Genomic DNA, 72089 nt, shown 5'->3' with positions numbered 1-72089 from the left:
AGCTTGAATTCACAGGTAATAAGATAAACAAACAAACATGAATCTGACATTCAGTTTATCTCAGCATCTGATGATAGGGAAGAACACACATGAGTGTCAAAGTTGCAGCTTTTTACCCACTACAAAATATGTGCCATGGTTCTACACATTAAACGGTGTTCTATTATTTTGCAAAAATTACGTTAAACAATGAATGTGAGTGTTGCGATTATTTTGATATGAGGTATCCCCCACAAAGTTTCAGTGTTTCTATAGAAACATTCAAAGGTAGAGTGATTGAATTGTGAGAGCTGTAACATAATCAGTTTATCCTATTTGAATGAACTGGGTAGTAACTGTAGACAGGTGGAGTGTCGCTAAAAGAGGAGGATCACTGGGGTGGGGGATAATGTATTGGAAGGGCTCTTCCTGTGACTCTTTCTCCTTTATCCCCCTCTATCTTTCTCTGTTTCCTGACCCCACCACAAGCTGAGTACCTTTCCTCTACTAGACTCTTCCCCGTGATATTTGGCCTCATGTTGGGCCCATAACAATGGAGTCAGCCCTATGGATCGAGACCTATGAAACCATGAACCCTAAATACATTTTCCTCCTCTAAATTGTTCTTGTCAGTATTTTGGTCATAGTGATGTAAAAGCTGACTAAGTTTACCTCATTTCCCAGCATACTTCAGAAAAAAGAATTAACCACATTTCTTGATATTATGGAATATGATACTTAGGGACATTTTGATTTTTATCATAAATTTTTGTTCACTTGACCAACTAGATTCCAAATGTCTTAGTGAACTTATAATGGGACAGATAGAAATAAAATGGATTTTTTCAAACTTATTGCTTTCTTACATAATATATCAGTATCAAATCATTTGATGGTGAGCTCATGAGGGAAAAAAGCTCATGTTCCTCCAACTTCAGAGAATATATTCAATTATAGATTTAGAAATTTCATGATTAAACTACTATATAAGGGTATTTGTTTATATTTATGACATCTTTGTCCTTAGATAGTTAATAAAAGAAAATATACATGTCCTTTAAAAAATAATTCATATTCTAATCAGGAACTAAAATACTAAAAACAAATAAAAAAGGAATGGCAATCATTACATTTGACACAAAAATCATTACTTAAAAAGCTATCTGTTTCCATATTTAGTATCAGGTCTAAGACTTGCACAACTGCTACAGAAAATGTTTACAATGGATAGATATAACCTGGAACTGCTCCTGTAGGTGGCATTGATAGAATATTCTGCAAATGCACACTGGTTCTCATGGGTTTCACTGAGCCAAAGACCCTCTGATTACACAGAATGACCCTCTGACATAAGTAAGAAGGATCTCCTCAGAGCCCTCTCCCAATCCACAGAGCAGCCAGAGTTTCTTCAAACAGACAATTCAACTTCAAGTTTAGTTTCACAGAAATACCATCTTATGATCATTGTAAAAAATTGTATGGAAGACAGAGGTGATGAAAAAAAATTGAATGAGCATCAGCAAAGGCTGGGTAGAAAGTTTTCTCATCAGTGCTGCATCTCATGCCCCCAAAGAAAATAAAGAATAATTTCTTCAAGAAATTTAGAACAAAAAAACTTATACACAGCTCAGACAGGTAAAGAGAATGGTAGAGAGAAAAGAGCAAGCAATTAAGAATTATCAGGTCTTTACCATTGATTTAGCTACTAGTAAATTTGCTTAGAAACATGAAAATCACATCACCTTCCTATGCCTCAGTTGTCTCATCTAAGAGGTGAAGAGATTTGAGCTCTTTTAATCTAAGGCCACCTTTGGTTTCAGCATTCTTTGATTCTAAAATGAAAGTTCCAGGGCATCCTTAGAACAGTTATTATCTTTGGTCTTTCCGTCCCTGACAGGGCCCACAATTCCTCCTTCATTGGGAACTGTCAAATAAATGAACAAGACTCAAACCTTCTACAAAGCCATGCCATAGGATATTTCTAAGTGTGAGACACCACTTCATTGTTTTTTTTTTTTCTCCCTAAACATGAAGATAATTTTACCCCTTTTTTAACTTTTATAAGGTTCACATCCCTCATCTTTTCCTGTATAGAGACATGCATTTCCTAAATCAAGAGATTTTCTTTCTCATTATTTAGAATAAAAGTCCAGTGCCTAAGTACAAAAGCATCTTAGCAATGCTCCCGTGAACCTGTTTAGCTTCAATGCTTCTCAGGCGGTCCTGAGGCCACTTTGTAGGTGAAAAGTTGGTGACCTAGAGAGCAGATTCTAAGACTTTGACACTGTTTGTGAATAGAAGAACAAGAGTAGACATCAAATACATTTCTGTATCATCCAGGAGGTCTTGATTATCTGGTATTGCTGATATAAGTTTTCATCATAGAACATGAGGGCTCTAACTATATCCCATAATTTGGCTTTCATCAGGGAAGGCAAATACCAAAAACCTAAAATTCTAAGTGTATATGCATCTATTAATTCATCCTTATAGTATCCAGTGGCCAACACAGGTGAGAGGGATTAATGAATGTCTCACTGGCTCCATTCAGAAGCCATAGATTTTTTTTCCCCCCAGGAAGAACTCATATAACAGTGCTTCCCAGGTTAGATCTCAGGATTAAATCTCAGTAGTATCTGATTGCAGAGATCCCACTCCTACCTTCTATCTGTGTAGCATAGGAAGGAGCACAGGGGAGTAGGTGGACATTCTGGTTATACCCAGTAACCAGTTGAATGTTGTGAGCTTGACATTTCTTCACACACTAAACCCCACTGAGTCTTCTAAGCCCTTCGTCCTGCCCCTGGAAGAAAGGAACTTCAAGCTGTGATCATGTAGAAATAACTGAAGCACACAAAACCAGACCTTGCTTCCCTGGCCTATAATTTCCTACTTTCCTTCTTACTGTTAAGGCCAGTAGTTAATGAAAGTATTTGTATTTGAGTGAGATTTCTGTTCCTCCCTTTCATTGCTGACATGGGCTTTGAGAGCTGACAGTATTCCTGTGAAGAGACAGAACCATACCACAAGATGCCAGGCTTAAAAAGAAAGGGAAATACAAATAAGCACAAGGAAAAAATCAAAATAAATATAAACGATCAAGCTTTGGTACAAAAAATAACTTGTTTTAACTAAGGATTACTTAATCGATAACACTAATGTTTATTTACTTATAGGAATTTACTTCTGCTCCAATAGGTCTATAAGAATTACTTTTCTCTGATAATATATTTTATTTCCTTCACATACAAATTTCCCTTACTATAGAAAGACATCCAAGGACATGCTATATGAAGTTGAAAGAATCATTTGTGATATAGCTCATGATCAAATATTGATATAGACTAAATAATTTTATTGCTATTAACCTTTGTCAGGTGGTTCCTATGCATTCTCTGTAACATAATTTTATTTGATTTTTACTGTAACCCTATGCTGCCATACTCTTAGTCTCAAAATTCTCCAGGTGATGAAACAGTTTCAGAATTTATGTAGCCTTTGAGAAGACACACAGCAGAGTTGGAACTGCTCAGCCTATGTGACTCAGAAGCCAGTGCTGTCAAGGACTATATAACATTGTGGAAGACAGCACTGTGAACTTTCCTGTGGGAGGTGATTTGTGCAATGTGTGGTCATAAGATGCTAACTGGGTGAGAAATCAGAAAACAATTCTGAGGCTGAGTTCCAATGTATACTCCTTATGCAAACTTCATTAGGTCTGTAGTTTCCCTCCATGTGAAATGAGTATCATTGTTCAGCATATCTAACTCCTGGGCTGTTGTTATGTCCAGTGAGATAAAAGCCCATTAGCTATTAATACAATTGTAATAGCTTGCTGTAGTTTGAATACTTAACTTCTCAAAAAGTCATATGCTAAAGGCTTGGTACCCAACTTTGGGGTCTACTGGAGGTAGTGGATGCTTTAGGAGATAGGGCCAAGTGGGAGGAAGTTAAATCATTGTTGTTGTGCCTTTGAAGGGGATAGTGGGATCCTGACTCCTTCTTGTCTCTCTTTACTTCCTTGTTACCTATGGGTGAGTAGTTTCTTCTACCAAGGGCTCCAATCAAGATGTACTACCTTAATGTGAGCCCCAAAGCAACAGGGCCAGCAGACTATAGACTGAAACCAGAAGGCAAAATAAGCCTTGCCTATTTTTAAGTCAATATCTCAATTATGATATTATATTAACAAAAAGCTGACTAACACGTAGCTATACAAATATGAAAATTATAATTTCAATGTTATAAGGACTTGTACAAACAACTAGCTTTTTAAGTGATGGATAAGTATACAATTATGAGTTGAACAGAATCCTGCAGGGGAAGAAAAGAAAATAAAAGGAGATAAGACAGTGAGATAATCCAGGCTTACTGGAAAGAAAATCTCAGAGAAACCTTGAGGGGTCCACATGGCAGATGGAGCTCAGAGAAAACAAACACAGCACAGAGGTGGAGTCTATACAACAGATTTGCAGGAGTCAGACTTCTGTAGGCTAGGGCAGGAAATGATTTGAGACCCTCTGGACTCAGTGTACCTGTTTCTTAGGATACAGAAAAACATGGATGTGAGTGACTTTCAAAATCTCACATAAAAATAAGTGTTGTATACAAATGAACACGTGAACTAAATACAGGATGGGATTTGAAATAAGAGGGCAGCCCAAATCTCATTCTCAAATAGGAAGGTTTAATGTGCATCAATGTGGAGGCAATTAACTTTCTATTCTGGAACATTAGTATACAGTTATTATCTCCATGTTTACACCTACTCTCCCCTTTACCCTTTGTGCTACGGTTGGTTTGAATAGTATGCTTTCCCCAAACATCATGGGTTGGAAATTTAATATCCAATGCAAAAGTGTTAAGAGGTAAGGTCTTTAAAAGGTGATTAGGTGCTTAAGTGGATCATGTCCTTCTTATCATTGTGAGTTCCTTATTTCAAGAGTGAGTTTGATATCAAAGTGAGTTCAGGCCCCTTCCACTGTCTCTCAAAATTGTGACTTCTTGTGCTTTCACCTTGATTCATGGGATGGTACAGCAAGAAGGTCATCACCAGCTGCCAGCCTCTTGGACTTCCCAGCCTCCAGAACTATGATGAATAAATTCCTTTTCTTTTTAATCTATGGTATTCAGTTATAGTGATACAAAATGGATGATTCTATTAGTAATTGAGATTCTGTCTCCTGCAGAATAGAATCAGGCTTTTCTTCTCATTTTTTTCAACTCTCCTGGTCTTAGAGGAGTGATATAGGCTCACTTGTGTGTCCTCTGCTCTCTGTCATGCAAACATTCCACTTTCAATGTGTTATCTCTGTAACAACTTTGATGTCTGTTTTGAGCATCAGGGTGGCCTTTCCTGTGCCTTTCTAGTCCATTTACTGCTCTTGCCTAAACTATGTGTTAGAAAATCATTTCTCATCTTCTATTTGACATTTCTTCATATTTTCAGTTATGCTACCTTTTTTGTAATGAACTAAGGTCAAATCCCGAGTTGATCAGCTCTTTTAAGACAATTGGGAGAATTATGTTGCATTCAGTTCACTTTCCATGTAACATGTACATCATTATTAAACCCTTCTCCCTGGGTTAATTAATAAAGTATATTAATTGAAAGAGGAATTCCATTGTTTCTGTCCAGTATTTAAAATGTCCATCTTTCTACCCATCCTTACCTTCATTTCTCATTGCTACCACCATAACTTAGGTACTATAACTCACATTTTTATAACTGGAGACTTAGCTAATTAAACCAAGGTCTCAGACATTTTAGCATTTGAATGCATCAGTTGCATGCTGCACTTATTTCTAAATGGTTTTAAAATTAAATCAGCCTCCCAACAGATAATATTTTCATTGATTTGCCAATTTAAGAGGACAAACTTCCCTGACACATTTTAAGTCTGCATGTCATTCTTTTCAACATTTTCTTTTATTATATCCCCACTGAAACCCTTTTTATTCTCTGAAATTCTTTTTCAATGCTTTCACACATGCCTTGTTCTTTGCTGCCTTTGTGCCACTCATCCCATGGTGTGTGCTCTGCCCTTCCTTTTGTGTGCCCATAACCTTTTATTAATATTAAGACATCATGCCTCTTATAAACTTTAAGCTCATTTTTATTACCTTCCATTTGCTCATCTATAACTATAACTGTCACACATACTCTATATGTGTCTAAATTAATGTGTAATCTACAAAAGAAAATGCACATTATTAAATAAGAATAATTTTTCCCCCAAGAGCTCTATAATGATGTAAATTCAGGTCTTCTGGGTCTTAACTTTTCGTTCACTCTCAACAAAATACATAGATATTTCATTGTGACCTGAAGGTCAATCTACTCAGGTTCATGGACAATAGTCCTATGTACACAAACTCAAATGTCTCATTGGATCTTCTTACCCATCCATCAAGCTAAGAATCCCTAAGCTGCTGCAGATGCTCCCTATGGCTGCCTCCCATGTCTAGTGTTGCTTGTCTTGGCAGCAATAGTCTCCCTTCCTTTTACCTGGTGAGACAAATGCTGGTGGTAGATCATAACCTCTAAGCAGCAGGAAGATGGGGTTGGACCTCCACCTGCCTCATTGAGATGCAACTACAGAGCCCTTTGCTGAGCAAGGCACCTGCTGTTGGACCTGTGCCCAGGACCAGGGAGTACTCGTCAGAATATGAAGCAGGGCTTTGCCAAAAATCAGCAAGGCTCCATGTTTTCATCCATAAGTTAAGATGCAAATATAGCAAAAAAACAGGAACAAATATAGGACTAACTCTGTGTGTGGTTGGGCACGGTTGTAGGATGAAAAAGAGAAAGACAAAAAAAGGACATAGCAGGTGATGGGGAGGATAGCCCTATGGATTATAGAAAGCAGAAAACAGACAACATGGTTTGAACTGTTAGCGTTTCAGTCATTCCATAGATGAGTTCCATTTCTCAGGAATAAACTTTCATCTGTTAAGAAAAGAGAATTGCTTTATATGATCCTCTGGTTTTTTTTTTTTAATTTTTTATTGTGGGTTGTTCAAAACATTACAAATTTCTTGACATATCATATCCAACACTTTGATTCAAGTGGGTTATGAACTCCCACCTTCACCCCATACACAGATTGCAGAATCACATCAGTTACACATCCATTGATTTACATATTGCCATACTAGTGTCTGTTGTGCTCCGCTGCCTTTCCCATCATCCACCCTCCCCCCTCCCCACCTCTCCCCTCCCCTCCCCTCCTCTCTCTCTACCTCCTCCACTGTATAACCCTGAGGGTCTCCTTCCATTACCATGCAATTTCCCTTCTCTCTCCCTTTCCCTCCCACCTCTCATCCCTGTTAAATGTTAATCTTCTTCTCCTGCTCTTCGTCCCTACTCTGTTCTTAGTTACTCTCCTTATATCAAAGAAGACATTTGGCATTTGTTTTTTAGGGATTGGCTAGCTTCACTTAGCATAATCTGCTCTAATGCCATCCATTTCCCTGTAAATTCTATGATTTTGTCATTTTTTAATGCAGAGTAATACTCCATTGTGTATAAATGCCACATTTTTTTTATCCATTCGTCTATTGAAGGGCATCTAGGTTGGTTCCACAGTCTTGCTATTGTGAACTGTGCTGCTATGAACATCGATGTAGCAGTGTCCCTGTAGCATGCTCTTTTTAGGTCTTTAGGGAATAGACCGAGAAGGGGAATAGCTGGGTCAAATGGTGGCTCCATTCCCAGCTTTCCAAGAAATCTCCATACTGCTTTCCAAATTGGCTGCACCAATCTGCAGTCCCACCAGCAATGTACAAGTGTACCCTTTTCCCCACATCCTCGCCAGCACTTGTTGTTGTTTGACTTCATAATGGCTGCCAATCTTACTGGAGTGAGATGGTATCTTAGGGTGGTTTTGATTTGCATTTCTCTGACAGCTAGAGATGTTGAGCATTTTTTCATGTACTTGTTGATTGACTGTATGTCCTCCTCTGAGAAGTGTCTGTTCAGGTCCTTGGCCCATTTGTTGATTGGGTTGTTTGTTCTCTTATTGTCTAATTTTTTGAGTTCTTTGTATACTCTGGATATTAGGGCTCTATCTGAAGTGTGAGGAGTAAAGATTTGTTCCCAGGGTGTAGGCTCCCTATTTACCTCTCTTATTGTTTCTTTTGCTGAGAAAAAACTTTTTAGTTTGAGTAAGTCCCATTTGTTGATTCTAGTTATTAACTTTTGTGCTATGGGTGTCCTATTGAGGAATTTGGAGCCCGACCCCACCGACTGTAGATCGTAGCCAACTTTTTCTTCTATCAGACGGCGCATCTCTGATTTGATATCAAGCTCCTTGATCCATTTTGAATTCACTCTTGTGCATGGCGAGAGAAAGGGATTCAGTTTCACTTTGTTGCATATGGATTTCCAGTTTTCCCAGCACCATTTGTTGAAGATGCTATCCTTCCTCCATTGCATGCTTTTAGCCCCTTTATCAAATATAAGGTAGTTGTAGTTTTGTGGATTGGTTTCTGTGTCCTCTATTCTGTACCATTGGTCCACCCGCCTGTTTTGGTACCAGTACCATGCTGTTTTTGTTACTATTGCTCTGTAGTATAGTTTGAAGTCTTGTATCGCTATACCGCCTGATTCACACTTCTTGCTTAGCATTGTTTTTGCTATTCTGGGTCTTTTATTTTTCCATATGAATTTCATGATTGCTTTCTCTATTTCTACAAGAAATGCTGTTGGGATTTTGATTGGCATTGCATTAAACCTATAGAGAACTTTTGGTAATATCGCCATTTTGATAATGTTAGTTCTGCCTATCCATGAACAGGGTATATTTTTCCATCTTCTAAGATCTTCTTCTATTTCTCTCTTTAGGGTTCTGTAGTTTTCATTGTATAAGTCTTTCACCTCTTTTGTTAGGTTGATTACCAAGTATTTTATTTTTTTTGAAGATATTGTGAATGGAGTGGTTGTCCTCATTTCCATTTCAGAGGATTTGTCGCTGATATACAGGAATGCCTTTGATTTATGCGTGTTGATTTTATATCCTGCCACTTTGCTGAATTCATTTATTAGCTCTAATAGTTTCTTTGTAGAGCCTTTTGGGTCTGCTAGGTATAGAATCATATCATCTGCAAATAGTGATGATTTAAGTTCTTCTTTTCCTATTTTTATGCCTTTAATTTCTTTCGTCTGTCTAATTGCTCTGGCCAGCGTTTCGAGAACTATGTTGAAGAGAAGTGGAGAGAGAGGGCATCCCTATCTTGTTCCAGATTTTAGAGGGAATGCCTTCAGTTTTTCTCCATTCAGAATGATGCTAGCCTGAGGCTTAGCATAGATTGCTTTTACAATATTGAGGAATGTTCCTGTTATCCCTAGTTTTTCTAGAGTTTTGAACATAAAGGGATGCTGTACTTTGTCGAATGCTTTTTCCGCATCTATCGAGATGATCATATGATTCTTATTTTTAAGTCTATTGATGTGGTGAATAACATTTATTGATTTCCGTATATTGAACCAGCCTTGCATCCCAGGGATGAATCCTACTTGATCATAGTGTACAATTTTTTTGATATGTTTTTGTATCCGATTCGCCAGAATTTTATTGAGGATTTTTGCATCTAGGTTCATTAGAGATATTGGTCTGTAGTTTTCTTTCTTTGAAGTGTCTTTGTCTGGTTTAGGTATCAGGGTGATGTTGGCCTCATAGAATGAATTTGGAAGTTCTCCCTCCTTTTCTATTTCCTGAAGTAGCTTGAAAAGTATTGGTATTAGTTCTTCTTTAAAGGTTTTGTAAAATTCTGCTGTATACCCATCCGGACCTGGGCTTTTCTTAGTTGGTAGTCTTTTTATGGTTTCTCCTATTTCCTCAATTGATATTGGTCTGTTTAGGTTTTCTATATCCTCCTGACTCAATCTGGGCAGATCATATGACTTAAGAAATTTATCTATGCCTTCACTGTCTTCTAATTTATTGGAGTATAAGGATTCAAAATAGTTTTTGATTATCTTCTGTATTTCTGAAGTGTCTGTTGTGATATTGCGTTTTTCATCCCGTATGCTAGTAATTTGAGTTCTCTCTCTTCTTCTCTTCGCTAGCATCGCTAAGGGTCTGTCGATTTTGTTTATTTTTTCAAAGAACCAACTTTTAGTTTTGTCAATTTTTTCCATTGTTTCTTTTGTTTTGATTTCATTAATTTCAGCTCTGATTTTAATTATTTCTTGCCTTCTACTTCTTTTGCTGTTGTTTTGCTCTTCTTTTTCAAGGATTTTGAGATGAAGTATGAGATCATTTATTTGTAGTTTTTTTCTTTTTTTAAGGAATGGACTCCAAGCAATGAATTTTCCTCTTAGAACTGCTTTCAGTGTGTCCCATAGATTCCGATATGTTGTGTCTGTGTTTTCATTTATCTCTAAGAATTTTTTAATTTCCTCCTTGATGTCTTCTATAACCCATTGATCATTCAGTAACCTATTGTTCATTCTCCAAGTGATGTATGCTTTTTCCTTCCTTCTTTTATCGTTGATTTTCAGTTTCATTCCATTATGATCAGATAATATGCATGGTATTATCTCTACTCCTTTATATTGTCTAAGAGTTGCCCTGTGACATAATATATGATCTATTTTTGAGAAGGATCCATGTGCTGCTGAGAAAAAAGTGTAACTGCTTGATGTTGGGTGGTATACTCTATATATGTCAATTAGGTCTAGGTTATTAATAGTGTTATTGAGTTCTATAGTTTCCTTATTCAACTTTTGTTTGGAAGATCTGTCCAGTGGCGAGAGAGGTGTGTTGAAGTCTCCCATGATAATGGTATGGTGGTCTATTAGACTCTTGAACTTGAGAAGAGTTTGTTTGATGAACATAGCTGCACCATTGTTTGGGGCATAAATATTTATGATTGTTATGTCTTGTTGGTGTATGGTTCCCTTAAGCAGTATGTAGTGTCCCTCTTTATCCCTTTTGATTAACTTTGGCTTGAAATCTATTTTATTTGATATGAGTACGGACACTCCTGCTTGTTTCCGAAGTCCATATGAGTGATATGATTTTTCCCAACCTTTCACCTTCAGCCTATGTATATCTTTTCGTATCAAATGCGTCTCCTGTAGGCAGCATATTGTTGGGTCTTGTTTTGTGATCCATTCTACTAGCCTGTGTCTCTTAATTGGTGAGTTTAAGCCATTAACATTTAGGGTTATGATTGAGATATGGGTTGTTCTTCCAGCCATATTTGTTTATTTCTGTTACTAAACATGGTTTGTTTTCCTCTTTGATTATTCCCCTCCCCCTTTACTGTCCTACCTCCCACTGTTGGTTTTCATTGTTATTTTCCATTTCCTCTTCCTGTAATGCTTTGGCGAGGATGTTTTGAAGAGATGGTTTTCTAGCTGCGAATTCTTTAAACTTTTGTTTATCGTGGAAGGTTTTAATTTCATCTTCCATCCTGAAGCTTAATTTCGCTGGATACACAATTCTTGGTTGGAACCCATTTTCTTTCAGTGTTTGAAATATGTTATTCCAGGATCTTCTAGCTTTCAGAGTCTGTGTTGAAAGATCAGCTGTTATCCTGATTGGCTTACCCCTAAATGTAATCTGCTTCCTTTCTCTTGTAGCTTTTAAAATTCTCTCCTTATTCTGTATGTTGGGCATCTTCATTATAATGTGTCTAGGTGTGGATCTCTTATGATTTTGCACATTCGGCGTCCTGTAGGCTTCTAGGATTTGGGATTCTGTCTCATTCTTCAAGTCTGGGAAGTTTTCTTGTATTATTTCATTGAATAGACTGCTCATTCCTTTGGTTTGGAGCTCTGTACCTTCCTGTATCCCAATGACTCTTAAATTTGGTCTCTTGATGTTATCCCATATTTCTTGGATGTTCTGCTCATGGTTTCTTAATGGTCTTGCTGAGCTGTCTATGTTCTTTTCCAGTTGAAATACTTTGTCTTCATTGTCTGATGTTCTATCTTCTAAGTGTTCTACTCTGCTGGTAGTATTCTCCATTGAGTTTTTAAGTTGGTTTATTGCTTCCTGCATTTCTAGGATTTCTGTTTGTTTGTTTTTTATAACCTCTATCTCCCTGTATAGTTATTCCTTTGCTTCCTGGATTTGTTTGCGTAATTCATTGTCGAAGTGATCTTTCATTGTCTGATTTTGCTGTTTAATGTCTTCCTTGATACTCCAGATCATCTGAAGCATGTATATCCTGAATTCTTTATCTGACATTCCATCTGCTGCAGCTGTTACCTCTTCTAAAGTTGCGTTGACCTGCATTGCTTGTGGTCCTTTCTTTCCTTGTCTTTTCATACTGCTTGCGTATCTTTCCTGCAGGTGCGGGCGGCGGCTCTGCTCTCTCCTTATTCCAATTGGGGTGTCATGGCTACCACGCCGGCAGGTCACTAGGCCCTTTCTGGGAGCTGGCGGCGGCTCTGTTCTGCCCCTACTCCAATTGGGGTGAGGAGTGTACCATGCCGGCAGGCCACCGGGCCTGATCCGCCGGTCTGTTGCAGGTTTGCCTATCCTGCAGGCGCGGGCGGCGGCTCTACTCTGCCCCTACTCCAAATGGGGTGACGTGTCTGTCGTACCGGCAGGCCACTGGGCCTATCCCGCTGGTCGGTCGCAGATCTGCCCACCTTTCGGGCACGGGTGGAGGCTCTGCTCTGCCCCTACTCCAATTCGGGTGTCGTGACTACCCCGCCTGCAGGACCCTGGGCCTGTTCCTGGCACACGCGGTGACTCTGCTCTGTCACTACTCCAATTAGGGTAGTGTTTGTACCACGCCGGGGCCTGATCCGGGTGTGGGAGAAGGATCTGCTCTGCCCCTACTCCAGTTGGGGTGACGTGTGTACCACACTGGCAGGCCACTGGGCCTGACCCGCCAGGCTGTCACAGGTCTGTTTACCTTGCAAGCGCGAAGGGCGGCTCTGCCCTGCCCCTCCTACCACGCCCATGTACCACTGGGTCCCGGGTCTGCCCACCTTGCGGGTGCGGGTGGCGGCTCCGCTCCGCCCCCTCTCCAATTGGGGTCATGCGGTCACCACGCTGGCGAGCCGCTGGGCCTGCTCCTGGCGCTGGCGGCGGCCCAGCTCCTCCCCTCTGGCTCGAGGACAAATTGAGGAGACTCGGGTGACTGTGCCTCACCCCCCCTACCAGGAGACCAATTGCTTATGTCACTGCTGGTATTGATGAAGTTCTCTCCTCCGCTGCTTTCTGCTGACATCAGATCTCTGCCATGTTGGTATCCTATGCGAATGGCAGCATTTCGTTCCCCTTGCCGGGCAACCAAAGCAACAGGTGAGTCCTGACTGGCCCTCAGCAGGACCCGGAACGAGAAGCAGTTTCCGCGGGCTCCTAGCCCCGGGCCAGGGAAGTTCCGGGAGCCGGAACTCGGCCGCCCCGTGCTTGGTGTAAGCTCCTATAAGTGTAAGCTCCAAGAAGCAGTCCCCGCGGGCTCAGTTCCGGGAGCCGGAATTCGGCTGCTTAGTGCTTGGTGTATGCTCTTATAGTAGCAGGGTCCAAGAAGCAGCCTCCAAAGGCTCCGCAGCCCTGGGCCAGGGCGGTTCCGGGACGGTTCCGGGAGCTGGAACTCGGCCGCCCTGCGCTCGGTGTTCACTCCGATAAGATCAGATTCTAAGAAGCACCCAGGCGCTGAACCCTAGCAATCTGTCTGCAAGCCGCAGGCGAATTGCAGCCTGAAATTACCTGTTCTATGGCTGAATGAGCTGCGGTCAGTCGAAAACAGGAAAGGTGACGTCAGTTTACCAACATGGTGGCTGCTGGCCTCCTCTGTGGTCTTACCGGTGTGGAGAACCGAGATGGACCGCTTCCTTCCCCCGTCTCGAACCCAGAATTCAGCCCTGAATACGGTGCTTGCACGGCTGGCAGAAACTGCAGCGCTGTAACCCTGCGTCTCTATCCCAGCGCGCGCTGCAGACTCTAGCCATGGGGCGATTTGCTGAATAAGCCTGATCCTCTGGTTTATTCTCAACTCATAGTTCTATGACTGTAGAAAGGAAAGTATCTGAAAAAAGAAGTGGAGGGAGTGCAGGTGCACTTTTGACTGGAACCAGTTGGATTTGCTCATTTATTTACTCCCATATATCTTATTTCTAATTGACACCTAGAAATTTTACACATTTATGGGATACAATGTGATATTTGATAGATAGTTTAAAATGTATCATGAGAAAAATTGGGATTATTAGCATACCCATTACCTCAAACACTGATCCTTTCTTTGTGCTGGGAATCTTCAAAATATTCTCTTCTAGCTATTCTGAAACATGGGGTATATTTTTTTAAACACAACTACAATCACCCTACCATGCTACAGAACAATAGAACTTATTCCTTCTCTCTAACCTCCCCTGTCTTTCCCTCCCACTTACCCTTCCAGACTCTGGTAACCACTATTTCATTTTTCACTTCTATGAGATCAAAGTTTTCAATTTTCACATACAAGAAAGAACATGCAGTACTTTTCTACTCCTGGTCTATTTCTTGAATATATTAAGAAATTAATCAAGAACAATTATACAGGGCTGGGGATATAGTAGCTGAGTTTTAGAGCACTTGCCTATCAAGTGTGAAGCCCTGAGTTTGGTCCCTATCGCTGCAAAATCAAAACCAAAAAAAAAAAAAAAAAAAAAAGAATTGTATGAATTTCCCACTCTTTTTTCTTACTTTTTTGTGCCTTCCTTCCCCTTTTCTTTCTTCTTTCTTTGGTTCTGTTTATTTCCAAAAGCAGCCTTAGCTGCCATCATAGTACACCAAAGGGTCTATGGAAACAAACCCTGTTTGGCATATCTCCTCCTTGTCAAAGCAGAATAGAGGTAGCATCTAAGGGACAAGTCATGAACTTGGCACTGACTAGAGTATGGAGTGACAGGAGAAGGAAACAGTGAATCAGGGTTCACTCCCCAGTCTGTACCCAGCTGTTTTCATATCACTTACTGTCCCATGTTATTATTCTGCCATCACCTGCCACTGAATTTATCCAGGACTAACCTGTAGCTAAAATGCCTTTAGTTTATCAGGAAAATAACACAGAAGTCATCCTGGCCTGTGCTGCTTGTGCAGTGGCTCCTGGTCATCTTTCCTGCATTAGAAGTAGTCAAAAGAAGATCAGTGACCTCATGTAACTCTTGCATCCATGGGTTCTCTGATCTCTTTCTTTAGATCAGAGGTGCTTAAGCCCTAAACATGATACTTGAAAGAAAAGAAAATCCTAACCTCAGCTCATTAATGAAACATTGCCCTTTCTCTCCCTTTCTCATCATGTTTGATCCATCAATCTACTTGTTTAAAGTATGTGCTCTGTGAAAAGTCTTTTCAGGATAAAGCAGAAATGATCACAGATTTATATTTTGTCACTTTGTTAATGATGGTTGTACATAATTTAGATTTAGTATTTAGGAAATTAGGATAATATTCCAGACTGAATGCAGGTTGATAACTGTTATGGCCCTGTGACTGCCAATGATTTCTCACATGCCCTCCCTCACCCAGCATGAAGTTGTTCTGTGATTCAGAGAAGATAAAGTGAGGTATATATGTCCTACCTGCACACTCACACCTGCCCTCAGGTAGGACAGCAGACTGTGATGAAGACTATAGAGAGAAGTTAGACCCTAGGTAAAGGAGTTTGGGGGAAGTTAGACCCTAGGTAAAGGAGTTTGGCGCTATCTTGCAAAGCTTGCAAACCAAGATATCTTGTTGACTTGGTTGAGCTAAGTCTAGCACTTTACCTTCAATAGTCCTTTCTTCTGCCTCTACCAACATTTGTTTCTTTTTACTCCATTAGGAGAACTAAATCCCAAACAAAATACACTGTGTGATGGCACTGGGCAACCAAGGGGAATAATTTGCCTTGTTTATTAACTACTTCTATAAGACCACAATTAGGGAATAGAATGGAATCAATTAACACATTCACCATCTCACATACTCACCTATCTTTTAAAGTTACTCCTATAGTAAGAGTGGCTATAATCTACTCATTTAGTAAAATTCCTGAATACAGTGCAGTATTATTATTCACGTTGTACATTCCATTCATCCAATATATTTGCTACATTGTATGCTTTGACTTATTTATTTTTGTTTTCATCTTAGAAAAAAATGATTAATATTTGTCTTGAAAGCTTGTGAAGTTTATTATCATCCCCTAATAGGTCTTGACAACCTTTCAGGATTAGGTGTTCAAAAATTTTGGTCTCTATGTAGCATCCAGATCTTTATTTTGAACACTATTCTCCAATAACACAAACCAGGGTCTCTTGAAGAAATGACACATCCTAGGATTGGGGCAGGACATATTCAACATGAGCCTGGAACACATTATAGTGCCAGAAAACAAAAAAAATGCTTACCAATAAACACAATGATGGAAATATGTCAAAGGACACAATGGACTTCAATAGAGGTCCCACAGCCAAAGCTGCATAGTTTAAAAAACAAAGTAGCTTTGGAAAATAAACCAAACTGTGAAGCCTGTGATCTGTGAATAGGTTTTTCAATCTACACTTGAATCCAAAATATTTTAAATAAATGACTGAATATAAAGAGAAAATAAATTTAATGTTCATAAAAATTATAAATAATTTATGTTGGTGCTCCACCTTCTAGAAGATGAAGCAGAAATTTCTACACTTTAAGTGTAGGTTGCCTTCAATGACTTCTTTCCATAAAGAACAATATGGAACTTTAAAGTAGAGAAACATGATAAACTTCCTCAGCCAGGTTCTCAAGGTCAACATCAATAGTGAGAAGTCATATTGATAGTATGCACCCTTGAAATGATGTGATGAAAATGGTAATTTAACTCTGTGACTTTCTTCCTAAAAAAATCCATAACCTTACTCTATGAGAAAATAACAAACCAATTACAATTGAGGGACATTCTACAAAATACCTGACCAAGACTCCTCAAAACTGCCAAGGTCACCTGAAACAGCAAAAGTCTGAGCAATTGTCACAGTCTCAAGGAGCCTGAAGAAGTGTGATTAAATGTACAGTTGTATCTGGATGGGATCTCAGAAGAGAAAAAGGATACCAGGCAAAAACAATTTTAAAAAAAATGGAATAAGGTATAGACATTAGTTAATAATCATGTGTCAACACTGGATCACAAATTGAAACAAATGCATTCTAGTATTGTAACATTAATAATAGAGGGAAATGGGTGGAATGAATATGGAGAAGTTTATGTACTGTCTCTGCAATTTTATGCACTTCTAAAACTGTTCTAAAACAAGGACTTCAAGTTTAAAAGTATTTTTAAGTGATGGGTACATTCTATTCTTTTATAACAATTGATGGTTAATAGTTAATGTAGTGGTGCTGAATTTAGGCAGTGAAGGTAGCTGTGCATTTAAAGTGGACTTCATTACTGACTTAAACTTTCTTTTCACTTCCCAGATTCTCTAACAGAATCATGTTAAGGAACCTCAGTCTAAAGAAGGGTCTCTTTGACCCTGAGCCTGAGATGCCTGTGATAACATAGTGGGGTTAAGAAAGGTTTCCAAGGAGCTGAAAATGAGGAGATTTGTGTTTTGCTAAGTATCTTGTGCCTCAGACACAGTTTACTGTCATTGACTGCAGAGATATTATTATATTTTCCATAAACAGGAATGACAGAGCACTGCCACACTCAGTAAGGTCCCCAGGCTATCCGTGGACAATTTCTGTTCACAAATGTACAATGGGATTGTCTGACAGAGGTGGGCAGGATTAAAAGAGAGAAATAGGGAAACTGGAGAATGCAAAAGGAAATGAGTCAGCTGAGGAATAGGGAAAGAGTTTGATTTTCTGCATTGGCAGCAACAACAACAACAACAAAAATCCCAGCTTAGGGACAGCTCTATGCTGGGGTCCCCAGAAAAGACATGTACAATTTCAATTCCCTCATTTCTCAGGTCTGTGTTATCAGCAAAAGACAGAGTATAGTCTGTGACCACCAGGCAATCAGAAAAACTGCCAAGTCAAGGAAACTTGATGGAGTGAAATGATGTGGTAATTCCAGTTAGCTGAAGGATGAGGCTGTGCTGGGAGAGTGGGGGAGGAGTGAGCTGTACACATGATAGCTCTTTTCAACTAAAAGGTGTATTTACAAGCCTGAAACTATCACCTTCAACCCTGGGCCTCCTCCCACTCCCACTTGGGGAGCTATGAGTAGGAGAAACCCATATATTATGTCTCAGGCATGTGAGCTGACTGAGAAAAAGGCAGAGCTGATGTATTCCTCCTGCGTGGAACACAAACTCTCTTGGCATCTGGGGTTTATTGAAAAAGCCAGGCCTTCAGATGTCAAGGCTGCACCTCGCAGAAGTTATGCTATTCTGCTTAGAGAGCATGTTTTTTTTTCCCCCAAAGATAGACAAGGTAGAAATGTCTCCATTCCCTCTGCTTGGCTCTAGTAATGGTCTCCCATAACTCCACGTGAATCTGTATGACTCCTTTGCTCAGCAATCTACAGGAGCTTTCTTCCCCATCATGTCTCTTCTACTTTTATAGAGGAAGCTCATTCTGATGCTCCTTGCCTACCCACCAAGGCCACTATCCTGATCTCTCCAGTCAGTTTACAGTTCCATGACATGCTCAGTGCCACCACCCCACCCAGCATTCACCCTGCTTCTGCAGAGTGGAACACCATTCTCCACCTCTGCTTCTCAAGTTTCACATGCTCTCCCAGGCTCTGCTCAGCTTCACGATTCTCATTTGTTGTCATGAGTTGTACCAAGTATCAGTTAGGTTACCATTATATATCATTTCCAATTATTTTCTAAAGGATCTTTATTCTTTTTTTTTTTTTTTTGGCACTGGGAACCGAAGCCAGGGGAGCTTCACGACTTAGCCACATCCCCAGCTTTAAATAATAATAATAATAATAATAATAATAATAATAATAATAATAATAATAATAATAATAATAATTTTGAGACAGGGGCTTGCTAAATAGCTTACAGCCTTGTTAAATTGCTGAGGCTGCCCATGAACTAGCCATTCTCCTGCTGCAGCCTCCTGAGTCACTTGGATTACTGGCATGCACCACCATGCCCAGCTTGAGGGATCTTTATTCTTTATTTATGAAGTTATCTGAATTTAAAGAAAATTGAGGTAGTTTCATATCTTGGTCTGTCTTCAGCAGCTAAATGGTAAGTTTCTTGAAGGATACAAACTAAGTCTGCATTTTGTTATTACCTTTAAAATCCTAGGCCCAAAATCAGGGTTCAAGAAGAGCATAACTAGTGGAGAACACACAGCATTCCGCTTAGAACGAGTCAACATACATGGGCATAAACTTGCCTCTCATACTTTCCAAGCCCTTACCTCAATAATTTGCTGTGAGTATTACATAAAATGTCCCATCAAGCACTTCAGTCACAAAGCAAGCACTTGTTAAGCAGTAGCTGTTTATATTGTTATTATTATCTCCATCACTCTCATGTCCAGTCACAAATTTGGTCAGGCCATGGATGAGTTTCTGACCTCTCTTCAGTCTCAGACATCTTTCACATACCACAGCTTCCCATTGCTGTTTCAGAGTAACATCTCCCCATAGTTGCCATAGTGTCCTAACTTTTCCCACTCTTATGTTAGAAAAATAAATAAATAAAAATAGCTTTTATTTAGCCATCATTATCTAAGGCAAAGAAGAACTCGCCAGGAAAGGGGCTCTTCAGTGTAGGCCCTGGAGGTATAGCTGGGCTTTCCCAGGCCTGTCTAGAGAGAAGATATTTCAACTCATACACCTTCTGATTTGAGTTCCCAAGCCACTTGATATTTGGAGATAGGCACCCTGCAATTGGACACTGGATGCTGGACAGTCGAAAAGGTTACCAACACTGACAATTAGCATACCAGATTTCTGAGCTATAAAAATAGCCAGAAGCAATCCTGCACTTATTGGTAGTTATATCATGCATGCCTATTAGGCCACCTCTGGGTTTATGAATTGCAGTTATTACTCAAAATCTTTTGGGGGGTTCATTGTGAGCAGAGGTCTTAAGTGCCCTCCTGCCAACCATCCTTTTGCTATTTGTCCTCTGGCAAAGTAGTGTTTATCTTATTATCCTGTTATAAAAGGGACACCAAGTATTTCTCTCTACCTGAGCAAGACTAAGCTCTGAAATGTGAATTATCAATCATTCGACTTCTGACATAGTTGGGTACAGAGACTTCCACTATCATCACCACTCTATTGCTCCAATCTATGTCATTTGCTTGGACCCTATATTTAATTTGCTTCTCTTTTCATTCCAGCTACTACTCCCCTGTCAGGCAGGTTTGGAAATATCCAGACCCAAGACCAGCCCTCCAGGAGCATGGGGGCATAGCAGCAAGGCCATCTGGAGAGAGGAGCTCACTCCTTTCTCATTTGCTCTCACTCAGCCCTCCCTCTGCCCACGCTTTACCCCCAGTGGATTGTGTGGAAGGCCTGAAACAATCCTGGCAAGGTCACACTGTTTGATTCTACTGTCAGTTTAAATTATGTCTCGGCTTTTATATCTAAATCAAAATACAAAAGAAAAAAAAAGGGACTGAGAGAGACAGCTAAGAGACATGGCAACATCCTACAGTGAGTGGAGAAATGACATTTCAATTGGCCAATTGATCTGTTCCCTTGACAGCTGCCCCTCCTCACTCACCCCAAGTCATTATTTAACATATAAAACCTCTGAGCCCACTCCAAGCCATCTGTGGGTGGAACGTACTCCTCCTTCTGGGGACCAGGGGAATAAAATTATTTCTATAATAGCAAAAAAAAAAAAAAAAAAAGTGTGCACACACATAACATGCACACACAAACTTATTTTTTAAATGATCCTTTTTAGTTGCTTATTTATATCAAAATCAAGTTACTTATTTTCAGACCTTACACTGTAGTGAACTTCAGTATCCTAGGTTCTTAGAGAATATATGTAGGCTGCACTATCTATATTCTTCTCAATTTACCCATTGCCAAGACAACAGTTTAAAACTATGGCCCATTATTGGGCTTCATCTAAATAACATTTTCATAAAACCCAGGAGAAGTAATGGTTGATTTAGTATCTAGGCAGTTCTCCATTTGTCTTAACATTTTATAAAGCCTTGTTCAACAACAGGATAATTCTTTTCGACTTGGAGATTTTAAGCAAAGGGTGACTGTAGAGGTTTCTGTGAGACATCTGTCTGTCTCTTTTAACTTCAGAATATGATGCACTGGTTATCAGGAAAGTTAGCAGAATTTAGAGGGACCCTGGAAGGTAGTGCTCAGTTGTGAGACACTATTGCATTAAACATGGTGTGAATTTGTATTTTACTAATGATATCACAATAGCATTTAGTGTTATGATTTTCTTTGTTAATTCTGAGATTGTCTCCCAAGAGAATAAATAGTCCACAAGGTTTCTATCCTTTCCTGTATATTTTAGATTAAAAAAAGTTTTAGTCCTTACTAATGGGCTACATTTTTTCATTGCTTATCCTGAGGTAGTGTACCGTTTATTTTGATCTAGCCATGGCATGTACTGGCATTTCCAAAAGAGGATTACACTGAGATCAGTAAATAAATATTAAGTGACAATGACTGCCATGAAATAATTTATCAGTAAAATGTTAAAAGTCAAACATATTAATTCCATTTCCACTCCAGTACTGTTTGATCATTCCTTGAAAGTTTATAAATTTCTCTGAGTCTCAGCTGCTGTTGTTTTGGTTTTTTAAAAAAATTATTTGTAAGATTATTTTACAGATTTGTCTTATCTTTAAATGTTACCACTTGATATAGCTATTTCTCAGAGTTCTCATAAAGGCCCAAAGTGTGATAACATGATATTAGTTTTTAATTATAAAGCACTATATATTATTTGGCTCTAATGATGATTGACTTTGTCAGCATCATGTACTGGCTGTTTATGATAATAGACATATTTGGTATAAATTCTACAAAGACATCTTTCTTCACTAGGTAGGGAAAATTAACTGAGTGTTTTCGTTTTTTCAATCAGCTCTTGAATTATGTTCACTGAAACGGTCAGTGGTTAGAAAGAGCCCCCTGACACTGTAAAAATGGAACAGTTTGGTTGCTACTTTAAAAACCCCCTTTGGGGTAATAAGGTTACAAGTGCTTGGCTCTGACAATACCCCACTAGAGCAGTAACACTAGAAGAGAGTTGTTATTTTTGTTTCCCCTTGAGCCAATAGCAGGAAAAAGGCGAACTTCACACCCCCATTTTGGGCTGTCACTATGAAATGTCACTAGTTCATGCACTAAACTACTCAGGAACACTTTAACTCTGTCTTTCTTATTGAGACTGAACTATATAAGCCATTTATAAACATTAGGTGGTAAAATACAGATCTCTGTTGGCTGTACATTAAGTACCAGAATGCTATGATATTGTTTTTCCATTCAAACTTACTCTTAGAATTTTCTGTGGGTTAATCAATCAAAGAGCCATTCCATGCTGCTGATATCAAATAGGTATAAAGTATTGTTTCATAAGTTACTGATGATGTCCAGCTCAAAGCTGAAGTAGAGTAAAGGAGGAAAGAAACACCAAAAATCAATTATATTTTATGAGTATATTCTGCCTCCTTTATGCAATTTGATACTCAAGGTTTTGTCAAGACAAGAAAAACGAAGCTATGTGCCATTTCTCCTTTCCCTAAATTTTGGGCAAGCAGATAACAAAGCCAAGACAGAACTTGGAGGAGGAAGCTTGCTAACTGTGGGAAGGTCATTGTTTTTTAACTTTGTTTTGTTTTTGTTCTTTTATTAATATTTCCTCCACTTTGGCTTTGAGTAAGAAAACTGTTTTGGAGATGTGCAGTACAGTAACTGGCCTTTGGGACTGATTTAAATACTAACTCATCCTGAATCTTCTTCAGTATGTTGGGAAAATTCCAGAGGTGGTGGGTAGAGATGAGTCAGTGGTGAGTCATTTAATAGATGTTATCCAGCTCCTCAGAGGAGATATGCTCAATCTTATTTAGCCCAAAGACAAAGGAAAATGCCATTTCCTTTGATCACATCAATGAAGTCATCAGCTGTGGTATCATTCTGCAAAGCCATTCTGCACTGAAGATCTTGCCTCCCACCAGGACGTTCTTGGCAGTCTCAGCATCTAGCCCCTTCTGAAAGCCAGAGGCTGTGGGATCCATGTTTTTCTCAAGCCTTCTTACAGATCATTTTAAGGCTTTTGCCATTAAAGTAGATGCCAATGCCTTCCAAATAGAGTTAATGCTTTTTACTCCATTTGTGGGCAGAGAAGAAATTTGAGAGACATTTACAGCAAGAAATAACAAAGAAAAGATTAATTAGAACTAACCTTTGGAGAACTTTTATAGGCAAACATAGAAGTGTAATTGTGTTGTCTTTGCTGTCTGCCATATGAAATCTACAGAATTTGCTCAAACAGGGAGTTGGCATGAACACATGAGAATTTTAGCAGCCTTTCTAAGTGTGGGTGGTAGGGACGAGGAACTTGAAGCAATTATAATGGTTCTCATGAGAGCAGAGAAGGCCTCTCTGAAGATGTCACTGTGAGGATGAAGTAGAAGACACATGTGGGTGTCAAAGAAAAATGCTGACTACAGCACACACTAGCTGGGTGAGGACCTCCAGATAGAAAGCAGAGGGAAATGTCAAAGAAAACTAGTCTCAAGCTAAGAAGCTATACTCTGAATTAAGATGAAGATTATTGAAGGAAGAAAACAGTTGGAAGGTAGAAGAGATGGAAAATAGGTGACTTCATGACACTTGCAGGACATGCATGGTTTCCCAGCAGGCACTTGGAGATACTGTAAACTCCATACTCAGCTGCAAAGAGCGGTACTGCTCATCCTCTGCAGAATGAACTAGTTTAGTTTCCCTAGACTCTCATGTTCTTTTCCTAATATGGTTCCTAACATTCTCTAAGTGATGGGATGGCTTCCTTGCTCTGTTGGAGAATCCTGCTCAAACAACATCTTACTGGAATCCTCTTGATCACCAAACTATTCTAATCCAACACTTTGTATCATATTGAATTGCATTGAGGTTCATGTCAGTTTTCATTATAATCCTTGCTCCTTTTCCTGCAGAGTACTCTAAAGCTCTTGCTAGAATAAAATGTGGACATTTTTAAGAGAAGAAATCCAGTTTGTATTTATAGTAGACCACTTTACAGTGATCAATTTATAGTTCTTTGTAAATAGTAGACTCCAAAATCATGACAATCATCTCTATAATAAAAGGTAATATCTGCAGAGCACCTAGTTTGTGCCAAGCATTATTACATGTTAAAACTTATCCTATGGAAATCCTACAAAGTAAGGTTATATTCATATTTAAATGAAGAAAGTAAAGCTGAAAGAGACTAGAGACTTTCCCAAGAGCACACTAGTGGAGTTGGGTTCTAAACCAAATCCATTCTGCTCCAACACTCATCAACCTTTTACTAAGGACACAAGTGTTATACGGATAATAGTGTCCCTTTAGCCCTGTGCTGAATTCAATTTATTCTTTTCCTAAAAATAGACACACAAAGATCTTACAGTGTCTAACTGTTAGGCTAATTACAATAATTATTTTGTTCTGTGGCTTTCCTGAAATATTCATTTCACTGTTTATTTAGAGATTAATAAAATGCTGTTCAACAGTATATTTTATATACATTTTGAAATGATTGAATGTTATAGTAGCATTATACCTAAAAATAATTGAACAAAATCAATATGTAAGTCAGTTATTCCAAATGTGGAATGCATATTTTCTATTAAAATTGTATTATAAATAACTAATGCCTTTTCTTTCTATATTGGATTATTTTTACCTATAATTTATCATACAATATTTATGCCATATATTATAGTTATTTATATGTATTCCCCTTCTTTCATTTACCACCCCAGGTAGACTGTAGGTTTTCTGAAGGCAGATCATTTTTCTTTCTTCTTCATCTTAATGTACAACCTTGTTATTTAACCTACCTCCTTGCTCACAGTGTACAACCATTCTTCCTTTCATTTATTGTACAATTTGTAGCATGCCTACTACATGCTAATCATTGAGACAGGTGTTAATATAAGGTAAAGAGAATTTGGACTCTTCACTTTGGAGGTTATAATCTAATGGGCTCTAATGATAGCAATTATTTGTAACACTATATAACTTAAAAATGTCAAATGTCCTTAAGAAGAATATTGAAAGCATAAATAAAGAGAACTTAACCAAGTCTGAAAAGTTAAGATAGACTTGAAATAATAATTTTCTTATGTAAGAAATGATATGAATTACATCTATAGATGTGCCTATTACAAATGACTTTTTAAACTGTAATTGGTTGTAATGGGATTTTAAGCAATCTATAAACCAATAGTCATTTGTAACAACATTTCAGAGGGAAACATATCCTGAGACCTGTCTTTAAAAGCTTAAAATACAACATGTACCCTTTCCAATCCTCTAGACTTGGCAGCAAAAACAGGCATGATCCAATTCCTGCTAAGACTCAGGCATGAAGAAAGGCTGATTCCATGTCACTAAAGATGATAGTGCAGCTATGGGGAATAGTGGCTTCCAACTATGAGGACTGACTACTCTTGAACCATTCTGGAGCACCCTCAAACCGAGACATTTTTCAGCCAGCAAGAGAAACAGAAGTATATCAGTGGAGCATTGTTAAATTGGGCCATTGCTTTTTTTGGTCACTTTTCACTCATCTAAGTGTTATGACAGGTCTTTTGCTGACTTTCACCTAAGGACTGCTCAAAGGATATCACCAAGTCTATTGTGACAAATGTTTTTTCATGTGTTTATATGATAGCTGGCATGAATCTCAGGCCCCTTGTTACTGCCCATACCCAACCTGATATTAAATGATCCTGAATGTTCAGGCATATTGGATATTTCATAGTCACTGAAATTCTTATTTTTTAAAATTTTTTACTTATTCTATTTTTATATCCACTAAGGGCAGATACATTCTCAGTAGCATGGAAGACATGTCCAGTGAGATAATTAGGGTGATTTGCTTTGACCTCTGACTTTTGTATCCAAGTATTCAGCAAGAATATACTTAATCAGTAAATAAAAATCAAAATTGATAAAACTGAATAAGTTCTAAATATGTTTCCAATTTAAATAAGTCAAAATTAAAACCACTATCTTTCATTTAAAATCTTGCTTTAATGTTGCTGATTTTATTCAAAAGGCATTTTTCTCTTATAAAATAGCTGATTATATGTTTTCTTCCCTTGCTTGTATGTTCCTTTATCTCCATTTTCCATGGGTTATTCTACTTTCCAGTCCTTTGAGAAATGACTGCAATTTTGGTATTGATTTTGAAATCATGCATGCCCAAACTTTTCTTATCCAAGCCGCTCTGTGTCTTCAATCTCTCTTCTTCTTAATAGAGCATGTCCATCCAATACACATACATATAGGCTTTCTACATGAATGCCAATGAATGGCAACTCCTATTACAACTCTCAATTTAACACATTCTTGAATAAATGGCATTATGGAGATGAACTGAATGTTAATGATGAAATTCTGGACCTTGAGAAAAGTACAGGGTAGACAATCTCTGAGAGGAATGGGACACCAGGTCTTTATTTTAGGAATGAAGATGAGCTATTCATATTCACCTCCTAGTGCTGTGTACATGCTTCCCTTGGCCTGCACTCTATGGTGACATCAAGTTTACCTTACTTGGCTCCTTTCTCCTTCACTGACTCATAAGCTCTCTGCCATGAAAATGGTTTCCAGTCTCTTTGTATATCTTATAATTATATCCAGGTCAGTTCACAATAAGATGCTCAATACATATTTGTGCAGGAAACAGTGAAAGTAAGGGAAAGAAAAGCAAAAGCAACCTCAATTGTAAGCAAGAGGTAGGGGATCTGCATCAATACTTTGATAACCTGGTCAACATTTATGGATCACAGGTATCTACTCAAAATTGATGGATTAATCTTGAAATTTTTCTAGCAATGCAGTATATGCCTATGAGTATAGTGTATATGAACAGCGTTGCTTTATCAGTGAAAATCAATAAATCCACAAAAATAGAAGGCTATATTAACAAAAACTCTCTCAAAATCTTCTGGCAATTAATCAAGTTCCATATTTTTCCTCTGAGAACTTGTAAGTATATAAATTTTGAAGATATTTACTTGTCAAAATTCAATAATTGAAAACTGTTAAAAGTTCTAAATAAGAAGAGGAAAAGAGAAAGAAACAGATGGTTACTATGGAATCTTACTATACGAGGAACTGTACTTTACCCCTGTTATCGAATTAATTCCTCATGACAACTTATCACCATCACTGTTTTCTATATAAGGAAACTGAGGTTAGGCAAAGCTAGTCTACAAATCTAGTAACAGTTCTCTCGGTTTGATCAGGTTGACTCTAAGGAAAATGGTTTCACTATACAAAGCTGCATCTGAGGATAAAAAAGAAGCTTCAAATTTTATTTATATTGCAAACCACATCAATAAACATTTTATATACTCACAATCACTGCTTCTCAGATATTTCCTTCAAAGTGTCCTGGAAACAGAGGAGAGAAAGCACCTGTTTGGGGGCTTATTGTAGTCAGCTGAAGTTTTAATTGTAGGAATAGGAATATGTTTGAATCCATGTTTCTTCAATATTAATATATGATTTTATTCTCTTACATAAATGTCTTAACAATTGTGGGTGTTGACTACAGAAACAGCAGCCCACTTCCTCAAAATCAGTAGGGAACCTGACATTGCAGGACTGTGCAGCATGGTTTTCAATGGCTCAGGAGAGCCCTTCACACTTGGACATACACTGGGAAACTCAGCCCCAGTGAGCAGCCCAGGACCTTCCTGAGGCACAGGGAATGACAGTGTTTTCTCTCAGTTGAGCCAAGAGATACAACACAGAGGATTTTATCTTTATTTCAAAAAAAAAAAAAAAATCATTTTATTCAAGTCCCCCAAAGCAGTATTAACAGTATTCTTGAGCCTTAATAAATAAGGATACTTAACCTTTTTCTTCTCTCTTTCCCTCAAGGGAGAGATTTTTTTTCTCCTTTTATCACAAAGGCTAAAAAATAAAAAGTGAACTTAACATTCCTGGAAAATTTTGTAAAATATTAGAAATTAATTTATCCCCTTTGTTCCTACTCATCTAAATATAAAATTCTTTGAAAATGTTATAATGGCCTTTTTACCATAGATATGTTTTCTTTTTTGCCATTTTAGTAGATCATGGAGTCTTGTGATAGATGTATTCTTATAGGTCATTTACTCCAAAATGTCCTTACACATATGAGAGAACTGAGACACAAGGAAGAAAATTACTAACCCAATATAATAGAACTATGGGAAGTAGATCCAGCCCCAGAACCCAAACTTCATACATCCCATCTCAGTTATCTTTCTATAGCAGATACTTCTAATATTAATCATAACTTGGCTTTTGAAGAGGATATCTGGCCCTGTATTTGAATTATACAGTTAGACAGGCAAAATTCCTGAATTATAACCAAGATTTTAGCTTGCCAGCTGGATAAGCTTCAGCAAGACACCCAATTGCCATTTAAATGCTGAGAGGCCTGAAAGATGCCAAGATGGCTCTGAAATGCCTATTCTCATCATGATCAATGAGTGGGCATAGTTCACAAATCGCAAACCTGTTGTCCAGCAGAATGAAACTTTGCAATTACACTGGATAATACAATTGCTTTCTAATTTGGTTTGATAAACAAAATGCAAAGTGAATTATATAATATATATTTTGAAAAAGCATGGCAAAGAATTCAATATCACTAATCTAATCCAATGAGACTGCCCTCAGTGAGAAGTGTATAGTTTTTCATGGCTGGATGAAAACCAACAAATAGTGGAGAATCGTAGGCTGTGCATTTCAACTCTTCATTCTACCTATTACTCACTGTTCATCCTTGGGCAGGCTACTAAATATGTCTTTGCTTCATTTTGTTGTGAAGGTGGAATGAGTCCATACAGCCATACTGAGCCTCTGAACAGTTCCCAGTACATATTAAGATTCTAATAACTGTTTATAAGGGAAATATTTTAGGGTCAAGTATTTTGAGTGTAGGAAGTAAAAAGCTGTGGTGCTTAGAACTTGGCTTTGAGACATGTCAGGATGGTTTCAAGGAACCTGGGAATTCCTTTCTGTCTTTCTAGGATTGCTCCTAAACATATCAGTTCCACAAACTCTAGGAAGAAATACATTTACATAAAATAGCCCAATGGCCAAAATCTTTCTTCCAAGACACCAAGAATTCATAGACATTTTCTACCTGAACTGCAGTTCTGCTCATTTAGCAAAGTATAATTGCAGAAAATTATCAGAGGCTTCTAAACCTACAGTACCCACTTCAGTAAAACCCTGAGGTTATACTGCAGTTTTTAAGTAAAGAGCTCAAAAGCTCTCCTAAGATGATTCTTGCAAGTCTCCTTTTAATTGAATTAGTGAGTTAACAGAATCAAATCACCATTTTCCACAGTGATTGCAACACCTAGAATTTACAAGGATTTGTCCTTTTTCTGAACCCTTTGGGTTTCAGCAAATCAAAACTGGAAACATCAAACCAAATACATTTCATTTTTTTTCCTTCCCTGTAAATGAAAAGGGAGGGAAGACACATAAGCATTAAATTTCACACCAATATATCGATATATATGCATAGACATTAGTAGAAATTTTTCCAGATGTTAATTTATCCTCACCCTTTCTCTTAGATTCCCATTTTTTAAAAGAAATTAAGAAGTTTATCCTTGTTAAGCTACTAGATACATTAAGAATGTTTTTATAGTCTGACTTGTTTAAATGAAAGAGCTCTAATGAAGAATAAATTTATCTAATAATGTCTAATTTCTTCTATTTTCATTGCATAATTTAAAAATTAAGTTTAATATTATAAAATCACACATATACACTATTGGAATTCAAAATGTACAGAAAAGTAGATGCCACATTTAATGGAATTTTAAAAATAAACTCATTTACAGTTATGATTATGCTGCCTAAAATATAAGATATACTGTTTTCAACTGAACCCAAGGTCACATAAAAATATAATATTACATTTAGCATGGTTTCCCCTTCCCCTGAATTATGTTAAAGTTTTATTTATTTTGGTAACCTTGAACATAATTCTTTCTGCACTCAGGACCTCAAAACATTATGCCTAATTTCTCTGTATAGAAGAAGAGTCTAGTTAAGGAGGAGAGTCTTTGATGGATACTACAGGAGTAGGCAGACAATGGGACAAGCCATCTGCAAGCAGAGAGATGGATCAGGATGCCATAATCGTGCAAAACCTTCAAGGAGCTCATTCTCTCCAGCAGGCCATGTCCTAATAGAGAGGACAAATATACAGGGTAGCTATTAGGTCATCTAACATAGGAAGGAATAAGCAAATAAGCAATAAAATTCTGAGACACCCAAATTTTCCAATGTAGAGAGATGAGATATGAGACATGTTAAGAATCCACAGTCAAGTGGATTGAAAGATGAAGAAAGAGAAGACCAACCAGATAACAAGTAGCTTACATGAAAAAAAGGGAATCATAGTTGTAATCTTTGATCTAGGGAAGGACCCACACACAGGTAAGAGACCGAATGCATAAATGTCTTCCTTGTGTGTGTGTGGTGTGTGTGTGTGGTGATGGAGGGAGCAGAGGCTTAAGGAGAATGGTGTGGGGAAGGGAAGGAGATAAATTTACAATACGTACTTTCACATTAGAAGTCCTGGAGCCTTGAAATTAGATAGAAGACACAAGCTGTGATGATTTCCCAGGCATACACATAGTCTGAGAACAGCCATGTTACAGAAAGTGCTGGAAAGCAGGCTGGGATCATATGTTTGCTTTTTAAGGAGAAAGCTACTGGGTGTGATGGTGCACACCTATAATCCCAGTGGCTCAGGAGGCTGAGGCAGGAGGATCCTGAGTTCAAAGCCAGCCTCAGCAAAAGTGAGGTGCTAAGCAACTCAGTGAGATCTTGTCTCTAAATAAAATACAATATAGGGCTGGGGATGTGGCTCAGTGGTCATGTGTCCCTGAATTCAATCCCTGGTACCCCTCCCCACCAAAAAAAAAATAAGAAGAATGGTACTGATGGTGAGGTGCTGAGTGATACATTCCACCAAAGACAATTTTGGACTCTATGTTAAGAGAAAATGAATATCCATTCATCTGCCAATGGCCTTCCATGAAGTATTACTTTTCAGTAAATAACATATGCAGAAGATGTACATCTCCTTTCTAGTTTATGAGAATATTATAAATATCCATTTTTTAGAACAGCACTGTGGACTCCTGGTAAATAGATACTCCATTAATACAATATGTAATTATTTATTTCCATGGGCCAGTACATCAGACAATGACTTTTACATGCATTTTAAGCTGAATTTAATTACCTTTTCTAAAACTTGGAAATAGTCTCTTTCTATTTGGATAGATGCCAAGGTAACATATCTAGCTGATATAGGTTGATTTATTCCAACCAGCTCTCCCAAGTTAGTATCAGCTGGTTTATAAATATCAGATAATAGGCTTTTGTAGGTTTCTCAGAAATTAATTATAGTAGATTTAAATTAATTGCTAAGTTGATAAAAATAATTCCCAAGGAATGCTCAGGTTTTAAAACTTATATTCTTGCTATTGATAAACATCAGATAGCCAGGGCTCTAGAAAGGTCCTCTCCTGTGATTTTTGTCCTGATTACATAAACAATAACTCACTTTTAGGCTATTTTAAATTTGACAAATAGAACACATATGTTTGGTCAACAAATATTTGAGGAGTATTTATAATGTGACAGAAATGTGCCAGATACTGAAATACTGAAGACAAATACAAATGGACAGAAATGCCCTCTGCCCCATTTAATTTAGAAAATTATTGTACAATCATATACATTTAGCTAATCTAACAAAATGATAGCTGCTACAGTTTATAAAGAAGGGTGATGTGGGGGCACAGGTGAGGCTATTATTTCAGGCTACAAAGACATGGCTGTCTGGTTGGAAATTTCTTAGGTTTTTGGTGCAGTGGGCTTGTTATAACAAGTCCAAAAATGGCACTCCAATCAAAAGAGTGTTTGGATAAAGAGGTAAACAAAGGGACTATTTACTCTGGAATTGTTTACACGGTTTTTAAAAAGCAACAACCATACTTATACAACAAAACAAAACAGAATCAATACATAATTTTCCATGAATAATCTAGAGAAGAACATGTGGTAGGCTCTCAAGGTTTTATATTTTTTTTCATCACAAGCTTTGAAAGTAAGGGAATGGATAATATGACAATTTAGATGATACCATCCTGGGACATTCAAATAAGAAATACACCACAACAAAACAAGCTGTAAGCAATGGTAGTGGGATGATTCTCCAAGGACACATTGCCTGGGCTAGACAACTATTTGATAGCATAAAACAACCAAGGATTTAAAGGTTAGACAGAGTTTGGGGATATTGAGGGGACAGTGAAAATGTTTAAAGGGTATGCATATGAAGAACAAGAAACATGCAAAAATCAAATCTTCCATAAAGTTTTACTATTACGGATGCCTAGAAAATGACCTAAATTAATAAGAATTCTGAAATATGAAATATATTTAAAGAAATGCTATAAGGCTTTCAAATAACTGCAGTGACTCTGCTGACAAAGTCAATCCACGCTTGCTGGACTACTTTTAATGAATAGATGAAACTGATTGTAATTAGCAGCACTCATCTGTATAAAATGAGTATCTGATAATTTATTTAAATTGGCTCCCCCCTTCCTTAAAATGGTCTGTAGAAGTACTTTCCTTTCGAGTGAATTAAACTTAATTTTGTTTAGAGGCTTTTTGTGGATATCATGATGTGTTCAAAACTAAATGGAGGCATTTGGTGTTGTTGTAAAGGAGAAGGTGAAAATCATTTATTTATAACCCTATTTATTGACCTAACAAATTTCAAGATTTTATAATAATAAACGCAATTATAAACTAGATCATCAAATCTTATGACATATGCTGAGCATATTTGAATTACAGATTAAACAAAATGCCAATTGTACCAAGAATGAACAACCAGTAAATACAGAAAGATAAGGGCAGGAAGATTTCCCTTCTGGATACATAATTCTAGATAAAATGTTGCTAGAATAGAAATGCATAGACAATCATCTCATTTACTCAAGCTCAAGTGTACAATGAAGAAAAAATCCAAAGGAGCCTATCAAACTTAAAATTGATAAAATGCTTTTTATATTTTGAAAAAGGCTTGTATTCATTTTGTAACAATGACATGCACTCCTAGAAAACATAAATAATACCAAAAATAAACAAATGTAAAATGATAGAATGCTTCAAATGCTACCACCTAGAAATTACCACTATTAATGTTCTTTGTAAACTGTACTTTTAGATATTAGATATATATATTAATCTAAATGCATGAGAATCTGGAACTAGGAAAATATCCTACATACTGTTCAGCAATCTCTTTTTTTTCCCCACTCTATACATTCTAGATGTGTTTAAGTCCACATCAGCATTTCAATGGAACTTTAAATGTCAATTATATTACAAGCCATTGTTCTATTAAATAATATCTTGATGAATAGTTAGGTTGTTTTATTTCTTGTCATTCTTATTACAAAGCATATTGCTGCAAATATTTTTATAGCTATGATATTAGCCAGAGTAACTGTAGAACTAATATTGCTATATTAAATATACATACAATTAACATGGTAGACTATATTGTGTGCTGGTGAACAAGCATGGTGCAATCTTCAAATCTTTGTTCAATTTATTAAGTGAACAGTGGTTTAATTTTCTTTCCTTTCCCCCTTTCCTTCAGCTCACTTCACTTCCCTTTCTCTCTCTCCCTCTCATTCCACTTTTCGTGCATGCAGATGCCCTATCTATGTATCTATCTACCATGTATGTTTACTAGTCGCTCATATTTCCTCTGGCCTACTGTCTATTTAGATTCTTTGTCAATTTTTCTATCAGGGTTACCATTGTTTATGTTTATTAATTTGATAGCAGCTTTTATGTATTGAGGATATAAATGCTTTATCCATTATGCTATTGCTCATATTTCCATTAATTCTCATTTTTCTTTTAAATTTACCATGCTTTTTAAATTCAGTTTTTAAAACTGATGTATAAAATTATACAAATTTATGGGGTAATATTGTATCATGTTCAAATCATCATAAGTCAATCACTTCAAACATTTGTCAGTGCTTCATGATGAAAACATTCCAAATATTTTCTTCAATGTTTTTGAAATATATAGTATATTGTCTTCATCTATAGTCACCCTAATGTTTTTGTCTTTTTTGAGTTTCTGTGATTACACATGTATATCCTTTATTGTTTCTGATTTTTATAATTTTACTGAAATGAACATTCTTACTCAAGGCTTTAAAATAGTTTCTTATATTCTCTTTTAAATATTTTGTGATTCTATTTAATTTTTGCATTTCAGGCATTCATCCATCCTTAATATCTAGTCTTTAATTTAAGTGAGGTAGTCAATCTAGCCATTTTTCTTCCTATTCACATCCCACTGCCTTATACAATTTATTTAATAATCCACCTACTTCTGCTGATTTTAAATTCTCTTTTAACCAAACATGACATTCTTGTATGTTCTTGAGTCTTCATTTTATTGATCCATCATATCAATTAAATCCTAATACTTGAACTATTGAAGTTCTGATGTAGGTTTAATAGTTGATTGGAAATACATTTTTCAAATATTTACAATTGAAATATTGAAAGTATGTTTTAAAGGTATATATATATATATATATATATATATATATATATATATATATATATTTCAATTTAATCATAAGATAAATGACATATGCAATAGTGGTAGACTTTCTGTGATCCACATTTCTTCAATTAAAAACTTTCAGTCAATATGTTGACCCAATATCTTAATATTTTAAGTTTCATATTTTTGATATCTTGACAGATACTAGTTATCTTACTCAGTTTTCTTGACCAGGATGACACATTGGATGTTTAAAGAAATGGGCAGTCAAAATTATCGTATGTGAACTTTCTTGCTGTTCTTTTCTTTAACCTTTCCATTAGTGGGCTCATCTTCAAAAATTACTACAATTATGTTATTCATATATTTCATACCACTCTCAAGTTTGAAAGAAAGACTTTGAAGTGAGTTATTTCACGTCAGACCTTGCCCTCAAGTGATCTGTGCTTTGCATTTGATCCTTTCTGTCTTGCTTTCCCAGGTTCCCTGAATAAAATAGCAAGAGGGATCCTCCTGGAAGAGCATCTTTCTCTGAAGTGACAAGGAAGCAGCATCTCTCACAGCTGGCAGTGCATGCCTGCATAATACCTGGATGCCAGAAGTGCTCTTGAAGAACAAACAGGCAACCTGTTTCCTCCTCAAGCAGCAGCAGAAGCTGTCAAAACCACAGGTGCGCCAGGAACCACCCCTCTATCAAGCTGTTTACATTACTCTTTCAGTCTCTCATTTGGCAGCTGAGGTTGATTCTGGCCTTGGCAGCAAAGACAATATATCTCTTAGGATTTAAGACATACAGATGGTGTTAGAATTTAGCAGTTTAATGCCTGCCTCCCACAAGTTATGGAGTTAAAGACCCTGGGCCAGGTACTGCAGCATTTTTATGTAGAAAAAAGATGGATAGCGACATATAAAGCAGTTATATAATTTCTATTCTGTCAAAGGTCTTTGAAATCTTGTTTTGAGCTATACCCTTTCCTATAGCTGATGACTAGTGGTTACAGAGCTAAAATTTTGGATACAATGACATTCACTTACTCTGATTTTAAGGAACTGTTTAGAATTATTAAGTTTACGTATCTCCTTCATAGATGACATGTAGGAGCACTAATACAGAACTCAGTCTTTCTTCATTTATACTTGCAAAATCCTAACCTAAATTTTCCAGTGAGTGGACTCACAAGTTGTCTGTGTGTGATAAAGCATGTTTTCATAGTTGTAATATTATACCTATATTTCAAACTTTGTGACATCACTTACAATAATGATTACTTTTGAATGATTATTCTGCTTAAAATATTGACCATGATTTTGATTCAAAGTGTTGGAATGAACCACAAATACACAAAATTAAATCTCCATATCTTAGTACTCTAGTTTTATTAAAATTAATTAACTAAATTTGTCATAAGGCAATATAATGTATAAGTTTAATATTCAAAAGACATTATGGCTTTAATAATAGTTTATATGGAACTCAAAAAATGAATAAATTCCTAATTCAAGGATGTTTTTCCATTATGAAACAAGACAAAATCCCATTTACATTGGTTACTCAAAATGTAAACTTAATTATTTAAGAGATATCCCAACTTAAAATTTGGTCTAGTTATTTTTCTAATTCTGTGTCTTTCATCAAAGAAAGGTTATTATTAAAGGAATTTATGCGTAAAACACTTAAAATGGAAATCTTAGTTTTATTAACATTAATGAAAATCAATTCCTTTGGTTGTGCAAATGTATTTGAGTATGTTTTCTATGAAAGCCATCTTTAAAAAGATAATACTTCCTGTATCATTTGAAAAAAATATAAAATGCTTCTTCATCCGCCTTTATCAAGGTACAATTTCTTAGTTAAATTACTCCTTGAATGGATGAAACCCTTTTATTATCTATTTCTACTTTGAGCTGGTTATATTCAACTGCAGGTTCAAGGCTTTATGCAACCTATGACACAAATATAACATTTGATATTATATTCATAAAATACAATGTATAGCATTAGGGACTAGAAATCTACCAACAATCTTTCTGTCAAACACATATCTTACATTACGAGGTTTTCTGCCTTTAGGGGACCTTGAGCCTGTGTGCTCTGTTCTGCCTGTGAAGCTGTGTTTTAAATCTAAGTATATGAGCCAGAACCCAATAGAAAGATGTTGCCAGGGTGCTGAGACAGATATTGTTACTTTGGAGGCAGAGTCCCAGCTCAGCTCTCTGTCAAAAGCAGTACACAGGCAGCTGTCCATAACGAGTCTGGCTCAATACGTTGTCTCTACTCAGCCAAAAGGAAGAAAAATTTTGTTGAAGACTCCAAGATTCTACACAAAATAGAATGCTATAATGATCACCCCTGACTCAGTATGTTCCCTTTGCCAAACATGTTGTCATTCACTTAAAATATTTATTAAATTCTCCTTTGGGGCTGCTTGACCTTCAAAGGACTTGGCCAGAGTTGTGTAAAAAGACTGATCCTTGGGCAATCTTAGCTGTTCTCATGGCCTCACAAGTAGTTGATTATTTGAGCCAATCCTGAGTTCCTAAGGCAATGGCGCCATGAAAGGTCCTACCAATTAAGCTCCCAGGTAGTTTTAAAATATTTTTTTTCAAATAAGTGATCAATATTGGGAATGGGAGGTGATGGTGCCAAGAAGAAACCATTCATCCTATGAGCCTCCGCTAGTCAAAGACTTCAAAAGGTGCATGTTAATCAAAACACAAGTTCTCATTCTAAGAATTTCCTAGGATGAATGATAGAATTAAAACACCCTCCATAGTCACAGGCCCATCCTACTGGGCCTCTCCTGTCACCATGAGTCCAAGCCAGAATGTGGAGGGTCATTGAAGACATTAGCTATTTGAGAGATTTTCACATATCCTACAAAGTTGAAAGGAAAAACAAATCCACCTGCCAAGTTACTGGTAAATAACTATGAGACTATGATAATATAGATGGCCCTGGAATGAACTGTCTTTAACAAACTTACTGTTTTAGATAAAGTATTAGTGGAGTTGAGGGATGCACATATAAATATTTTAAAGGTCTGAATCAAAGAGCAAATACTTTATTGCTTAAAACTTGGCTGATTGTAATAGTGTTATCATATTCATTAGGCAAGTGGCAACTAATTATCTCTGGGTCGTAATGGTCAAACTTACCCCATGGCTTCAGCAGAATTGGTTGCTTTGTGTTTTCTTGTATTGGTCTCACTACTGTACTTTTAATGACATTCTGTCCATTTAGCCCAACAGTAAATGGTATTCTTGTATCTCTGAAAATGCTGCTTTTGAAGCATGTGTTCAGCAAAAGGCTGTTTGCACAGGCCTGGGTCAAGCACTGCTGAGGTAAATAATGTTTATGAAGATTTCCTGTACTAACTACAGAGCAGGCCACACTTCTTGAGACCATGCTAGCTGTGAGAAGTCAATGGTGCTCTCTGCAGTTGTGATAGTTACATGTATGCCAACTTACCAAGCTAAGGGATCTCCAGAGAGCTAATAAAGTATTACTTCTGAATTTGTTTTTCATGATTTTTCCAAAAGAGTTTAAAATTTGAATCAATACGATGAATAAAGAAGATTTACTCAATGTGGGTGGTCATCATCTGATCAATTAATGGAGCAGATAGATTGAAAAAGAGAATATAGTCCCTCTTTTGGAGCAGGATCATTTATCTTCTCCCACCCTCAGATTCAAGAACTTCAAGTTCTCTGACCTTCAGACTCTAAGACCTATACAAGGTGACCCAAGATTTTCAGGCCTTTGGCCTTAGACCTAGTCACACCCCAGTTTCCTTAGCTTGCCATCTTGCAGGGAGCCTCTTGTGGGACTCTTCAGCCTCCAGAACTGTGTGAGTCAATTTCGATAATAAATCCCTCCTTTCATGTCTATCTATTTCCTTTCTTTCTGTTTCTCCAGAGAAACTAAATAATATACCAGTTTTCCTCAGAAATGTCAAAACCAGTTTTATTTTGATGGCATACATTTGCAACTAAAATCTATGAATTAAGACATAGACATTCCTGCCCTTAACAGTTTCCATTTTTACCTAAGGCAGAAATGGAGAAAATTCCCATTTCAATTAGCTCAAAACTCAACAGCAGTAAAGCCATGGCCTCTGTGTCATAAAAGATTGTTTCTGTAAAGAGTGAAGGAGGATTGAAGGAGTGGTCTCCCTCCGACTACCCTTGTGCTTCACATCCTCCTCTTAATGCTTTCTGAATAAATGTTTGTATGTCTTATGCTGTTTCACTGGAGCAGATACGTTTGTTCTCTTTTTGAAATGAAACACTGAAGTTCGTTCACTTTGAGTTGTAATTATGTTTTCTGTGGTTGGACTGAGGGGAGGCCCTCTGTGGTTCTAACACTATGGCAGCTGAAGTGACAGGAATAATCCTGTTCTGTTCAGGGCTGTCAATATGATATGGCACATTGATTTCCCTGGCTGAATTAAGAACACAGTCTGAGAGATTTCTGAGCACATCTGGCCCCAGGCAAAATCAACGGACAGGAGAGGTGTGCTTGGTGCTCCAGTCTCTCTCTCTCTTCTCCTTTTCTTCCTTCCCCTCCCCTTTTTCTTGGGGACCTCTTGTCTTCATGTTCTCTGTTGTAGGTCAAAAGCTGTTCTGAGGAAAGGAGCAGTAAATTCCCTCTCCACCTGGACCCTCTTCTTTATTTACAGCCCCTCTTTACTCATAAATGAAAAATAAGTTTTCTTTTTAGATCTGATTAACCCTTTCAGTTTTTTGAGGAATCTTGATCCATCAAAGCCTCTTTCTCTCTGCCTCCCTCTCCCACAACCTCTCCCGCCCATTTTCAATCTCCCCCTCTCCACTTGCTATGTCTATTTTCACACACACATTCAATTCTTCCTTATCCCAACAAACTAAGGAGGTACTAAAATAGATAAAGATGAAGCAACCAAGACACACACACACACACACACACACACACACCCCTCCTCCTTTCCCCAGCCCCATAACCTCAGCCTCCTCCAATCTCCTGTCCACTCTGAAGGTCACATCCCACACCCACAAACATTTGCCCACTGTGCTTCCATTGTTCATTCCTTATCACTTAACATCCATCTCTACTTCAATATCCACTTCTCCAAAGTTCCCAAGATCCTCTGAGGAGTTCATCTAATTGTTTTGGTGGTGAGGTGGTGTGCTTCCATTCTCCCTAATCTCTCTTTACAATTTGTTACTTCCTTTGCCTTTGAAGAATTCTGTTTGTCTGTCTGTGTGGGGTGTTTGGCTCATTTTGACAGGCCTGGGGCTCTAAGCCAGATCCTTGACATGATTTGTTTTCATACTAGAATCCTTCCTCTATGGCAGCTTCAGGCCCAATTTTCTATATTTCCCACATGTGTGTCCCCGCCAAAGCCTGTCACACACCCCCACTCTTCCCAAGTCTTCCTTAGTGATGTGATTATTTTCTCCATTTAAATATTATTTCTTTGAAAATAGGCATGAAATCTTTATTTATAGCCCAACACATCCACATGCTCCCATCCAGGTGATTTATGCCCTTGGCAAAAATGAAGCTTGGTGCAGCATTCTTTCCTCAAACACCCTAAGCTATTGCTCCTTCCTCTGTGGCATGATCTCCTCTGAATGTCTCTTGCTGTTCAATTTGCTATCATTATTTCAGGCTTCGATTGCAACTGTTCAGCTGCTAATCTTCTGGGATGCTCCCCTCTCCCTACATCGCCACATTCAGGATGCCACAACAGCCTGGGGAATTTATCTGTTAAAGAGATTTCTTCTCACCATAGTATCAGTATAATGAGACACATGTTGCCTCACCTGAATGAAAGACTTGCTTTTCTTACTTCTTATACACTGCTGACATATTAATCTTCTAGAATACGGCTATCATCTTATTATTCTATGCTTAAAAACCATCATTAGCCACTCACTACTTTCAATTACATCCTAATTACTCTACCTGACACTTAAGACCCAACATGACATAGAATTGAAACAGCATGTCCAAAATTCCAGCTAAATAAAACTACACACTCCTTTTAGAAAATGACCCAGAATTTTCTTAGTCTTGATGACTTCTCCGTTGTTACTGATACCAATAAAACACAGCTTTCAATTCTACTTGAGGAAATGATTTTTATCTTTCTAGGCAAACTTTCATGATAACTTCTTCCTAACAGGGTTTCTCTATTCCAAATTAGATAGGATTACTCCCTCTGAGCCACTGCAGTATTTGTATGATATCTTATGACAGTTTTATTGAAAGAACAGAACTGAATGTGTTGTAAAAAAAACTGTAAACATATCAACCCAAGGAACTACCATAGTTTTAAAAAAATAATTCTCAGCTTACCTAAAATGTTACTTTAGTGCATCTGTAAGTATTATCACACAGATCCAAGTACAAAATAAGTCCTCATAAAGCACAGTAGGCAATAAATATGTTGTAGAATCTTTATTAAATTCACCTAGGAAATGAATTGCAATGACTGGGATGAATCAACATATCTTTCGGGGGTATTTGCATTGAAGCATTTTCCTAATTGTGCAAAGTCCATTCTTTATGAACATTTTTGGTTTTGTAAGTGGGATAGGAATTAATTCTGTGTCACTGCCTTGTTCTTTGTGTGCAAAGCTGCTCTCTTGATGCTGTTTAAATCACCCAAGATTCTTTCTTCTCCTGGGCTTCAAGCAAGGCCTGGTTCCTGTATATAAAGTCATTTAATCGTTTTTTTTTTTTTTTTGGGAAAAACCCTCCCACAGATGTTCATCTTGAACATGTCTAGCATGCAGCAGCTATCACAAGTGTGTCACATGTGATACCAGCAGGATGCCAATAGGTAGATTGTTACCTGTCGGCTCCAAATGAAATATATGACTGACTCAAGCTGCGCACAAACTCATTGTCAATAAGTCAGCAGTTAACTCTAGGATAAATGAATAGAGATGAGGGGATCAGCTTCCTTCCATTTTATATAATCCATTTCGAGTCCATTCTGCCTGTACAAACTTAAATCACGGGCAGAGGTGTACATGTACGCAGGCGCACATGTGTGAAAGCTGAAAACAGGTTGCCTGGATGACATTTGAAATGAGATTAGAAAACACTGTAATTATTTTGCTCATATAGAAACATGCAAAAAGCATCTGACCCCTTGTAAACAATGCAGTATGGGCGACTTAGCACAGGGCTCAGTTCTTCTTTGCTCATTAGCACCTCATTAAGCTATCCTAACACTCAAACTTGTTAATGCACAGGCTGCTTAAGAAATAAACAGAGAATCGTCCCTAATAATAGTATTTCAAGAATAGTTGCTTCTGGATATACTCTGCTTCCATCATTCTTAGTTTCCAAGCACAGCCAGGACTACAGGGCATACTTTTCTTCCCACACTACCCCGTACAAAGCTGCAGCATATGTAAATCTGAAATGTACCAAAGTGTGTATCACACGCACCCTGCATACTGATATAATGGAGAGAAAAAAAAGAAAGAAGAGCTGCAATTCCAAATCTAAGTCTTCTCAATATGCTAAGAGCATGAAAGAAGCAGTGAATAAAAAATAGAAAATTTTCTGTGGTAGGACAAGTCAGTGCACCTCTAGTTGAGCCACAGGCAGGAAAAGAAAGCTGCCCTCCCAGGTCTCAGTTCTGTGTTCACCTGTGAGAAAAGCCATGGGTTTGAAGTGAAGCAACACTCAATGACAGTATATGGAAATCAGCAACTGCCATTGTCAGTGGAAAGCTAGAGATAAACAGGAAAATGACTTTATTTGTATTTTTTAAGCAAATGGGCACTGACATTTTCTACCAACTCAGGCCAGGTTTCTTGGCTAAGTGTTTTACATTCATCTGACTAAAAGCCCAGTGACAGAGATGAAGTGACGACACTTCGGGGAAAGTGAGCACATGGGAGTGGGGACTAAACAATGACACCATGGATAAGGATAAGGAAAGGCATGGTGGGCCTAACAGCAGCTCTTGAGTTGAGCTTGAGTTTTAGCTTAATTGGTGTGGGGAACTTGATTAAAACAAACAAACAAACAAACAAACAAACAAACAACAAAAAAAAACAGAATGCTTATTAGCACCTTCAATTTATTGCATGTTAGAATATGGTATATACATATGCTGGACGACTTGAACACAGCGGGGAGGAAAACCAGCAATTCACCATAGTATGGGAAATTCATCTTTCCTAGCTGATATTAAAGGATTGGTCAGGCAGGAAGGAGGTGGCAGAAAGAAAATTACCATTTATTATGAAACTACCATATAAGTCAGTATGCTCTTGTGTCAACTATTGTATTTAATTTTCATGATTCTAAACTGTCACCGATAAAAAGTTCATTTTTATGGAATCCAGGGAGAAAATATAAGCTGCTTGCGATATCTGTGTGTGGGAGGGAATATATGCGGGTGCTGGTGTTCACAGAACCCTGGTTCTGAGAGGTCAGAATCAAATAGCTAGTTGTACTTTGGGTTAGAGGGAATTAGAGAAACAAGTATCCTCAGATTATGTTTCAATCTATAATTAAAGTTGAGAGTAACAGGATGTGCCTTTTCCCCTTAGTAAAATATCATCAGAGTAGTGTGATATCTAGGCTAGTTTCTATTACATGTGAGGCCTAGGGCAATACTGTAGGTGGAAGCCTGTGAACTACTTATCAAAATAATACCAGCATACTCTCTTAGAATACTGCACATCCATTTAACATCCTCAACACCTTAGAGTTCTGAATTTCAGGAACTTGCTCATGCCTCTCTCCCTATCCCACCCTGGCTCAGTTCTATGCGAACATTTGTGAGGAACCTTATCCTCATGTTCACACTCAGTGACTGCCCCTGCAAACTTCCCTAGGCCAGGATTTTCAAGGAAAGGCAAGAAGAGGCCAATGCAGACCTAGGGAATGTGTCTGGAACTCTGAGCAAGGAATCTTAGGATGCACAGGCCACAGTCTAGAGAGGTCATTGACTCTAAACTCTAGAAGAAGTAATGGACCTGTGGAAGAACCAGACAGAGTAGTTTGAGGTTTGGGATCCAGGTCTGGACTCCTTCTCCCTGGGTTCAGCAGAGAGTTTATAATATTATTTATTAACCCTCATGGTTTTAATATTATATGCCCCCTAAATGCTTATGTGTGAGACTGCAAGAAAGTTTAGAGGTGAAATATTTGGGTTTTGAGAACCTTAACCTTATTAGACTGTTAATACTCTGATAGGAATTAACTGATTGGTGACTATAGGCAGGTAGGGTGTGGCTGGAGTAGGTGGGTTTTGGGGGGCATGCCTTTGGAATATATATTTTGTGAACCGAGCTTAGTTTCTTTCTCTCTGCTTCCTGGTGGCCATGTCCTGAGCTGCTGTCCTCTGCCATAATCTTCTGCCATCATACTCTACCACACCTCGGTCCCAGAGCAATGGAGCCAGCCATCTACAGACTGAAACTGTGAGCATCCACATAAACTTTTTCTCCTCTGAAGTTGTTATTGTCAGATCTTTTGGTCACAGCAATGAAAAGGATCACAAAAACAAGTACCTTGGGTGACCAGGCAGGGCCATAGTCGAAACTACTCAGCCAAGAAAAATAAAATCACTAAGTCACTCAAGCACTGTTGTGGACAAGCAGAAATTTACATTAATTTCTTAGGTTGAGAAGAGAGGATCCCATATCCTACATGGCATTATTCTTACCCACAAGAGTAACCTAACCAATATAGGAAACACTTAATCCTGAATAAAAAAAAATCTTCTTGAAATAAATATTGGAAAAATTACCTCTATTTTTGAAGTCATCTGAAGTCAAAGCTGCTCTTCACTATTCTCCAGAGTGATCGACCTTTACAGTGTAAAGGATACAATTTATCTAAGGGCCATTTTTTACAGCTATAAAAATGGAACTAGCACCACTTATCATTAGGGCTATTGAGAGGATTAAATTAACCGTTCTACATGAATGCAGCCAACTCTGTATTTCACTACATACTAGATGCTTAATAAATATTAGTTTCTCTTTCCCTTCCTTTCACCCTTATTTTCTTAGTTTACATTTTCTAAAAAGCACACTAATAAGTATGCTTTGAGTATATATTTTAAGTATATATTTTAAGTTAAGTATATATTTTTCATTCTAATATTCTTTATTAAGATTATTAAATATTATATATTTTGTATCCATGTAATTACTTTCTCCCATTAAGGAAAAACAATCCATGATTATTGTCATATTCTTTTCTTTATCCCTCCTTATATATCTATATATGTGTTGTAATGGTTTTGATCTGTAATGTCCCCTGAAGGCTGACAAGTTAACGCCTTGGTCACCAATGCATCAGTGTTCAGAAGTGAGCTCTTTGGGAAGTGACTAGATCATGAGGGCTCTGAGACTGTAAGTGGATTAATCTATTTATAGGGGAACAGAGTATGGGGAGGTGATGGACTGGTAGAAACTATAAATGATGAAACCTAATTTAAGAGAGTAGATCCTTTTGGGTGTGCCCTTGGGGATCATATCTTATGCTGGTGTCTGTCTCTTATGCTGGTTGCCTGTCTTTGAAAATCCTGGCCTTGTTTTCTGTTTTTCTCAGGTATTGTGTCACAGTGATGAAAAGTTAACAAAAACAGTTTGTGTGTGTGTGTGTGTGTGTATATATATATATATGTATATATATTATATATATATATATATGTATATATATTATATGCTTATATAATATATACATATATGTATGCAGTTCATATATATGTAAATTTAGTGTAAAAAGTATATGATGTCCTATATTTATACAATGAATAAACATTAGTAAGTATACAGGTAGTATATCCTATAACCTTGCCTTTTTTTAATATACACATTTTGAGTTATGGATTTATTTATTTTTATGCGGTACTGAGAATCAAACCCAGTGCCTCACATATTCTGGGCAAGTGCTCTACCATTAAGCTACAACCTCACCCCTATAACTTTGCTTCTTATAAATTGTCCTTCTTCTATTTATCCTTCTCTTCTTTCACCAAGTTTGTAAAATCATTTCTAACTACAAAAAGAAAACAAATTAATTTAATATTGGAAAAGAGAAAATGGGAAGAGTTATAAGCATAGCCAAGGGCAATACACAAGACTTAGATTGAAACAAGTGAAACTGGTGTCTCATGGGTGGCAGTGTCCCATGTGACTTTGTCCCATGTGACTTTGCCACCATCTTCCAGATTCAGTGACTTGCTTTGCTCTTTCTTCAAAATGTGCATGTGGAATCTTAGTCATGTCCCTCCATATGGAATCAGAAAACACTATGGCTTCCATTTCATTCTTTGGAAAATAAACCTACAGTTCTTTAGGCGCTTGCATAAGAGAAAATTATTAAAATTACAAACTCTCAGCCTTCTTAGACCCTTTAACTTTGCTACCATGCAAATCAATGCTGCATATTCATTTGGGAACACAAACCATGTTTTTTTTTTTTTTTAATGGAATGTGCATTGTACAGTTTCAGTCTGCTCAGCTTTAGCTCATCTTGTGTGATGCTGCTCATGCATAAAGATATGAAACAAGGCAGTGGAGGGATAAAGATACATCTTCTAAACTAAAATGCACATACCATTCAGCAACTGCTACTCCTCATATCTCTCCCAGAGGAAATGGAAATTGACATATACCTGCCACACAAGAGACAAGGGAAGCAAAATGGAACCATGTTCAGAAATTCACTTGGGGGTAAGTAAGAGATAATCATATACAGGAAACAAATTGAGGGGTAAGTGGGAAACTCAAAAAGTAACATGGACAAAAAGCAAGATCAATTTTGAAATGCAGAGAAAAAAATAGTATAAAATCTCAGTTGTAAAATCACAGCATGGACAAGAAACATTCAGTGTTTCAGAAGAATGGGTTATAGTTCCTGTTTAGTACAGTGGTTAGTTAAAAAAAATACAAAAAATAAGAGGCAGAAATAGAATGTCATATTGTAAAGTGTTAAGGAAGGAGCATTCATCTACTGATCACTATATAGAGGGATGAGATTTGAACTTCCATGGACACAAAGTAGGGAGAGGGGAATAGGCAGACAAAGAAAAATGTGGCTACTGACGAGGGCAGCATTCCTTTTCTCTTGCAGGTAGACACATATATATACACACATGCATACATATTACAGCACTATTCATGGACTAGCTGATGAAAGTTGCAATCAGCCAGGGTATTTCTGCTTGAACGGTTTGTAGGGTGTTATTACTGAATTAAATCTAATGAGAGAGAGAAAAGAGGCAGATCATAGGACAGAGAGTGAATTATAGTGTGGGTCTCTGAAAATTATAGGAGGTATGCACCTTGGCAGTATTAGAAAATAGAAATATGTGGTCCATTCTCTTTCCATGTTTAGTGATACATGGATATTGTGGACATTTTCCTCTAAACCACCACAGAATTCCAGGAAGACTATTTCTGAAGTGATTTCTCAGAATCTGTTTGGAATATACTTATTGCTCTTCACATCAGCTGTAGCACAAGGCTAGAATACATCTGAACCGGTTGAAAAGGAATCAGATTATGACCAAAGAATATTTAAAAACCCAGGAAATGCATTTCTCAGTACTGATCTTGAATTTCTTCATTCCTTGAGCTTGTCATTGATTTTGAGTGGGGGTGGTGCTAAATTTTGCAAGCTGGGGTATTTTCTAATCTATCTGCAAAAGTAGATTAGGCATTTTCTGGGAATGAGAAAAAATGAGCAGATTAGGGATTAGATTCTGTATTCTCTGTTCATTTCTTCCTCTTCTTTAATCCAATCAATTTGACTGGCATTCAAAACACACTTATCTTAATTTATTTCAATCCTTATAGAGCAAGTTGATGTCATTTAGTTTGATTTATGTTATTTAGTCCAATAAGTTAATTGGCTAATGGGCCATCTGTATGCATCAGGTGACAGAAAACCAGAAATGATGAGACACATGCAATCATATCCTGACATTGACACACAAACACACATACACACACACATGCACACACACACACATGCACACACACAAACACACACACACTAAATTAGACTATATAGGGTTGTATGAAGATATTTCAATATATCTCTAAGTGACCGCAAAGGTAAGGTTTTCCTGCTTCTGTTCTGCATTGCAGCACTGCCCTTGATATTCAAAGTTCTGCTTGGTAGAGTTCACAGGCCACAGCAGTTCAGGAATTAATTTCCATAATTATCTCTTTAACTTTCTCATTATAAAAGGCATCATCCCAGGGTGGCAAGAAGCCAACCTGCTGACCCCAACAGGACAGTGCATCACATGAGAAACCCAGATTGGCATGTTTCCTTTGTCTCCTTTCATATCATAGGAGCCACCTGTGAGGTTGATTCCTTCACTGTAAAATGGGATTTCCAGTAAAAACAAATCATGACCTTGTCACAGAGGCACCCTGGTGCCATAAATCAGTGTGAACTTCTATGTGAAATGACTTTCCTAGTCCAAGTTTCAAATTCACTAGCCTATTGCCATTTAAAAGTTAGTTGACTTATTTGAGCCTCAATTTATTCAACCATGAATGGAGGATGATGGTTTAGCCCATCTAGGTTTATTGTAATGTTGTACAGATCATGAAGATTCTCCATAGATATGTATTTGGTGACAAACTAAGGGATACTTGATGTGAAGGTTAATAGAGCTAAGACCTAAATCTGAATGAAAGAAAGGTTTCAGAAACATGAAAAGTACAGACTTAAGTAGTGTAGTGATGATGTGCTGGTTGTTTCTTTGATTTGCCCTTTGTTTTGTGGTCTTGAGAAGGTAGTTATTAGCATTTATGGTGACACATTTTGGTAATAATTTATGGTGGAAAAAATAGTTTCAAGTTATTTGACTGTATTGCCTTTTATTTGGTGAGATTCATTTAATTATAACAACAAATTTGTGAAGTGGCTAATAGTTTCACTCTTCCTTTATCAAATAAAAGCACTGAGGCTCCTGATAGAAAATGCTTTGACCAAGGCCACCTATTAGAGTCAAGACTGTGATCTTTGACATTGGAAAACTGACATCCAATGTGCTACATAGGTCACATCAACTCTGGTGAATATGTCCACTTTAAAAAAAAAAAAAAAAAAAAAAACTTTCATGAAATTGAAAGATCCTCATCTGTCTCTCATTATTTATGTGAATAAGGGAAAAGTGAGTTGTGGAAGTGGGGATAATTGGGAAGATTTTGTACAGAAAGAAAACGATGCTCCAAGACAAGAGAATGACTTGAACTCCTTGTAAGGAGTCAGGGGAAGGGAGGGATGTTATGTGAAGAGAATAGTCCAGTTCATCTGCTTAGGTAAATCAGGGCCAAACCAGCAGGTGTTGCAGACAAACTTAATGGAAGGAGGCACAGTGGGTTTCTGTGACCTACTGAGGAATTTGGCCTTGGTGAGGTAGGTAATTGAATGGCCCTGCAGTGTCATTATTCTTTCATTTATTTATTCATCCATTCATTTATTCTAATGTCCAAGCATACACTTATTCTTGGGGAGACTGAGTGATTACTGTCTACCAGACCTTACTCAATGTTTTATGTAACAAAAAAGAAAAAAAAAAGTAATGACTTAGGCCATGAGGAATTTGAAGTGTTGTGAAATGACAATCATGTGATAATATTTGACTGGTCCCAAAAGGATCAGGGATAAGGAGATCCAACTGTGGAATGATCCAAAAGTGCTTTAGTGAGGAGTTACCATTTGACCCGGATCACAGAAAATGATTAGATGATCAGAGAAGATGATTAGGATCAGGGACAGCTAGTTAGGAATGGACAAATCCTGTGGGAACAAAGGCTGCTGAAGCCCAGGCACTCCCATTCAGAGGTGAAGTGATTAGAGGCTCAGTAGAGTTACGGCTGTGAAGATGAATTTTAAAGGGGGAGATCAGTAACATTTAGTAACTGATTAGATTTGGAGGTCAAAGAAAAGGGAGCAATTGAATAAATTTATGGTGATGAGACTAGTGCATTGAGAGGATCCTAGTGAATTTAATAATAATTAGAAAATGGGGCAGGACTGACAGGGCTGCTCCCCAGTATTCCCATCACAGCTTTCCCCCCACCTAGGAAAGAGCTCCTAGATCTCAGGAGCCACAGCATAATTTTACCTTTCATTGGTCTCTCCTGAGTACAATTCCTGGGCAAGGGGACAAGAGAAGACTGTGAAGGAGACCATGAGCTGGCACCTACTGACACTCTATTGATTTTGCTCAGTTGAGTCTGGACTGAGAGGTACTGGGGGCAAGGATGAGAGACAGGGAATTCTGAGAGGCAACCCTGAGTACTACCAAAAGCTGAGAGCAAGGACCGATGAGTTCATCCAGGACAGGGTTCCTGCTTTCCCAGTAAGTGCAAAATTTAGGACAAGTGACTTCACCTCTTTCTGGCTCAATATCCTTGTTTGTAAATTGGAGAATATCAAAGTCTTCTCTTTATGGGATATTACAAGAATTCATTGAGTTGATGAATTACTTCAATGATTTAAGTATACTTTCAAAATAATTAGAGCAGCAACTGGTGCACAGTAGGAATTCAAGAGTGTTATTATTATTGCTTACTAAGGAGCACATCTTTAAAAGAAAGGTAGAGATTTAAAAAAAAAACTGAGTGCTGAATATGAGGCACTGGATATTTTAGAGAAAGCCATTTCAATGAGGAGGAAGCATAAAATGGAAGTGTAGTTTCTGAAGTCAAGGAAGAAGGACCTAAAGTAGAAGGCTACAGGAAAATAGGTGGTTTGGAATGTTACTCTGGCACAAAGTATTTAAGGAACAATAACAAAAAAAAAGCCCTTTAAATATAAAATCACCAGAAGAAATATAAATGCTCCTGATGCTGTTGCTACTCCCACCTCAAATAACAACTTAACTAATCCTACTGATGTTTTCAAGCAAAAACTGTAGCATATCTAACAGGGAAGTGAATAGGAAGGTGACAATAATCACTGAGACTGGGAAAAGGAAGCCTCTTTTCTAATATCACACATGTAAATACATAGAAAAATATGCTACATGGCAGGAGAGCCCATCATAATATTGCTCCATTTAGATGAAAAAAAAAGTATTAGAAAACTCGGTTTATGACTTATTTAAAAAATGCAAGTAAAATCAAACTTATAGAAATTAATAATAGCATTAACACGAGCCATTGGTTTGCCACACCATTCTGGAAGTAAGCCTATGGTCTGCTACACTGTACTCAGATAATAATGGGAAAAGCTACACATATGATGAGTATTCATGTAGTTGAGTCCCAACGGAGTTGGACTGTGTTTGTACTCTTTTTCCAGGTACTCCAGAATGCTCGCTAATATTTTCCCCTCTTTCCTGCTGACAAAATCTAAATGATCTAAAAGCATCTCCAATGAGTACAAGAGGAAAGAACACAACTGTTAGCAAATGTGCATTTGAGCTCCACACTCCCAGGGTTTTCGAAGTAATAAAAACCAATTAGATAACACTCGGCAGCTATAGTGAGAGAGAGAGCTGTGCAATCTTACCACTACTAATAGGGTTTTTAATAATAGATGGGTTTCTCTCTGCAAAGCTGGAGTTGGAAGCAGCAGAAGTATCAATTGCACAGCATTCTGCTGACCAATACTCAATGCAAAAATGTTACATTAGTGCAGTGGGTCTGTCAGTTTAAGCTGTTCAGTTAGAGCCAGGGTAGGACTTACAGGATGAGCACAGGGAACACTTCACAGGCAAGAACAGCAAGAAAAATAAATCAAGGATTCTATTTACATATTTTAGGAGAGGTTACATATAACCTACTCCAGAAGGAACCTAGGGAGTCCTACATGTACAGAATGCAAAACTACAAGTTTAGGTTTAGTTCTTTGGGTCCAGGAATGCTAGAGTATTTCATGCTATGAAAATGTTAACCCTCATTGGAAGCAGAACAACTTTAATCTGCAGGTGGAATACTAATGTACAAATGTTTCCTCTACCTGATGGTAATCAAAGATCTATAGGATTTTCTTCATATTTTTAAACCACACTTACCATGTAGATAAATTATTTGCTCAATGCTTCCTTGCTTAAAACACAAAGTACATGAAAAGTATTTGTCTCCTTGTCATAGAAACCATCATTAAAATAATTCATCAACTCTACTTAATTCATCATTTCTTCCTCCCTTCAAAATTGTCAAAGAGGAATCCTTAAAGAAAAGGAAAGAGTTTCCTAAAAGAAGCAAGGTATATGTTTGTGTGTGTGTTGAGGTGGAGCTCAGAATAGGTCTCTATGTGAGCTTTCTACCTGTGAAGTGCCAATAGTTCCACCCCCTTCCAAGTCATGTACAGTTTTTTAAAAATCCTACAGTATTCTTTTAAGTATAATCATTTAGGTTTATGAAAGAATGTCCTCAGGGTGTGTGGTTATAGTGCAAATTTTGTATGATCAGATCAAGCTTGTGAATAATACATTCATCTGTGAATAAACTCCCTAGGGCATGTCCTCCTGGCTGAGCCTCTGTAATGAAGCATTTGACTGTAATTCAGTTAAGAATGCTGGAGATGTAAATATATGTGGGTGGAGAGAGTGTAGAAAAGACTTCAAACCACAGTGAAAAGATTTCCTCCTTAGGATTCAGTGTTGCATTCAAATGCTGTTTAGAAAAAGCAGCTGCTGTTTGGCATGCGGTTGAATCATAATAGCATTTCAGAGCAAAGGAGGAAGCGAATTGACCCTGACCAAAAAATATGGAGGTCTGTGTAAGACAATCATGTGGAAAAGTGAAAGACTGCAGTCAATAAAGCTCACTTCTAGTGCTGGCCCTGCCAACTTCATGAGCCAGGACAGCACATTGTGTCCCTCTGGCTGTCCTGTTTACAAAGCTAACAGTCAAGACTAGTTACCTTCACAGGTCCCTGACCTTCAACATTTTTTGACTTCACATGTTCTTAAAGTAATATATACTAAAGGCTCCTGCAACTTTTGAGGTATGTAACACTGCTCACAAGATATTCAGAATTGCTCCCATCTAGGTCATTCATGGAGAATTCTGATCATTTCTGACATTGGTATTATATTAAAACTAGAAGGAAAGTAAGGTGAAGTATGAGGCTTTCTAGTCTGTGGCCCAAATGTGCTTGATTAGAAACAGTAACAGGGACACTTATTAAAATATACGTTCTTAAGACTTTCCACCAGAAAAACATGATCCATTAGGACCCTAGTGAACAAGAATTTCAAGTGAATTTTCTGCTCAGAACAGCTTAGAAAAAAAGGCTAACTAGAAGATAGAATTCTAGCTTCGACTTGACCTCAGAGAAATCTCTGGTTATTCAAAGTGTGTTATTTAATTAAAATGGGGTAAATCTTAAAATGTAATGTAAAGGGCAGAGAGGAATTGGTAGCTATTGGCTTTGTATTTTTGTTCTGTGTTCTTGACTCTCCATCCTTACTGCCTTCATGTAACTCTGAAACGTATCTCTAGTTGTAAAGTACTTACTAAGAAGTCTGGTGGGGCAGGGAGCCAGATCTGCACATGAAGCCAATAAGCTCAGTTCTTTGGAAGCCCAAACAAAGCATGGAATCCAAGACCAGAGAAGAAGCTGGAGCATCAGGGAGAAGCTGAGCTCTGAGAACTGTCTAGGGAGGAGGGTAACTGCTCTTGGGTGTGCATACTTAACAACAGCCTGTAGCTTCTCTTCCTCTGCTTTCACATTTCCATCTCTTTTTCTCTCTTTATTAATTTTATTTCTGCCATATATATATATATATATATATATATATATATATATATCTTTCCTTTTCTTTAGTAGTAAATGATATTTTAAATATCTATCTTACCTGCTTAATCCATTATATTTACTTTCAGTTAATGCCAGTAAATTCAAAGCATGAAACAGATAAAATTGTTCATTTATATGCATGCACACTTGCATGTGCATATAGAAAACTTTCAAAGAGAACAATGGTGTATGTTATTAAATCATACAAAATGGTCATCAACATGTTCAGTATTAGTTAACTAGTGCTTTAGGATTAATATTTTTCCCCTTATCATCACCATGGTAACCTATAATTTTAATAATTTCCTTCTTTTTTTCTTATTTTTTTGGTACCAGGAATTGAAACCAGGGGCTCTTAACCACTGAGCCATATCCACAGATTTTTTAATATTTTATTTAGAGACAACATCTCACTGAGTTGCTTATGGCCTCCCTAAGTTGCTGTGGCTGGCTTTGAACTCATCATCCCCCTGCCTCAGCCTCCAGAGCTGCTGGGATTATAGATACTACTGTAGCCAGTAATAATGCATATTTCTTATTGAATGTAAGTTATTTATACTATGTCTAAGTACAAATATACCACAATGAATCCCACTGATATATGTCATAATAATGTACTAATGTATATAACAACAGCAGCAATAATAATAATAATAAAAGATAGAACAGTAAAGGAGAGCAAGTAGAACATGGAGAAGAAAGTATCAGGGAAGGAGCTTGAGCAAATTATATTATGTGTACATATTAATATGGTATAATTAATCCCACTATTATTAATAATTGTACCAAAAAGTAAATAAAATAAGAGGGGAAGAATAGAAGTTCAGTGGATTAGATAAAGGGGAATGAAGGGAGGGAATGGGGTTAGGAATAGGAAAGATAGTGAAATGATTCTGACATAACTTTGCTGTGTATATATATGAATAAACCACAGTGAATCTCAATATCATGAATATCCACAAGACTAGGATCCTAATTAGAATAAGATATATTCTATCCTTGTATAAATATATCAAAATAGATTCTATTGTCATGCATAACTATAAAAAATAAATAAAAATAACAAGATCCTTTTAGGCAAGACTCATGCATGTATTCACAATATTGGGAAATCATTTAGAAAATACTAGGTATTCAGGACAATATTTTGGTAGAATGATAAATGAATGTACAAAACTGAAGATAGTTATAAATAAATGGCTCTTACGCATTTTACCTGTCTTTATTTGAGGGGTGGGACAATGTGACAGTTCAGAATGCCAATCTAGCTTATACAAGGTGACATTGTACAGGCCACTGTCCTGGATAGCTTCCAAAATTTTAAGGCTTAAAATTTATCCGTGTTTTTACACATAGGCTCATAAAAGACCACTGTTTCCAGTCCCTGAACCTCTCCTATAAGGGACTACACCGTATTTTCTGCTTTGTAGATTTCACAGTCATGGTGGTTGGGGAAAATGGCCTCTAAGTTTGATCTTGAAACTCTTCCTTTATTATATGTAGAGTCCTTTGCTGGGAAAGTTGAGGAATGCAAACATGCATAAGAGATGATTCCAGGTATCACAGAGGTTGCAGTCTCTTTGAAAATGTGCAACATAATGTATAAAAAAAAAACTCATAAAGTGTATAATAGGCCAGAAATATATGTATCAAATTAGTTGCATTAGTAATTTATGATGGAGAAATCAGAAGTATTAATCAACTATCACACATTTGACACTATCCATTATTTTTACCTATTACTATCTTATTGGGTCTTAACTATAATTATGAATACTTTATAATATTAATTCTAACTTTCAACATGGCAACTAAGTCCTAGAAATGTTTTCAGCAACTGATTGCAGGTACATTCTTACATGGTGCTGCAACAGAAAAGTCTTCCAATTCATTGAGCTATATCAAGAATGGAAATTTATGTGCTATATTTTTTTTTAACGATGGAGAGCATTTAAAAGAAAAGAGATAAAGAAAGGGCCACCACAGGCTGAGAAGAAACGAACCTAAAGGCACAAATGAAGAGGGGTGTGGGGGCCCATGCCTGTAATCCCAGTGGCGTGGGTGGCTGAGGCATGAAGATCGAGAAGTCAAAACCAGCCTCAGCAACTTAGCAAGGCATGTAACAACTCAAGGAGACCCTGTCTCTAATAAAATATTTTAAAAAGGTCTGTGGATGAGGTTCAGTGGTTAAGCACCCCTGGGTTCAATTCTCAGTACTAAATAAATAAATAAAAGCACAAATGACTCTGAGACAAAGAGTTTGCACTTTCTTCTGTACACAGTAAATTGCCATGATAGTTTTTAACTAGGGTGTTGTATATTGAAAGACATTTAAGATGTATAATCTGTCGTTTCTGTGCTCCATAGGGGAAGGCAGTGTGAGGACAGATGGGAAAATTTTGTTTCTTAATTGTTAAGATATAAATTAAGATATAAGTGGATTTATAACTGAGAACACACTATAGCCAACCTAAATTATAATCTGTTTCTTTATGCCCTAGGTGCAGTGAGAAATGAGTGTTTTTTTAGTTGAGAAAACACTACAAGAAAATTGAAGCACTGAAATGTGGAAAGTGGAATGGAAATTGCTGAAGATGCTGTCCACAGAATGAAGTAAAAACATGGGTATAGTCTAGATTAAAACCTGCATTACAACATGTATGTGCTACAGTCTATAGTTATATTGAATTCCATTTCATAATTTCTTTTGAAAACCCATGCAAGACCAAAAATAGATGCCAATAGATGAAAAGAATTATCAGAAAACAACCTCTTTCCTCAAGTGAACCAACGTTGAAATAGGGATGATTTGTCCTTGAATTCTCAGAAATGAGGGCATAACTATTATAAATTATATTTATAAATGTACTCTCTTAGTTTTATTGAAAATAAATTAAAAAGTTAAAATGAAAAGAAAAGAGACACTTTAGGGGCAGGGGAGGCAAGAACTTTGCTTACATGCTACCAAAGAGTATTGAGTGTTTAAAAAATGTCTACACTGTGTCATATACTATACTAAGGAATTTCCGTTAAGTAAGTCATCTAATTCTCACAAGGCATTGGATAGTACTATAGTGCTACTAATATATGAAAATTGAGAAACAGGTTAAGAAAAATACCCGCAGCCCGTGGTAAGCAGGTAGGAGGAAGGATACAGCTTGCCCCCAACTGCAGCCACTCCTAGTTGTAACCAACATGATCACCCCTGATTAACCCTGGTCAGTTTCACTACATAGCTACCCACCTACTATCAATAGTCATTAGTGTAATAGGAAGAGCTTGGCAATCTGACCTTCAGTGCCAGGAATATGCCTAAACTCATTGCTATGAGTTTGAGGCAAAACATGTATATTCTATCTTAGATGAATCACTTTAGTTCTGAACATTTAGGGTCCTTGTTTTGATACAAATTGTGGGGATCCACTTAGTCTTAAGGCTTCTTGGGATCATTACATCTGTCAGCAAGTCTGCAGTCAATTGTACAGTGTACAATCTGGGATCTGCCTGCCTTTCTTCAATCTCATGGCACCTTGGGGTGAATGATCATACACTGGGAACCAGATGTTTCAGAACAGTGGCAGAGCTGGGATAGTGGGGAATACGTCTCTGCTATAAGTTTCTTCTAAAGGTCCTTGTGTTAAAGGCTTGGTCCCTGATCTATGGGGTTATTGGGAGGTGGTAAAGCTTAGTGTGAGGCATTCTGCCATTTGGAAGGTGACCTCAAAAGGGATTGTGGGCTCCTGGCCTCTCTCTCTTTCTCCATTTATTCAAGCCATGAGGTGAACCATTGCCTCCAACATTTGCTCCAGCTATGATTTGCTGTCCCCCACAAAAAGCAGTAGGTCTGCAGATCATGGACTGGCATCTCCAAAACTATGAGCCCAAATAACTGTTTCACTATATAAGTGAACTTATCTCAGATATTTGGAAGAGTAGTAGAAAGCTGACCAACATGGCTTCCATGTCCGTGCTCTTCCTCAATCACTATTCATGCTATTACTTTGGGATTATTTTAAACACACCAATGTGATCAGTATAGCTTTCAGGTTAACAATGAACCACTAGGACCAATGGACCCAACAGTGACACAGTGAATTGTCAGAAGATTGCTATACTGTGATGACATGACTAGAACCATAGAAAGAAAGAGTCAAGTAATTTACTAGAAAAAGCCTGAGACCCAGAGTTTGATGACCTGTTCTCAAGACTTGAATCCATTATATGGCCTCCTTCAGACTACCACTCAGAGTCTACAGAGCTTTAGTTCTTAAACTGATATATGAGGTGGGAGCAGGGGCACATTCTTATAATTCCAGTTATTTGGGAGACCAAGGCAGGAGCATCATAACTACAAGACTATATCAGCAATATAGTGAGACCCTATGTCTCAAAAAAAAATAAAAATTGCTGGAGGTATAACATGGTGTTAGAGTGCTTGCCTAGCATGAGCAAGGCCCTGGATTCAATACCAAGAGCCAAAAAAACAAAACAAAACAAAAAAAAAGAACTTCTTAATATATATATATCATAAATAGGCTATGAAAATAAACAAATTTATATGATAGCATATAATTGACCATCTTTAAGTGACTGGTATTAATTGTAAAGTGTTACATTGATATTGTTGTTAAGATATTTATTTAAAATGTTTTTTTCTTACTGTAGCTTACTCAAAAACTAGAACACACCTTATTCACCCCTTACCTTTTACCCACAGCATGGTCCCTGAGAACTCTCTCAGAAGTGCTTGTATAAATCCCTTTACATGGAGCAGATGCAGAGCCAGCCTGTGGGTGACTGCAAAACCCACTGCTGTTGACCTCTGCACAAGGCTTCCTATGAAATTATGTATGTGCAATTGAAAAATTTGGCACTTGTGATTTTTTTTTAAATCAACCATTTAGAAAATTGTTAAATCAAAGCTGGTTTTACTGTTGTTCATTGATATATTCTGTGTTAATGATCATTTATTTCAAGTGTCAACCTTTGGAGAAAAAAATTAAAAGAAACCTCTCTATAATTTGGGACCTGGGCTTAAGGAATTGAAATGATATGACTTTCTGTCCTGACTGTCAAAAGATTTATTTTTATATGTTGATTGACAAGAGTATGTTCCTTGAATCTTCCCCAAGTCAATTACATTGGTAATTATGTTTTGTAACTAATTTTCTCATTTTTAGAGAAGGTGACAGCCAGGATCAAGGTTCAATGTATGTTTTACAATTTATAAGTGGTAAAAATAAACCACCATAATTAAGTTGGTTACTGAATGAATTAATCTAGAGAGATTGTTTTTCAGGGTAGCCTATCCCTCATACTTGTTCTGATGAATACCGACTTCTACTAGTCAGAGTATAACTAATTTACTGTCGGTTGAATTTATCTAAGTACCCTTTGGGGCCAAACCACTATACCCATGATTCATTCATAGAGGTAATTTAAATATTTTAGCCTTTATTGTATTTCTTGTTGCTCCTAATTTCTTTACTAGAGGGAAATCTTCTAGTCTAGAGGAAAGATTAACAGGAATCCAGGTAATGGGACAGGAGATGAAGTTGAAGCACTAATGATACTCCAAATTGTGGAACTATGTGTGTCTTAAATCCAAAAACTTTTAAATGATTTCCTGGGTTAAATTAATTTTCTACCACAAATTATTCACACAAATGCTATTCTAGATCCTTGATTTTATAGTCCCTTCTTGGACCACAGTCACAAAGACTCAGTAAGTCAAATATTTATGCCTTCTTACAGGATGACTTTGAGAAGGGAAATTGCTGGTCTCGTTCATCTTTAAGAAATAAATATGGAAAGTGTGTCTACTTTGGTACACAGTCATAAGCTTCTTCAAATGAATAGCTGCCACTTTTTATATACAAGTCTTTTTGAAGGTGTCTGACAAGCGAGAATGTGAGGAGCTTTCCTCCCATCCTTACCCTCCAGGAACCTGCTCTGAAAAGCCAGTAGATAAAATATAGCAAAATAAAGTTAAAAAAAATCCGCTTGAGCTTAATTTTTAATATGGTTGCAGGTGAGAATTTGGTAAGAAAGAGCTCTTGTGTGTGTCTATTTACATACATAGATATGTGAATAATGCTTGATAGAGTACACATTTTCTAGAGTGCTAAGTGAATACTGAAAAACTATTGGAAAAAAAATCATCCTGAAGTTTTATATTTAAATGATATAAAATGTTGCAAATAGCTAAATTAAATCATTACTCTGAGGCATCCCCTTAATCACTGGTGCCTGTTGACAACCTGGGAGAGTCTAGTGCAGGAGAAAGCTGCTACTGTGGGCAGGTACTCCTTTAATTCTTGTCTCCCACCTTGTGGAATGAGAATGAGAAACTTAAATCACTGGAGTTTGAACCTTTCATTTTTTCCATGTGAAATTAAACACTGCTCCCCACTGAGGCCTGGGATCCATGCTGGGAGAAGTGAGGCAAGTATTCTTTTTGGTAGTATGTGGTTTTTTTTTTTTTTTTTTTTTTCACTAAACAGAAAATCATTATGTTTTTCAATGGTGGAATATGTTTGCTGGCCACATTATTTTAGAAGTGTATCCATGGACCATGCCAGGATGGACTTCTTCCAACACTCCAACAGCAGTATGTCAGGAGGGGACAATAGGCTCTCACAGGTTTGGACAAGGAGTGAGTGCATTTCACCCAGCTAGCAGCTAGGGCATTTGAAGACATTCTCTGAATATTGGTGAGTCCTTCCTCCTTTCTTTATTATGCTAATGAGCCTTTTGTGTGAGTCATGTAGAGTTGAGGAGGAAGTAGATTTGGGTATCTGACATATCTAATGCAAATCCTTGGCTTGCTAATTAAAAGACAGAATGAAGTAAGGCAAGTTACTTAAATTTTCTGACTCTCAATTCCATGGTGTTTTAATTAAACAAAGTAATACCTGAAAAAAAAAAAAAGCCTACCCTGGGGCCTGGCATTCAATAAGCACTAAAAACATAGCAGTGGCTACTAATGTGTCTAGTACTGTACTTCTCCCACAACTGTATTGTAATACACATCGTTATGATGATTATTTTACCATCACTACATATAAACTTCCATTTCCTCATAATGTTTTTTCTATATCATGAGGACCTGATTACCAGTACAACTCAGAGACCACGTTCACATGTGTACATACTCATAGTGTCACTAGTCTCTGAGTTTCTCAGCAAATACCTAATAACGGTGGGGGCATAATTTCTCTGTCACTCAAAACTTCTTTACCTGTTAAAATGAAAGCAGCAGTTGAAGAGCAATCTGCACTATGGTATTGTACACAGCAGATTTTTTAAAGGCATTTACCAAAAAGCTTTAGAAGTAAATTCTTTAACCTATCAAACTCCTGATCATGGAGCTGTATAAAAAGCTCAGTGTCTTTCACCTCACTGAGACTGGAGGAGAGAGGTGGCTGTCAGGGCTTGGGATGAGGCAGGACATAATGAAGCTGATACTTTAGGGTCATTCCCTTGTATCCAGCACCTCATTAAGCCTGCATCAGGGGAGAAAAGGTTCAAAGACACTTTTAGAATACTAACCTTTCTATCTTGCCTTGTGACAAAATAAGCTTCATGCAGGGAAGGAAAAAAAAAATAGTTTCAGTGATGCAAGATGAATAAGTCCCAGAGATCAACTGTGCAGCATAGTACCCAGGTTAACACTGCATTGTCAACTAAAAAAAAAAAAAAAAGCTAAGAGGATGAACTTACGTTAAGTGTTCTTTTCAAATAATAATAATAATAATAATAATAATAATAATAATGCAGGAGGGAGGACACTTTGGGAGGGGACATGTATATGGCATGGATTCTGGTGATAGGTTTATGTTTTTCTCTACATGGATTAACTTGTATACATCAAATATGTTCAGCTCTTTATATGTCTAATACCTCAAGAAAGTGATTAAAAAAAACAGAAACAAAGATGTGAGCTTAAACTTAATTGTGTAAAATCAGGCAAATCAAAATTTCAAAATAAAAAAGCTATTTGGTGTGCTGAATGCTCCTCACATTTCTTTTTCCCCCATCAAATTCTTATTTCCAGTTCCTACCATTTATTTTTTTTTTCCTTCCAGAAAGAAGGAAACTATATCCTATATGCTATATGTGAAAACTGTCTGGAGAGCATTTCTTCAGCGGATTTGATAATACATTTTCCCTCTGCAGGCTGCATCCTCCATCCCCTCTCCTGAACTCTTTTCTGGGCCCCTTGCCCCTTTCCTCTTCTTTGTTTGCCCTGCAGGTCTCTCCTCTGCTTCATAGCCCACGTGAAGCCTTCTAGCAGTAGGTATGATATGGAAGTCATTGCGTTTATCAGTGCTGGTACCAGAAAGCTATTTGCAGTAAGAAAGGAGGGATAGGACAAGGGAAGGGGTTCAGGGAGGGAGGGAGAAGCTATTTGGGTCCTGTTGAGGATCACTGGCTATAATGGCAGGGAAGGTAGACCCTAACCACCAAGGAATAAGAAGCATACAATGAAAAACTTAGAAACAAGAGACTAGTTCCTGCAAATTCTAGGAGCAAATTCATGATAGAAAATGTTCAGGAAGGCCAGAGATGCCATGCTATGGTGAAATGACAAGTGTGAAATACCCAACTGGACAGTGGTGGTGTCTACTTTGGAACTGCCGAAGAAGATATGTCATTTTTTTCTTTTTACTAAGGGTAGATTCACTGTAGAGAAAAGTTTAGAGAGGTTTGGACAGGATGACAGCCTAATATCATCCTGTTTGTTCCTTTATACCTAGAGACCTACTCCCTCAAGAGCTATGCCTACTTGAATACAGACAGGTAGGAAGGGCCTGGGTTAAGAGCAGATACTCGAACGAGACTGCTGAGATCTAATTCAGGTCTCACTATGGGAAAATTACTTAATTACTGCATTCCTCAAATATCTCATTAGTAAAGAAAAATTTAAAAAACAGTATCTACTTATTTGTAGGTTTGTTCTAATATATAAGTGTGTGAATATATAAAGTTCTTTCATCAGTTCTTGAGATAGAATTAGTGATTATATAAAATATGTACATAGTATAAGCTATTATTAGAGGAATACAGATTATTTGCATATTTACAAATGGATCAAATAATTTCTGTTCTGCTCTCTAATTGCTAATTTTCCCAGAGGAAATTTTTAAAAGCTCCTATTTTTCTTATGCTACTGAGTTCTTTTAAAGCATAGTGTCTTTTTGTCTTTTATCCAAAGCATCTACCTCTCTCTGACTTTTTAAGTAACAGAAAATCTTGTGGAATCTCTGCTAGGTCCTAAGTATCTAGAGTTTCAATAGTTTACAACAAGCATGAGGAAGACGATGGTCCATGATGATATCATGGGCCAAGACAGGTAATCATTGAATCTGGGAGACTTCACTATACCAGTTACCTGAGAGCTCTTCAGGTGGCATCTTTCTCTCAATCAGTGTTATTTCCTCTGACATATGACTATGAGAAAACAGAAGAGTATGCTTATAAATGCTGTATTAAAGTTTAAACCTCTTGGATTTAGAAACTATTTCAACTTTCTGCTTGCTTGTCCCTTTAATACAAGCAGAGATGTTAGCTTAAGACAAATTCAGAAGTAACAATATCTGTACCTGAAATACCCCTTAACTTATTTGCCTAAAGCCACATATGGTAAATGGTACAATGACACCAGACGTTTGTTTCATCCCAAATCCCATGTATGTAGAATAGCATCTAGAACCTCATCTGTCCCCACTTTTAAATCTAATATTCTCTGTCTAAAAGATCATTTAGTATCTGTCAGTTTTCCTTGATGATAACTCAATTCATAATTTCTTTATGCATGCAACAAATTTATACCCGTTTAATTATGTTCTGTGATTGCCATACCTTCCTGTTTCACCTTCTGAGAAACAGACAGCCAAAATTAAGTCTCTATCATTTCCAGGTAGATATATTTTGAATGCAGTTTAATTTCTTTCTTTCCTTTTTTTTTTAGGTCTTAAAATCATCATTAACTCTGGATATAAAAACTAAACACTGGTCTGTCTTCCAAAAGATGATGGATAGCCATGGGGGAATTAAAGACATAATTTTCTATGTATCATTTTAAACGGGATAAGGGAAATTTTTGGAAAGATAAGGCCTCAGGCTAATGGAAGATAATTGACATTTTCTTTTAGGAGTTGTTAATTAAAACAACATTAAATATTCCCCTACAATCTTTTGTCAGTCAATAGGCTAGGCCACTAGAACTGCCACTGAGGGGCCCATCAAAACCCATAACATTCTCCCAGAATAGCTAATTACAGCCATTTTAAAAGGTTTCCAATATACTCACTAGCATCTTTTTAAAGAATTCACTTCTATAAAACATTCAAATGTTAACAACCTGCCATGGAGAAGATGCCATGTCGAAGCATTTCATCAACATCTAGGGCCATGTCCAGTCATCTTTATTTTGTATAGAGCAAATCCTGCTTTTAAAAGGCCAATAAAGAGATCCAATTACAAATAAGACCATAATATATGACAAAGCAAGCATCATGAAACAATGGCTAGGTAAAATGTAATTAAATCAATGTTGCTGGGAAAACTGTTTTGCATTTTACTTGAAAAAGAAGATACCCACTTCATATCCTATTTCCAAATTTTTTTTTTTAAGGTAAAGGAAAACATTTGTCAAAACATACTATGTTTACCAGAAATGTAGAGGAATGGTAGAATTTCTAAAACTTTCAAAGAAATAAAGGAAGAATTTGTCCTATTTTTCTTTGTAAAATTAATCTGTTGATTAATGCAGGAGAAAACATAAGGCAGGAAAAGGTACAGGAAAGATTAAATTATTAAAGTCCATTTTATATAAACATCTCACTCATTTAAGTAAGAAAATAAAATCAAAATACCAACAGCTAAATGGACAGAGGTTAATGAGAAAAATTAATACATGCAAGAAAAGTTACTAAAAATGTTAAATGTTTCACCTCAAACAGAAGTCCATACTCAACTGAGATCCTAGTTTATATGAAAAATAAATTATATAATAATTAAATGAGAAGAAGGAAGTCTTGGATCTGGTATACTTATGAGTTGCTACTGACAAACGGGTATATCACTTTACAAGAAGTGTTGGCTGTATAATTTGGGTGTCACAAAACACTTCACACTATTTTTTCAAGTAATCCTAAACCCAGAGATCCACCCTACGAGAATCATTTTGAAATAAATGTATAAATAAGTACATATATATTTGCAAAGATTTTTGTCCTGCTTAAAAAAGAGTAAGAATGTATATGTTTAGCAGGGAATTGATTTGGCACATAAAATCAATTGAAAAATATTCATGAAGAATAGTTTTATGAAGAAATGCTTATGATGTAATGTTAAAAATGCAAAATAACTACAAGAATTAATGAATGTATGGAATCAAATTAAAAAGCTTCTGCATAGCCAAGGAAACAATTAAGCCTCTGAAGAGAGCCTACAGAATAGAAGAAAATCTTTGCTAACTAGTCTTCTGACAGAGAATAATATCTGGAATATATAAAGAGCTCAGAAAACTTACCACCAAAGCCCCCTCCCAAATAACCCAATTAATAAATGGGAAAATGAACTAAACATGTAACTTCTCTAGAGAATAAATACAAATGGTCAGCAAATATATGAAAAAATGTTCAACATCAAGAGCAATTAGGGAAATGCAAATCAAAACTACACTGAGATTTCGTCTCATACCAGTCAGAATGGCAGTCATCAAGAATACAAGTAAAAATAAAAGCTGGAGAGGATGTAGAGAAAATAGGAACACTTTTATACTACTGATGGAACTGTAATGTAGTACAACCAATAGGGAAATCAGTGTGGTGATTCCTCAAAAGACAAGGAATAGAAACACTTTATGACCCATGTATATTCCTTGAGATTCCTTGAGAAAGATTTAGAAAGTCTACCATTCCTCTACATATCTGGTAAACATAGAATATTCTGATAAATGTTTTGCTTTATCTATTTAATTAAAGAATTAAAATCAGCATATTATAGCAATACATGTATATCAATGCTATAACAGCATAATTCATAATAGCCAAACTATGGAATCAGCCTAAGTTCAATGAATGAATGAATAAGGAAAATATAGTGTATATATAGACACTGCAGTTTTCTTCAGCCATTAAAAAAAATAAAATTATATCATTTGTAGAAAAAATGGATGAAAATTTAGAACATAATGTTAAGCGAAATAAGCCAAACTCAGAAAGTCAATGGTCATATGTTTTCTCTCATATGTCAAAGCTAGAGGGGGGAAAAGAAAAAGCAAGTTGTGGGGGTCTGGTGAAAATTGAAGGGATATCAGTAGAGGAAAAGGACCAGGAGAAAGGAGGATGGGGAGGGGAATGGGAAATACTGGGGAATGACATTGACCAAATTATATTATTATAATACAAATACAAATATGTAACAATGAATCCCACTGCCATGTGTAATTATAATGTACCAATACATTATAAAAAATAAATTCAAAGTGGAAAAATAAATATGTTCAGTGCCAGAAAAAGATCTAGAAAACATATATTTTTTCTTCTAATAGTAGGATTCTGATTTTCCCCAGGTTTAAATTTATGCTCTTATGACACTCTTATGAATGAGACGAAGTTTACAAAAATCTTATCAAATTGTTCTTATTGGTACATATGGAGTTTTCATTGGAGATTTTGCTATAGTTAAAATCTTACTGAATGCATTATTTGCAATGTGTTGGAGAAGGGGGAACAGACTGAATCCTAGGCTCTTACAGCCCAAAAGGGTAGTATAGTGGTTGAGATATTTGACATGAGGTACTGTTTATGAAACAATAATCAGTCTTTGCCAGATCAATCATCAACACTATACTTTCTGACTACTTCTTACTTTATTGTGAATGATATATTTAAGAAATTCTCTGCAGATAGTAAACAATCCTGTACTTCAATTCTGGGAAAGCCAAGGAAAGTGTGTTGGTCCAACAAAATTCATTATTCAAGTTTGTTATAACTCTAGGTTTTCCCCATAGTCATGGACAGAAACACAAAGATGGACACATTATCTGTAAACAGAAACCATGGCATTTATTGCCTGAGGTGGATTTTTTTTTTAATTCATGAAACTTGGGGGACTATTGTCCTGTATTCTTATTGTTGAAATAGAATGAATGAGTCATTACAAAAGGACTTAAAAACAGCATACTACAGGGACGCAGCCACATCAATGTTTATAGCCGCATAATTCAAAACAGCTAAACTGTGGAACCAACCTAGATGCCCTTCAGTAGATGAACAGATAAAGAAAATATGGTATATATACACAATGGCATATTATTCAGCATTAAAAGAGAATAAAATCATGGCATTTGCAGGTAAATGGATGGAGTTGGAGAATATAATTCTAAGTGAAGTTAGTCAACCCACCCCCCCCCAAAAAAAAAAATCAAACAAATGCAGAATGTTTTCTCGGATTTAAGGATGCTGATTCATAATGTGGTGGTGGGGGTGTGAGAGCATTAGATGAACTCTAGATAGGTCAAAGGGGAAAAGGGAAGGGAGGGGAAAGAATGGGGAATGGGGGTAGGAAAGATGCTCGAATGAGATGGACATCATTACCCTAAATACATGTATAATTTAGTAAAATTACACATGAATGGTGTGACTCCACTTTGAATACAGAGATATAAAAAAATGTACTCTATATATGTAATATGAATTATAATGCATTCTGCTATCATATATAACAAATTAAAACTTTTAAAAATTCTACTTAGTATTTAGGAATTTCTTTAACATATTTATGTTAAATTATTTAACATATTTATGTTAAATTATGATGCAGAAATTAAGTGTCTAAAAAATCTTTACATTTTAAGTGATAAATATCTGAGTTTCAGGAAGCCTGTATATTCAAGTATATTTTCCATTATATGAATGCATCCACACATTCATGTGCATATATTTTAATAGCTGAATATAGTCAGAATTCATATGACAAACATTTGTGTCCTAATATTTATTATAATTTAATATTCTACTTATATTTTTTCTACCATTGAAGTTTGATTGTTTAGTTTTAATTCATGTATATACTTATCAAAGAACTAAATTTGTGGTTGTGAAACATAGAGTACCATGTTATCAGGCACACTGGGAGGTAATAAGAGTGAGTATGGTGATCAGGGTAAGCAATCTCAGAGAAGGGGTTTTAAGAGATGTGATAGTATTTCATAAAATGTCTATCATTTACAATTGCTTTATGAAGCTATTTGCCAAAAAGTAAACAAACAAACAAAAAAAAAAACACATTGAGTGCATGACAGTCACTGTGATAAACACACCGTATTTACTACGTTATTTATAAATTAAGTTGTCTCCATTTTACAGATAATTGAGGCATAAGAAACTAAGTCAACTTAAAGAAACTATAACTTCTCAGCTACATTGCTTGCTTATAAGAATCAGAACTAGGAATCCATTTAACTTTGTTAAATGGATACATACTCTGTGAAGTACCATGCTTTTCTTCATCTCCAATAATATTCTATTTGGAATTGTATAGTGTAGCTTATCAGTAATCTGTCAAGGCTGTGATTTTACTGATACTTGTAAATTGGTTGATGCTTCCTTTATGGACATTTCTGTGGGACATGAGGGAAAATATCAACCCTCTCTTACTTACAGATTATCAACACAGTGAGATTATTTAGTTGAGCTTTGTTACACATGAATCATGACTGAAATAGCATTTAAGAGCCTCTATATCTAATGGTAGGAATACTACAGTGAAATGTGCATCAGCTTTGGAGTCATAGAAACTGAGGATTAGTATTCTCTCCATCACTGGATGTGCAGTGATGGGCAAGATAACCTAAAATTTGGTTTCCTTACTTATAAGAAAAATAGCATCACAGAATTGCAAACCTGTAGTTAAGATTAAGTAAGATAATACAAGCAATGTGCCTAGCCTTGTGTCTGATATCTAGTAGGAAATAAATATGTAACTAAAAAATCTGAACTTATTCATGTGTTTATTAGCTATTTATTGAGCACTTAAATTGTTCTGAACATAGTTCTGAGAGAAGGAGACATGGCTGTGCGTCAAACAAATCCCCTTCCTTGATATTTTAAGGAAGGGGAACAAATTCTTGAGAACAAATCAGGAAACATATTCGCAATTCATACCTTTAGTTGCCTCAGTAAACAATTGTCCTATGCATGGGGTAGCACTAATAACCACCATTAGAGAATGAGACAGGCCATTTATTGAGACTGTAAGAACCAACACAGGCATCAACTACTAATAAATTAATTGCTGATGGACACTTGCTAGTTCATGAAATTCACCCTGTCATCCATTCAGTTGTTATTTGTTAGAGCTTACAAATTTTCACTTAGGCAGGGATTACTTCTAAACCACACTGTACAACTCCTTGTAGAGTAATTAATAAATATTCATGATTTTGATATTGCTGTCAATGATGACAGATCTTGTACATTAGAAAGAGTATTCTAAAGATAAATAACTTAAAAGACAAAGGCATTCTAATATCTTCTAATATCAGTTCTGATATTCTGGAGGCATTCCAATTATACATTTTTTTCTTTTCTTTTCTTTCTTTCTTTCTTTTTTTTTTTTTTTTTTTTTTTTTACCTTTGGGAAATATAGAGTCATGTCCATGAAAATATTTGCATCATTTTAAAATATTTATTTACAGACCATGTATTATTTCAATATCTAACATAATGTCTATGTAAGCACTTGGAATTGCTGTTCTTTAGGACATGAAAAGATTCAATCTAAATTTAATTTTCATTCAGATTCTGCAAAAAGATTTTTTCTTTGAATCTCTTTATAGCCACTCAGATTCTCCCTCCTTCCCTCCCTCTTCTCTCTCTCTCTCTCTCTCTCTCTCTCTCTCTCTCTCTCACACACACACACACACACACACACACACACACTCTAATGATGAGTGAGTACCTAGACTACTATGTGTTGGGCACCATCCTGGGCAATTGGCACACAGTAGTGAGAACAACTATTCCAGCTTTCATAAAGTTTCAATCTCATGGAAAAGACAAAGAACAAATTGGTTAACAAAGGAATAAATAATTGCAAACTGTGAGATTCTATGAGAAACAATCAGAGTGAGGTGCTCAAATTTGGTCAGTCAAAGCCACTTTGACAAATTAAAACAATCAAGGCCCCCGAAAAGAGAATGGACCTATCATCTGAAAAAAAAAAATATATGGGAATAGGATTTTAGATATAAAAAAGAACGTGCAAAGGCTGTTGCAGACCTATTGAGGTGCCACATGCCTAAAGTTTAGTGAACTGAGAGATTGAGCCACTGATAAGGGCATAGATGAATTTGACACTGCCTTTTTAATCAGTGCTGCCTGAGTCATTTGTTCTTTACAAGAAAGGAAGACATTGCTTTGATCCTATATCCTCTCAGGAACAAGAAATTCTAGGAGACTCCAGCTAAGGCCCCCCTCAAGTACCATGGGCTTTCTTCCACACCCTTTGCAGTCCTGTTGCTTCCATTTTCTCTCTGCATGTGGATGTTCTCCCATGACAACCTGCGATTGACCTGTTGCTTCACATATGGGCCCATAAGACTCTTTCAATGGGATGTGCTCCATTAGGAATCTCACTCCAGCACTCCAGTAATGCAATTTCTTTCACCTCAGCACAACTACACGTTACAGCATCTGAATTTAGCTCCATATCATTTTGTCAATATTCATGCATTGTTTTGTTATTGTTCTTAGATTCACAAACTTTGATAAATTATAAAGTTTTAAAGGAATGGCTTTTACCTTCCTTGTTCAATGGTGAGCACCGAGGGAGAAGCTGGATGCTAGTGTAAGAGTAAACTCATAATATGTCTCGGTTTTAGATGTATCGATGGAAATGTTAATAAAGAATTATAGAATATATGTGTATACATTTCTCTTACACATAGTATGTGAGCAAACTCTATTTGGTGTAGATTATCCAATGCAGCTATATTCATCTCTATATGTAGTACATATTTACTCATATGTTTATATTTTTTTAGAGTTATCTGAGCATGAATCAAGTCAGTTAGCCACCCCTTGACCTACTCATCTCTCCATGCTTCCTTTCATCTATGCAGAGATAGTTAGAGTGAAACAGAGGGTACCATCAATAATCAGCATTTCATTCAGGGCAATTCCTTATCATATATCTTGTGGAAGTGCATGGAAAGAGGGTCTTCAGAGATGCTAAATTTTGCCATGACTTTATGCAACACTACACCCCCATTGGTAATGGGAGTTAAAAGAGAGAGCAAATTGCACAAAGTGTGTCAGGTTAATGTGAATGGCAAGCAAACATGGATAGGTGCTTGGGAAGGAAAGAGTCCAGAAAGAATCAGTCTAATAGAGAGATTTTCATACCTGTGGGATGGAAGATGGAAAAAAACCCTGAAACTGGTGTGGTATAGAAGAAAGGAGGTAAAAAAAAATGTAGGCAGGAAATCTGCTGCCCTTCCTGAATTCAGACTGTGGTTATAGGTGACAGGAAGACAGCTAGTGTGCCTAAGAAGTCCTGGTGCTGCTGAGCTAAAAGAAGCAGAGGACATTTCTCCAAGGCAAGTATGGTTGGCTGCTTCCCAAACAAGTTACTGAAAATTTAGAAAGAGATAGACTAAGGAGTCTCAGGATGTTTTTATAACAATTCTCTTAGTTTCATGCAATTCCTTGGACTTCTTTAAAGACAAGAAATATGTTAAAACCTGGAGTTTGTGAACTGTAACTGGAAACACGAATAAATTGGTCCTGTTTCCACAGTATGCCTTCTGATGCTTGTTAGGATACAGTCAGTATATTTAGCAAAGTAGTGCTAGGTAAACAATAAGTTACCAAGTTTATAAGCAAAACAAAAATTCAAAAATAAAAAAAAAAACAGACAAAACCAACAGATGTGTATATTTAAAATGAGATACACTGCTTTAAATTAATAAATTTAATAAATTTTCAGAATCTCAGAGTACATGTATCCCATTTTGCTAACAAGAAAACCCACTAACTCTTTTTTTTATTATTATTATTTTATTGGTTGTTCAAAACATTACAAAGTTCTTGACATATCATATGTCCGCTAACTCTTAATAGATATTTTGGTGGGTAAAAGGCTTTTTGAGACCCCTGCTGACGACAGTGGAGAATTGCATCCAGGTATCCATTACTAGAAACTGAATATGTAATTCTCATTAGCCTGGCTACCTTAAATATATGTCATTTTTAAAACGTGAAAGATACATCACTACAAGATGAACATATAAAGGTTAAAACTCACCTTTATATGTTCATCTTGTAGTGATGTATCTTTCACATTGGCATGTATGTATGTTTCACAATGTATGTATCTTTCACAATGGCATTACTAAATAAGGCTACAAGCTACACTTAGAGATTTTTTTTTTTTTTTTGGTTTAAGTTTGTATGTTTTTAAATAATTATATATTTTGAAAAACAAGAATAGTTAGAAATTTAAAAGATAATGTGGCATTTTGATAAAGAAAAAACAACCCTGCTAACTTTATCTGGAAAACACATTTCTCCAACTATTTTATTGAGGGCATATTCTGTGCCAGAT

This window comes from Marmota monax, unplaced genomic scaffold (assembly GCF_021218885.2).
Source record: "Marmota monax isolate L192 unplaced genomic scaffold, Marmota_monax_Labrador192_F-V1.1 WCK01_AAM20220418_F8-fsc00119, whole genome shotgun sequence".
Classification (NCBI taxonomy): Eukaryota; Metazoa; Chordata; class Mammalia; order Rodentia; family Sciuridae; genus Marmota; species Marmota monax.
Note: the sequence above shows the minus strand (reverse complement) of the source record.